At 40.9% G+C, this 65316-nt stretch overlaps 4 protein-coding genes across 4 annotated transcripts; 1 reads left to right on the top strand and 3 right to left on the bottom strand.

The window, feature by feature from the left end:
• Positions 1–22321: 22321 nt before the first annotated feature.
• Positions 22322–25411, top strand: marcksl1a (MARCKS-like 1a). The gene is made up of 2 exons (XM_056471160.1): positions 22322–22611; positions 24008–25411. The coding sequence occupies exons 1-2, from the start codon at positions 22540–22542 to the stop codon at positions 24578–24580; spliced, it is 645 nt and encodes a 214-aa protein (XP_056327135.1). The 5' UTR covers positions 22322–22539; the 3' UTR covers positions 24581–25411.
• A 940-nt stretch (positions 25412–26351) lies between these two features.
• LOC130240051 (E3 ubiquitin/ISG15 ligase TRIM25-like) lies at positions 26352–42806 on the bottom strand. The gene is made up of 7 exons (XM_056471465.1): positions 42730–42806; positions 36098–36701; positions 30186–30281; positions 28816–29049; positions 28575–28728; positions 28193–28228; positions 26352–27922 (listed from the first exon to the last, which is right to left on the bottom strand). Exons 2-7 carry the CDS (start codon positions 36653–36655, stop codon positions 27837–27839), a joined length of 1164 nt encoding a protein of 387 aa, XP_056327440.1. The 5' UTR covers positions 36656–36701; positions 42730–42806; the 3' UTR covers positions 26352–27836.
• A 1608-nt stretch (positions 42807–44414) lies between these two features.
• Positions 44415–48895, bottom strand: LOC130239939 (E3 ubiquitin/ISG15 ligase TRIM25-like). Its single transcript, XM_056471322.1, has 6 exons — positions 48316–48895; positions 47905–48000; positions 45293–45526; positions 45050–45200; positions 44814–44852; positions 44415–44569 (listed from the first exon to the last, which is right to left on the bottom strand). Exons 1-6 carry the CDS (start codon positions 48874–48876, stop codon positions 44451–44453), a joined length of 1200 nt encoding a protein of 399 aa, XP_056327297.1. The 5' UTR covers positions 48877–48895; the 3' UTR covers positions 44415–44450.
• A 3268-nt stretch (positions 48896–52163) lies between these two features.
• On the bottom strand, positions 52164–61235 carry LOC130239797 (E3 ubiquitin/ISG15 ligase TRIM25-like). The gene is made up of 7 exons (XM_056471122.1): positions 61150–61235; positions 58194–58846; positions 57663–57758; positions 53910–54143; positions 53683–53833; positions 53465–53503; positions 52164–53239 (listed from the first exon to the last, which is right to left on the bottom strand). The coding sequence occupies exons 2-7, from the start codon at positions 58749–58751 to the stop codon at positions 53202–53204; spliced, it is 1116 nt and encodes a 371-aa protein (XP_056327097.1). The 5' UTR covers positions 58752–58846; positions 61150–61235; the 3' UTR covers positions 52164–53201.
• Between the last annotated feature and the right edge of the window lie 4081 nt (positions 61236–65316).

Raw genomic sequence — 65316 nt, 5'->3', positions numbered from 1 at the left:
ATGTTCTCCTCGTGTTCGCGTGGGTTTCATCCTGGTGCGCCGGTTTCCCCCACAGTCCAAACACATGCGCTATAAGTGAATTGAATAAGCTAAATTGGCAGTAGTGCAAGAGTGTGAATGCAAGAGTGAATGGGTGTTTCCCAGTGTTGGGTTGCGGAAGGGCGTCCGCTGCGTAAAACATATGCTGGATAAGTTGGCGGTTCATTCCGCTGTGGTGACCCCTGATGAATAAAGAGACTAAGCCGAAAAGAAAATGAATGAATGAATGAGTTGTTGCAATGAAGCCCTGCAAACCAAATGCAAATGATGCAATAAAGCCTTTGTCAATACATGTATATGAAAAATACACAAAATACAACAGGACCACATCACAACTGGCCCACCTTCACAGGTACAGTGGCATAATTCCCCCCTCCTTTTTTCCTTCAGCACCAGTAAGGAATACATTCTATATAAGGGTTTGTGATTACAGCCGGTCATCAGATGGGCACCCCCCTTTCCTTGGTGTTTCACCAATTTAAGCCCATGACATCCCACAGTGAGGTTTCCAGCTTTTTTGTATAAAATATCTTTAATTTTTGTTTATCAGAAGAAAAAAACTGCATGTAAATACAGAACAAGTGGATGTTCAGTACATGATTTAAAATGTTTTGGTGAACTGTCCCTTTAAACACACTGAAAAAAAACAATTAATTGGATGTACAACATGCATAACAACAGAAAATTATTATAGGTCACACATATCAATAAATGAAGCAAATAAAATAGATAGAAATAAAACAGATAGAAACCAATCAATGGAAAGGAGTGACAACAATGATAGCAATGTATTGATAGATATAATGACAGTAAAAAATGAAAATAAATAAAGGAAGGACAACAGTGATAATAATGATAATAATAATAATAATATTTCACTGCATTTCATTGCCTTGTACTTGTACATGTGTAATGACAATAAAAGTTGAATCTAATCTAATCTAATAATAATAATAATAATAATAATAAAACAAGTACTATATCAACTACAACTACAGCAATTACTAATGCTAATACTACAGTTGCTATAGCTATTACTACTGCGACAACTACTACCAGTGGCACCTGCAGCCATACAGCTGTACGCACTGTGCATACCTATCATGAGAGGGCAGAAATTATTGTCGCTTTTATTTATTACATAATTTAAATTGATTATTAAACAGTATATACTACGATATATTGACAAATCAAGAAAGAATGACAACAAATAAAAGTGTGCGTTTGTGTTTGAAAGTGTGTATGTACTTGCACGGTGGGAGATGGGTAATCAATTATCTTAGGTTTGCTGGCGGTTTTTCCGCACACTTAAATTTACAATTCAGATAGCTATTGTTTAAAACAAGGTTCAAAATGAGTAAACTCTCTTAAAGACAGCTAAACTTAATTGAGACATTTGCCGAAAGGCCCAAAACTAATGACACAAATATTGACCCGCACGGGGTGGAGACCGGAGTCTCATCAGCACCTGAGCCAGGGAAACAGTCTCTTTCATCAGACAGATCAGATCAGATCAAGCAGCCTCCTTGCATGGAACGGCTACCAATCAAGGTTATTTTATCTAGACGATAACCGACCATGATAATTTTTTAAACAAACAGACAAACTATACGAAATTCATTTTAAAAAGATTTTTTTTTGTCAAGAAAAATATACAAATGATAGTTTTGTTTGAGCCCGTCCACTACTCTGTGCGGGTGGATGATTTTCGGTCAGTGGAAAGTAAGGATTTAATTAATGCTTCAATAAATGTATTGCTTTTCTGTTAATCTTCTGTCATATAATTTAAGTTTTTTTAATATGTCATTATTTTAAAGATTACGTCTTGAGTGTCTGATATTTCCTTGGTGCTGATGTGCTTTAATTACATTTAGATTTCAACAAATTATTAAAATTAAAAAGGAAACGAATTATGTCGTAACGAGTGCCCTTAAATAATGTAGCCTTTGACAGTCAGCATCAGTGTTTCTTGACATGACTGGACGAAGGGGGCGGGCGGTGCTGGATTTGTGAGTACCTTGGAATAAAATCCTGCAGGCGCCCCTGACAACTACCACAACTACAAAGACTACTACTACAACAACTACTACTACAACCACAACAATAACAACTACTATTACTACTACAACTTCAACTACAACAGCGACCTGAATAATGACAATGATAGAACTACTAACAATGATGATAATGAGGAGGTAACAGGAGGACAGGTCAGAACAGTGGCAATAATAATGATTAACAAAAGTAGAAGTAATAATATTAATGATAATAATGATAATCAGGAGGTGACTACTAATTTATTTTTAAGGTAAGTGGTTGCAAACAATTTATATGGGCTGAATTTAAACAAACAATTAAGTTGAACATTACTACATTTAATGTGTTTGCTTAAATTCAGCCCACATTAATTGTTTTCAACCACTTACCTTAAAAATAAAGTAAATCCAAAGAATCATTTTTTCAGTGCATCCAGCTATAAGAACACACACTGTAGCTGTAGACTTTAGCTTGAAGAAGTGCAGAAGTGAACACGCTGCAGATGTAAAGCCAAGCACTGAATGAGAAAAGCAGGCTGTCGGTGGGTTTGGAGGAGGGTAGAAAAGGGTTATTGAGGACGAGTGATGAAGGGGGGCGAGGGGAGGGGGGGTGAAAAATGGGTCACGCCGTTGAACACGCTCTCAGAAACACAGCTCTATGGCAACATGACAGCAGCAGATCAGCCAAAACACCAAACTGGAGCAGAATCACAATGAGCTGCAGCCAGACGGATACACACATCAGAAACACATCAGTGTGTGTTTGTATGATTCCAAATGAACACACTTGCTAAAACATAACCGTGCTGGAATTCAATGACTGATTTAAGCTTTTATCCTCGGAGAAAAACCAACAATAGAATTGCTTTCCCACATACTGCTGAAGTCAAAATTGTGAAATCTCCTGTAAATTTCTTTTGCTTTCAATTACTTCCCAAATTATGTTGAACAGAGCAAGGAATTTTTCACAGTATTTCCTATAATATTTTTTCTTCTGTAGAATAAAGGCAGTTTTTAATTTTATTTAAACCATTTAAGGTCAATATTATTAGCCCCCTTAAGCAATATTTGTTTTCGATTGTTTACAGAACAAACGCTACGGTTACTAAAGTAACCCTTCGTTCCCCGAGGGGGGGAACGGAAATGCTATGTGGAAACTTCCACTATGGGGATTTCGTCAGAATCCAATCATCTGAAAGAGTATAAAAACGGGCCAATGAAATGCCAATGAGTTGGCAGCGTCAGCGTGCACAGCTGGCGTCAATGACAATCAGTCATGCTATAAAGACGCAGCCAGTGCCATGCTCGACATCCTTTTCTAGCTGAAGAGACTTTCACGCTCAACAGCTAAGGGACAATCGTTGTGGCGAAGGAACATAGCATTTCCGTTCCCCCCCTCGGGGAACGAAGGGTTACTTTAGTAACCGTAGCGTTCCCCTTCGGATGGGGAACTCCAATGCTATGTGGAAACTTCCACTATGGGGAAATCTATGGAAAACGCCACAACGAAAGAACCTTACTGCGTCCCTGGCGAAGGGTGTGCCACGCAGTAGAGCGAGCGCATCTACAACGCCCCGAGACACAGTCTTCCAACGTGTCCCCTGGCCCTCACTTACCTGTTCAGAACAGTTATGTTTTTCGGGGAGTCGCAATAACCCAGTAAAATAGGTTTTGATACGACAGTACGTTGGGAAAGCGTTCAGTCCCGATAGGGAGGACACTGCGGAGCTCACCTGTTACCCAGAGGGGAGACCTGGTGACAACCTATGGACTAGCCCAGAGATGGGGAGTCCTTGCATAAGGATGGTTAGCGGGGAGGGAAGACACGAGCCTGCCCTAGAAGGGGGGACTATACCGTGGCTGAGTGAACGTATGGGATCGCCAGCGGGGATCACACATAGCAGGCACCTATACCCAGAACGCGGGCTGACCAGCGGGCATGCCGACAACGTAACGGGCCAACACCTGACTCCTCCGCTGAGTCAGGTGCTGGGGGCCTCGGAGGAACTCTGCAGGGTTCGCCAAAGAAATGGGGAACTAACCTGACAAAGCTGAAAAAGCGCACGTATCTCCGGGTTAGGGAGAGTGGCGCAGCAAGCGTGTTTCGACACCTCAACCGAATCGTTTCCTCAATCACCAAGGGTTGCCTAATACCCTTGAGGAAACTGGCTCCACTCGCAGATTGTAACCTTGCAAATGTATTGGGTGTCACCCAACCCGTAGCTCTACAAATGTCTGTCAGAGAGGCGCTGCGTGCTAACGCCCAGGAGGATGCGATGCTCCGTAGTGGAGTGCGCTCTCACCCCCGGGGGACACGGCTCACCCTGGCCCAAAGGCGAGGGAGATGGCATCCACTATCCAGTGGGCCAACCTCTGTTTAGATACGGCACTTCCCATCTGCCGACCACTGTAATGGACAAAGAGCTGGTCAGAGGATCTAAGGCTCTGAGTGTGGTCCACATATATTCGCAAAGCGCGAACAGGACACAACAACGAAAGGGCTGGGTCTGCCTCCTCCGCAGGCAGCGCTTGCAGGCTCACTACCTGATTCTTAAACGGCGTGGTAGGAACCTTGGGCACATAGCCGGGCCGGGGTCTCAGGACAACGTGAGAGTAGGCCGGCCCGAATTCTAGGCACGAGTCACTGACCGAAAATGCCTCCAGGTACCTAACCCTCTTAACCGATGCCAACACGACCAGCAGAGCTATCTTCAAGGACAGAAATCTCAAGGATACTGAGTCGAGTGGTTCGAAGGGATCCCCACGTAGGCTCGTAGCACTACCGCGAGATCTCAAGAGGGTATGAGAGGGGGGCGGGGGAAAACATCCGCCTCGCACCTCTGAGGAACTGGATGATGAGGTTATGCCTCCCCACGGTGCCGCCATCCACGCATCATGATGAGCGGAGATGGTGGCCATGTAAACCCTCAGTGTGGAGCGCGACAGCCTTCGCTCCACCTGTCCTGAAGGAAAGAAAGCACAACACTGATCTGGCAAGATCGGGGGTCTTCTCGGCGAGAAGCGCACCACTCAGTGAATAGACTCCACTCCAGGGCGTAGGCATGCCTCGTAGAGGGTGCACTAGCCTGAGTGATGGTATTAACCACCGCCACCGGTAGGTTACCTAAGTCTTCCTCGTCGCGTCTTATGGACCCCACGTGGAGGTTCCACAGAACTAAGCGAGGGTGCCAGATGGTGCCCTGTCCCTGAGAGAGTAGGTCCTCTCTCAAAGGGACTCGCCAGGGGGGGCGTCGCGAGGAGGGAGAGTTCTGATATCCAGGTCCGGTTGGGCCAGGGGCGCAACTAGCAAGACCTGCCCCTCGTCCTCCCTGACCTTGCACAGAAACTGCGCGAGTAGGCTCACTGGGGGGAGTGCATACTTACGCATGACTCGGGGTGGAGTCGCCATTCTCCCGGGGAAGGAGCTGCCGTGAGAGCCTGTTGGCCGCACGGTTGAGCCCATCCGGGGTGTGAATAGCAAGCAGCGACTTCAGCCGCGTATGACTCCAGAGGAGCAGACGGCGAGCGAGCTGAGACATGCAGCGGGAGCGTATACCCCCATCCGGATGGAATACGCTACCGCGGCCGTGCTGTCCATCCTGACCAGCACGTGTTGCTCCCTCAGCACCGGTAAAAAGCGGCGCAGAGCGAGAAAACACTGCCAACAGCTCTAGGCAGTTGATATGCCAATGCAGCTGGGTTCCCCTCCACAGGTCCGCAGCAGCATGCCCGCTACACACGGCCCCCCCACCCCATACTGGAGGCATCTGCCGAACGACAGCCTGCCTGGACGCCTGACCTAGGGGCAAACTGGCCCGTAGGAAGAAGGGGTCCTTTCCAGGGGGTGCGGGTGCGGTGACACAGCGCAGTGATAGTCACTCGGTGTGTGCCCGCGTGCCATGCGCGTCTGGGGACCCGATTGTGAAGCCAATGCTGTAGTGGTCTCATATGGAGCAATCCGAGCGGCGTGGCCGCGGCTACGGATGCCATATGCCCCAGGAGCCTCTGAAATAATTTCAGGGGGACCACTTTTTTCCTGTCGAACTCTCTCAGACAGTTCAGCATTACCTCGGCGCGCTCTCGTGAGAGGCGCGCCTCCATAGTGATCGAGTCCAGCTCCAACCCGAGAAAGGAGATGCTCTGCACGGAGGCGAGCTTGCTCTTTTCTCGGTTGACCTGAAACCCCAACGGGCGGAGGTGCCGGAGCACCTTGTCTCTGTGCATAATCAATTGCTCCCGAGAGTGGGCTAAAAATCAGCCAGTCATCGAAATAATTGAGCGTGCGGATGCCGGCGAGCCGAAGGGGCGCGAGGGCACCCTCCGCGAGCCTGGTGAAAACTCGCGGAGACAGAGAGAGCCCGAAGGGGAGGACCTTGTATTGCCACGCTCGACCTTCAAACGCAAACCGCAGAAACTGCCGGTGGCGTGGAAGTGTGGAGATATGAAAATACGCGTCCTTCAGATCTATTGCTGCAAACCAATCCTGAGGACGAACGCATCGCGTGATGCGCATCTGCGTAAGCATTTTGGAGCGCAGCCAGTGAAGGCAGCGGTTCAAAATGTGCAGATATAGGATTGGCCATAACCCACCGCTTTTTTTTTTTTTTTTTTTGGGCACGATGAAGTGCGGGCTGTTAAAACCCGCGCTCCATCTCGGCTGGAGGGCCGGCTCGATTGCATCCTTCGCCAGGAGGACAGCAATCTCCTCTCGCAAGACAGGGGCGGACGCAGGACTGACCCTGGTCGCCCGTTGAACCTGGGAGGCTGTTTCGCGAACTGAATCGCATAGCCGAGTCTGGTCGTATGGATGAGCCATTGCGATGGGCTGGCCCGCGCTAACCAGGCAGGCAGAGCCCCCGCAAATGGTCCCACCCGCACGATCGCTGACGTGCCAGCGGCGGGGCAGCGTGGAGTGAGTGGGCTCATCCGGGGAGCGCTGGGGTCCCACAGGAGAGCAGGAGAGGAGATGTTCTCGTCTCGCACTCAAACTCCAGGAGAGGGGCTGGGAGTGGAGAGAAAGGAGACCGTTCTCTCGTGCTCCATGAGCCATTGGCGAAATGCACCGATCCTGCGAGCTGGAAGGCCATAGCGTCCCAGACTGGCAGTGTGTCGGGCTGTCACATCCGGAGGAGGGGGAAAAGTGCTCTTTCACTGAGGATTTTGATTGGCGTTTTTTTTTTTTTTTTTTTTTTTTTTACACCTTTAAATAACGTGCCCCGCCCTCCAGCGGGGAAAGAGCCAAATTCCCTCCTCCCCAGATGGCCCGCCTCAGGACGCTTCGCGGTCCGTTTTACCGAACTTAGCGGCGCCCTGGGCGGGGGACGCTGGTTGCCGGCGCGATGCTCGGCGCAGCCGCGTGGCCGGAGGCGCAGGCGGGGGGCGGCGAAGCAAAGCTGCGGCGCGGGCGGCCTCGGCGAAAAAGCAGTGGATGTGGATGGCTCGGCGGGGGGGGAGCGGTCATACAATCCCGCCGATAGAGACCTCGCCCATCGCCTCCGACTGCTCTATCACCGGCGTGAATTCCTGGGCGAATTCACCGCCAGTGTCGCCGAACAGGCCAGCCTGGGAAATGGGTGAGTTAAGAAAGCGAACTTTGTCAACGTCACGCACATCACCAGGTTTAGCCTGAGGTGGCATTCCTGGATCACGGATGTGATCATCGTCCTTCCCAGGGCACACACAGCCGACTTTTTTTTTTTTTTTTTTTTTTTGTAAGAGCATAGTCGGTTGCGGTGCGGAGCGCATGCTCAGTCCTGGGTCAGAACCATCCTCGCGCAGCCGGGCCAGCGCCTGCGCTTGGTAGCGCTGGTAGGTGGCCATAGCGTGCATGGTGAGGGGGAAGGCGCACGCAGCACACTGCGTGAGCCTACTGTGCCCATCCAGGAAGAAGGGGATGGGGAGGCTTAGAAGGTCTCGCCTTCATCCTCCACATCACACCCCTCTAATCGGTCCGGCCGCGGAGCTGGGGGATAAACCATCTCCAGAGCCACGGCCGAAGCAGCCTGGGGAAGCACAGCCGCAAAGTCTGCTTCTGGATTCGACGCCACGCTCAAAGTCCCGGAGGGAGCGAACGGGTTCGAATCCTCGTCAGACCTTGACAGCCCAACCTCCAAGGATGGTGAGGATGGAAGCGCACGCAGATCGGGCAGAAAAAAGTGCCCTCAGGACCGCGTGAGTTTACTGTGCACTTCCGGGAAGAAGGGGACGGGAGGCTTTGAAGGTCTTGCCTCCTTATATCCTCCACATACACCCATCTAGTCGGTCCGGCCGCGGGGCTGGGGGATAAACCATCACCAGACCCACGGCCGAAGCAGCCCGAGAAAGCACGGCCATCACGTCTGCTTTTTAGATGCTAACGCCGCACTCTCCACCCCGGAGGGAGGGAGCGAGCGGGCTCGCATCCTCATCAGACAATGACAGCCCATCCTCCGATGCAGCGATGGACATCTGACCCCCGGTGTCATCAGGTGAGAGAGCGACCATCCAAGGACGGAGCGCTTCTCTTCACCTGAAGCTTGGATGGAGCGCGTGGAGGAGCGAGAGGTCCACGGCCCGGGGGCGGCGGATTTACTCTCACTGAAACCCTCAGATCTGCCCGAGTGCCAACCGCAGTGCGGGGGACAACTGGGGTGGGTGGCTCTTTTGCAAGAGCGAGCCGCGATCTTAACTGCGCAACAGACATGACATCAGTGATGGCATGCACTGCCCGCGAGCACCGCATTAACATGCTGGACCCCCAGACATGAAACGCTGTGCTTGGCCCATCATCCGGGGATAGGAAACCACCGCATCCAGAAACGCACGGTCGGAGTGACGTCTTGAAAAAGACGCGCTGCACGACCGTGTTGCTCTTTTAGGAAAGCTTTTTTCCTATATACAAACCGCTCTTGGAGGACCGGACCCAAAGGACGCCAGGCAAGGGAGAAATACCCAGCTCGACCATCTGCCACTGCGTATACGCGCTCTGGACCGGGAGAAGCTGCTTCTCGATCTCTCTCTGTAGACACAGGTTGGAGATACCCTCAAAGACTCTCTCAGAAGCTTCGTGAAAGGCTCTGAAAGCGAAAGGATGTCGAGCATGGCACTGGCTGCGTCTTTATAGCATGACTGATTGTCATTGACGCCAGCTGTGCATGCTGACGCTGCCAACTCATTGGCATTTCATTGGCCCGTTTTTATACTCTTTCAGATGATTGGATTCTGACGAAATCCCCATAGTGGAAGTTTCCACATAGCATTGGAGTTCCCCATCCGAAGGGGAACCATCGTTATACAATGATTTGCCTAAATACCATAACTTGCCTAATTAACCTAATTTAGCCTTTAAATGTTACTTTAAGCTGAATACTAGTATCCTGAACAAATCTAGTCAAAAATTATGTGCTGTCATCATGGATAAAAGAAATGTTATTAGAAAGCAGTTATTAGGCTGGCTTGTGAAAGCAAGCCTAAACAAAGCGCATCTCCTACTAGAGATTTCAAGCTATGACCACCAAACTCCAACCCCCCAAACTATTCTGACTCGGGTTGCTATATCTTTTCCGACTGACCCGACTTTCGGTTTTCCGAAAAACGTCCCAGAACTGTCAGGAAAATCCCATAGGCTTAACATTGGACCAAACTTTGTGACCTCATAACTCTGGATCAGACTGTCACACAGACTTCTAACTGGGCTCATTTAACTCAGACTACCTAACTGCCAATAACTGATGAGCTTTTAACTTTCTGGCCACACCCTAGCAACCACTTTTGGACCCTAGAAACTGTCTCATAGACTTCCATTCAAAAAACTATCATTGACTTAACATTGGACCAAACTTTGTGAGCTCTTAACTCTGCATCAGACTGTCACACAGACTTCTAACTGGGCTCATTTAACTCAGACTACCTAACTGCCAATAACTGATGAGCTTTTAACTTTCTGGCCACACCCTAGCAACCACTTTTGGACCCTAGAAACTGTCTCATAGACTTCCATTCAAAAAACTATCATTGACTTAACATTGGATCAAACTTTGTGAGCTCATAACTCTGCATCAGACTGTCATACAGACTTATGGCTGGACTCGTTTAACTCAGACTACCTAACTACCTATAACTGATGAGCTTTTAACTTACTAGCCACACCCTAACTTCCAGATACTGCACCCTAGCAACTGTCTCATGGACTTCCATTGCAAAAGACTGTCATTGACTTATCATTGGGTCAAACTTTGTGAGCGCTTACTATCTATCTATACTTTTTCAAACTGTTTTACTCCATCCGTCCATCTGATTTATCTATCTATCCATCCATCCATCCATCCATCCATCCATCCATCCATCCATCTATTCATACTTTCACAAACTGTTTTAAACTAAATAAACTATTTCCAACAGGCTTTAACAAGCCAGCTTCAAAATTTGTCTTGACAAACTTTACTAATCTAGTTAAAACTATTATGTTTAGAAATGTGTTTCGTATTTGTATTGCCCAGTGTTTGCAGATCAAATTTAGCTATGTAGCTAATTCTGGGGCAGTTCATTGATTGTCCCTTGTCCCTGTCAAATAGACAATGAAATATAAAATAAAAAACAATGTCCAAATAATACTAAATTAACACTGTTATAAATGATTCACAAAGACTCTAAAGTAATGAGTAGAGGCTGTGTAAGATTACAATAAGGTTTACACGCAGTATGATAATGAAATCAAAAATAAAAGCGGCACTGGGCCCGAACGGCACACAATTAAATTGAAAAAGCTGAGAGATGGAGACAGATAATGGTGTTGCTCTGGCTGTAAAGCAGTTGTGCTTTCAGCTTGAACACACACTTTCAGTTTAGCTGTAGGCGTAACTGTAAATGCACATCAGATGCGATCTACATGTGAAGCACAGACACCTGTGAAAAACAACATTCAAAATCTATAAGCAAATAGTTCAGATTCAGCACTCGAGGGGATTATTCAAGTATGGGTAAATGCTCACTGGAGAATATGATCATCAGGTTTTGTTCCTGCTGATTCAATAAAGTGTCACTAAAGTGTGTATGAAACTCAACATTTCTTTTCTATTGTGACATTTTTAAGAGAAATGGAAAGAATGAGAAAATTAGACCTTGCACTTTTATTATTATTAACCCTTATGTGCTGTTGGGGATGTTTTCATCCACTCTGGGGTGATTTTTGAGGCTTAATTTGGCCACAACTTTCTCTGCATTTTTGTTGACAAATCTTATTTTGACACATATTTTGGGAAAATGCTTTGGAAGTATGTATGTGTATATATATATATATATATATATATATATATATATATATATATATATATATATATATATATATATATATATATATATATATGCCTACCTACTTTGGGCAGATTGACTACCCTTTGGGTATGTTCAATAGGATTTAGATCTGGGCTCTGGCTGGGCCACTCAAGGACATTCACTGTGTTGCTGTGAAGCCACTCCATTAATATTTTGGCGGTCTGCTTTGGGTCATTGTCCTGCTGGAAGATGAACCGTCGCCCCAGTCTAAGGTCAAGAGCACTCTGAAGCAGGTTTTTATTCAGGATGTCTCTGTACATTGCTGCATTCATCTTTCCCTCTATCCTGACTAGTCTTCCAGTTCCTGCTGCTGAAAAACATCCCCGCAGCATGATGCTGCCACCACCATGCTTCATTGTAGGGATGGTATTAGCCTGGTGATGAGCGGTGCCTGGTTTTCTCAAAACGTAACGCCTGGCATTCACTCCAAAGAGTTCAATTTTAGTCTCATCAGACCAGAGAGTTTAGTCTCTTATGGTCTGAAAGTCCTTCAGGTGCCTTTTGGTAAATTCCAGGCGGGGAGTGGCTTCCGTTTGGCTACTCTGAAAATTAAACCGAAAAAAATATGTACAGTCCAACAACAATGGCCTTATCCCGGAAGTGAAAATAAATGATTTTTATTTACAAGGATGCTGATTAAAATGTCCAAAAATATGATGACCCAATTCCCAAAAATGTATGTACAAAAATATAGCAAGTAGAAACCAATAAAACCAAAAGGTCGAAACAATTACGACCCAAAAACAACCAAACTATAATATCTACAATATATAAGTATCCAACAAATGAGAACTGCTAATGGTTCTGCCACAACACGCTCGCTAGCCAGGTAAACTGACCCAGAGACCCCATCGATTGGCACAAACCATAGTAGGTAAGTACATTTTCAGTACTCTCTGTAACTCCGCCTTAATGGCATTCAATCAACATTAAACATAAACAAATGCTTATCAGACATGAATATAGATATAATATAAACACACTCTCACACACACACTTATACACTATGGCCAATTTAGTTTATCCGATTCACCTGTACCGCATGTCTTTGGACTGTGGGGGAAACCTGAGCACCTGGAGGAAATCCACGCCAACACAGGAAGATTATGCAAACTCCACATAGAAATGCCAACTGACCCAGCTGGGACTTGAACCAGCAGCCTTCTTGCTGTGAGGTGACAGTGCTGACCACTGAGCCACAGTGTCGCCCCACTTTGAGTAACTGACTTAAAAAAAAAAAAAAAAAGTCTTGAAGTAGAATATTGGTGACTACATTTAAGACTTTTACCAAACACTTAAAGGGTGTCTCAATTCTCTTTAGCTTGAAGGTGCAGGGCTAAGGGGAAGTGGTAGATAGCCCTTTGAACGAAGATTTTTCAGAACCACACTCGAAACCAAGGGGAAGGAAATTTCCCAGAATACACCATCCACAGTTGCACCCGGAAGTAAGGAGAGCCACAAATTAGTATTTTTTGTCATTATTACGATTTTTTTTACAACAAACAAACACGTTTTAATATATTCATAACTGCGTTCATGTTTTACCGTCATGCTTTAAAAAAAAAACTGCTAAAATAAAAACCGCTAATATATAATCCCTAATAATAACTCCTGTACAGCAGTCCCACAACATTCTGACACTCGATGACACTCGAATACCCTGTCAGAAAAGTCTAGTGGTTGGGAATGAGTTTTTTACAGTGTCTGATATAATGTTAATGTTGTTTTCGTTTGTTTACATACATGAATATGACCACTGTAAATGCGCAGTACAGTTACAATCTTATTGCCACATTAGATCATAATGATAACATAAAACATTACTTCAGTTATTTCCTGAAGATAAATACCAATAAATAAAACAACTGGAATAACTACAGCTGTCGTGATTGTCTGATCTCATATGAAGCAAGAGATCGCGATGACATTTGATGACGTGTGCAGGTGTTGTAGTACTGTCCAAATTCTTAGGTGTAAATTTTGAAGCCCTTCCGCTTAACCCTCGGTTTTAAGGGCCAAAGGGAAGGGGTACAAAAATAGAATTGGAATTGGGCCTTAATATTACAAGTGTAACCAGAGTTTAAAGGTGTTTTGAGCTTGACCAGATGTAGTGGAAAATGCAAATGGAAATACTCAAACCCATAATAAATCCACAGAAACTGGCCATTTTCAGTTTCCATTTTGACATCTGTTGAGTTTACAGGCAGAAAATACTAACAGGTTCTAAAGTAAAGCTATTTTTTTTTTACATTAGATTTCTCAAAATTGTGCCAAAGAGCCTTTTTTGTGTATTGCTTGAAGAACATAAGTGAAGTGTGTATGTGAGAGAGAGAGAGAGAGAGAGAGAGAGAGAGAGAGAGAGAGAGAGAGAGAGAGAGAGAGAGAGAGAGAGAGAGAGAGACCCACTGATTATAAAAATACAGAAAAGAGCTGTCAAATTCTGGAAGCACTTAAAACTCGACGACCCAGACTCATACCACTATAAAGCCCTGCAGGACAAAGAGCTGAGCAGAAGAGCAGAGCCACTCTCTCAGCTGGCCCAGAGCTTCAGCGTCTCTGAGACGTCTCCTGAGGAGCTGAATAGACTCCTGCCACTGACTCAGATCACACACCAGATCAAGAACAGCTACACACACCATTGGGAAACTCAAACACAACTGCAAAGCAAAATGCAGTGTTATCTGGCCCTGAAGAGACAATACTCTGGCAGACTATCTTTACACAGTGACAGATAACGGTCTGCGGAACACCCTTAGAAGTTACAGACTCAGCGGACATCAGCTGGCCATAGAGACGGGCCGGCACAGACAAACATGGCTGCCGGTGGAGGAGCGGCTGTGCCCACACTGCCCTCAGCAGCTGATTGAGACGGAGCTGCACTTCCTCACTGAGTGCACAAAATACTCAGAGATCCGGGAGAAGTTCTACCCGAAAATCCAACACATACACAACAACTTTGAGTCCCTGCCGAACAGTGAGAAACTGCCCATCCTACTGGGGGAGTGTGTGTGCTGCTGTGTTAGCAGCTCAGTTTGTGCACTCCTGTCACCGTCTGAGAAACCCACAATGACCCGCTCCACTGTCTCCAACACACAACAACTGGAACTGTTTATTTGTGGACTTACTTTTGATATCACTGTAATTACCTTTATCCTGTTTAATATGTTACCATTAATCTATTTTTTATTTTTACTAATCTATTTTTGTTTTTATTAAGGCGACGCAGTGGCGCAGTAGGTAGTGCTGTCACCTCACAGCAAGAAGGTCGCTGGTTCGAGCCTCGGCTCGGTCAGTTGGCATTTCTGTGTGGAGTTTGCATGTTCTCCCTGGGTCGCGTGGGTTTCCTCCGGGTGCTCCAGTTTCCCCCACAAGTCCAAAGACATGTGGTATAGTTTAATTGGGAAGGCTAAATTGTCTGTAGTGTATGAGTGTGTATGGGTGTTTCCCAGAGATGGGTTGCAGCTGGAAGGCCATCCGCTGTGTAAAACATGTTCTGGACAAGTTGGCGGTTCATCTCGCTGTGGCAACCCCCGATTAATGAAGGGACTAAGCTGAAAAGAAAATGAATGTTTTTATTAATCTATTTTTATTTTATTTTTTTATTTCTGTGTTTTCTCTGTATTATAACTTATGTTCACTACTGCCCTCTTTGCACTGTCTTGTTTGTACGCAGCGATGCTATACTGCTTTGGCAATACAAATGTACAGTTATTTGACATGCCAATAAAGCACCTAAAATGTGAAAAATGTGTGTGAGAGAGAGAGAGAGAGAGAGAGAGAGAGAGAGAGAGAGAGAGAGAGAGAGAGAGAGAGAGAGAGAGAGAGCGAGAGAGAGAGAGAAATGATTAGACTGTAGCTGACACACTGACCCACTAACACTGCAGCTCACACACACTACAGCTGTCTCAACGTCTCTCACACACTCTCTGTTTCTCTGAGGTGTCTGCCCCTCCCCCATCCATTTTAATTCAAACTCTATTCTGAAGAACAGTGAACACACACACACACACAGCTTCTCAAGCTCTGCCAAGATGAATCACTATTGCCGCTATCTTTCTAGAGTAAACACACACCTGAACACACACACACACACACCCCTTCTCTTCTTATAAATTAAATCTTTACTCATTTTTTTAAATGAAGTCAACTATAATTACTAATATAACACACACACACGTATGTATGTATGTATGTATGTATGTATGTGTGTGTGTATGTATGTATATATGTATATATATATATATATATATATATATGCTAAACAAAGCCCTGGTGAGCATAATAACTGGTGGGCATTCCCACCACCTCCAAACTTTTCCACTTCCTCATTAACTGAATGTAAAAAAAATTCTCAACACCAACTGAACATCACTGAGCTTTTTACAACTTTAAAAACGGTCACATTCTCATTCAGTGGAAGTTCATGTGATTTTCCATATAACTCTATAAGATTCATTTCCTCCTCGCTCTTCTAAGGAACACAGAGCTCCTTCAGGAGGATTATCTCTCCTTCTTGTCCATCCGTCCGCCAGCAGGCCATGGGGGCGAGTTACCCATCAGCCTCGGGCGTGAGGATAGTGTGCTGAATGACAGCAGGGATCTTTGGGTGGCAAAACACATTCCTGACATGCCGACGGCGGGGGGTCGAGCTCCGCATGTCATCCTTACACCAGAGGGTGGAGCATTGAAAACATGTGGCATTCCAGCTTTTCTGGAGGAATGTTCCGGGTTCAGAGCGAGTTAAAGTCCATCCGGCACTATATATCGATTGCAGGAAAGAATTTAGTCTGCCTCAGGAAAAAAAAAAGCATGAAATGCAGAGCTACAGGCAATGCATGTTAAAGTATATCAGAAAATTAATTCAATTCAATTCCCCTTTATTTGTATAGCGCTTATACAAGGTAGATTGTGTCAAAGCAGCTACACATAAAAGGTCACAGTAAATAGGAACAGTGTAGTTCAGTTTGTAGTGTTTAAGTTCAGTTGAGCTCAGTTCAGTGTGGTTTAAAAATCACTACTGAGAGTCCAAATACTGAAGATCAAATCCAACGATGCGCAGCTCTACAGATCCCGAACCATGCAAGCCAGTGGCGACAGCGGAGAGGGAAAAAAACTTCACTAATTGGCGAAAGTGAAGAAAAAAAAAAACCTTGAGAGAAACCAGGCTCAGTTGGGCACGACCATTTTAATTTCTCCGCTGGCCAATTACAAATATTTGCATTCGGCTTCAATTACATTTTTATAAAATATTTAAAAATTATTATTTAAAAAAATTTAACTTAATATTTGAAGTCAGTATTAGATGACAAAAAAAACCAAACAATTAGGCAATAATATATGAAGAGTTCAGATGCAAACCCTCTAAGAAGTTTCATTTTATATGTAACGATAAGATTATTAGCTGCTAAATAAAATAGCTTTTTTCATAAATGTCACTTTAGCCAATTCTTTTGTTTTTAAAAGGGTAGATTTTCTTTTGCATCAAAACCAGCTAAATCCACTTGTGCTTTTTATGCAAAACCCTCTAAATCGACCTATTGGGACAAGAGAGTGTAATTAGTTACAAATCACTAAAGATGCAATTAGAGATTATTTTACCAAACATAAAACACATACACAAACCACCTGAAATTAAAAATACATCTGTCAAGTAAGTGGTGGTTCATTCCACTGTGGTAACCCCTGATAAAGCAGGGACTAAGCAGAAGGAAAATGAATGAATGAAATCTGTCAAGTGTGTTAATCAATCACATTAAAATTGACATTAATTAAATCTTAACCATCTGTTGTCATTTCTGATATTTGGGATTTGGATTTAATGTTAGTACAGCAATATAAACAAGCTTGTTAGATTCAAATAATGTAGTGTAAAAACATTGTGAAACATCAATATCTGTGCGTTGTCCAATACTAAAATAATTCAATAATTATTGAAGTAATATAATTATTGTACAGTTTTATACATTATATTTATATTTTAAAACATAGCTTGCATTAGCAAATAAAACACAAGGTAATCCGACTGTGCAAAAAAAGAGGATGTCTCTCAGAAGCTGTCAGTTATTCATCCTCACTACTCAAGATCTCAGTCTCTCTTTCATCTCTTGTTTATCCTCATAGCATCCACGAGGGATAAAAGAACGACATCTTAACTTTGTCTTTCGTGAAATGGAGTTGCTGTTTAATGTGCTGTTGCTATAGTAAATCTGGCTCATTCATAGTAGAGCTGCTGTGCAAACAAACGTTGTGAATGCATGTTACACTTCCGACTGTACAGTGTGTTTCTTTTTCTTATAAAGCACAGTTTTGAGGTAAGGGACATTTTCATTTACCATTCACTGACAGTCGGACAGGCTCATCAGCCTGATCTCACGATTGCCTGATTTTCAGTTTAGTGGCTAATTCGTACGAATTTGTACGAGTTCAGTCGTATGAAATTGTACGATTTGAAAAAGGAGGCGTGGCACCTAACCCCACCCCTAAACACAACCATCATTGGGGGATGAGCAAATCGTACTAAATTGTACGAATTAGATCGTACTAAATTGTACGAATTAGATCGTACGAATTTATACGAATTAGCCACTAAATCAAAAAGTTACAAATTGCCATGAGATTGTGTTGGGCTCATGCAGTTCATCAAACTCCGTCTTTTGAAATCGAAAGCGGAATAAAACGCTCTCCTTATAAACACCGGCGTATCAGCGTGCTGCTACAATGACAACATATGATTCGATTTACGCCTCTGATTGGTTCTTTGAATCTAGCGGCTTTTGCTGTCCTTAGAATGTGTAAGTGAAGTTTCAGCTCAAAAGAATACATGTGAAGCAGAGCTGCAGGCAATACATATTAAAATATATGCAGGAATATATTTAATATAAAATCTGTGCATTTGTTGTCATGACAAAAAGTGATGACAACAAATGTTAATTTAACTTATTTTAATTAGTTAATCGTGTTTCAATTTGATTAATTGTTGGTTTCTATTGATGTTTAATTGATTAAAATAGGACAATTATTGGCTGAGATAAAACTATTTGAAAATCTAGAATCTAAGGTTAAAAAATCTTTTAAATTAAGTTTTTAGCGATGAATATTATTAAAATGTAATAAAATGTACTAATTTCCAAGCAGATTTTAAATTATTATTACTGTGAGATCAACATATTTATTAAAGGGTTAGTTCACGCCCCAAAAAATTTAAGTTCTGTCATAATTTACTCATCCTTCACTTGTTCCAAACCTATTTGACTTTTCTTTTTCTGTTGAGCACAAAAGAGTATATTTTGAAGAGAGTTGGAAATGTGCAACCATTGAAAAATAAACACTATGAAAGTCAATGGTTACCGCTTTCCAGCTTTTTAAAAAATATCTTGTGTTTGGGAGCACATGAGGGTGAGTAAATTTAGTTTTATTTGTTAAAACTTTAATAGAATCCTTTCATTTTGTTTCCTAGTTTGATCTGTAATTTAGATTAGTATTTGCATATCGAATATGATACAGGAGGTTTTAGACATTTATAAGCCAACTATATCATATCATTTAGTTTCTTATGATTACTAAAATGTTCTTCACACTAAGAAAAAAAAGGGTTATTATTACCCTTCATAAAACTGAATAAAATAATCATTGAGAAATCCCTGGATTGGGTTATTACAATACGTTTATATGATATAGCATATTATATATTACTTTTACTATATTGTAATCAATGTCAAAGAAGTTACAATATATGGTTCTTTTCTCAATAAAGGGTTAAAAACCACTCACAGAAGCTTCTTTAGGGAACCAAAATTGGTTTCTCAACGTCATCACAGCTAAAACTCACCTTTAAAGCCTTTGCTTTTAAAAGCGTACTCACTGTCTTGTTCCTGTTTGCATATACCTCCCGACAAACCATGCTCAGTTCAAATGCAAATGCTTGTTTTTATTTGCGTGTTTCAAATGCAAAAACATTCAAGGGCTCCCAGACTTTCTTGCTTTACATCTAAAAATCTATCTGACCATTAAAAAAAACAAAACTATAATGTATGTTTGTCTGTTGCTACACAACTATGAGGAATAAATAAAGCCACCATGCACGTATCGACAGCAGTGTTGCATGAAAATTCACTGGAAAGTGTCCCAATTGTCATAACAACACAACACAAACACGAGCCCTGACCTGTTGGAGGTGGGAGTCAATACATCCAAAAATAATCCAAAATAAAAATGGCTTTTCCCTGTTTCACTTGTATTGCAATTAACTGCAGGTTGAGTCCACAATGAAGAGATGAGGAAAAAGAGTGACTGAAAGATTGCTAACTGAAAGACTGAGCACTATGGTTTTACATGTGAACATTTCAAAACAATCTTACTTTAGACTTTGGAAGAGTGATTTCTAACAACAATAAACCATAATATAACCCAATAAACCATTAATATTCACTCAAGCTTGAGTTGTTTTCCCTCCAAACTGATGCAACTTCCTGTTTACTTTTGTCATCACAGAACAGCTTTTTAGCAAGAGGCATTTACAATGGAAATGACATGCTAAAAGCTAGCTAGTCATTTCTCTGTGTTGGTTTAAATGCTTAATCATGTTTAACAAATGAAATTGTTGATATTATGAGATCAATATGACTTTACTTTTAGATTAAGGGTTTTTGTAAACAAACTAACAACGAATAATACAATATAACCCAATGAATCCATTCATAACACTCACTGAAGCCTGATCTTGAATTGTTTTCCCTGCAAACTGATGCAACTTCCTGTTAGCTCATTGTCATCACAGAGTTTTTAGATAAGGGCATTTGCAATGGAAATGACATGCTAAAAGCTAGCTAGCCATTTCTCTGTTGGCTTAATTGTGTTTAACAAACGATATTGTTGATATTATGAGATTAACTTGACTTTTCCTTTTAAATTAAGGGTTTTTGTAAACAAACTAACAACGTAATAATACTCACTGAAGCCTGAGCTTGATTTGTTTTCCCTCCAAACTGATGCAACTTCCTGTTTGCCGATGCCATCACAGAACTGCTTTATAAGTAGAGGCATTTACAATAAACTGGCAAGAGACAAAAAAAACTAAATGTAAATGAATGCTAACAGCTAGCTAGCCAGTTCTCTGGTAGATTAAATGCGTAATTATGTTTAACACATGATATTGTTGATAATATGAAATCACTTTTACTTTACTTTTAGATTGAGGGTTTTTGTAAACCAATTAACTAACAAAATATTAACTAGCCCAATAAAGGCATTGCTAATACTCACTGAAGATGGAGCTGGTGTTTTCCCTCCACAGTGGTGTCACTTCCTGTTTGATGACATCACAGGATTGCCTTTTCTTAGTTTCTTAAAAGACTAAAAGCAGAGAAAATAAAATTAATGACAGGAATTTATTGACAAAAGGACAACATGTTCACAAAAATGTTTGAAACACTGGGAATGCAATCATAAAACTCAGAGAACATATATAAATGAGTTTTATATGATATATATATATATATATATATATATATATTTAAATGTACAATTAATTAAATTACTTCAAATTCAACACTGAAAACTCAGGAATTGCTAGTATAAAACCCAAAAAAATGTCAAATGAACTGATTTGACATGAAAATCAATGCTAACAGCTAACTAGCTAGTTCTCTGTGGTAGATTAAATGCTTAATTATGTTTAACAAATGATATTGTTGATCATATGAAATCAGTCTGACTTTACATTTAGATTGAGGGTTTTTGTAAACCAATTCATTCATTCGTTTTTCTTCAGCTTAGTCGCTTAATTAATCAGGGAGTGCCACAGCAGAATGAACCTTCAACTTATCCAGCATATGTTTTACACAGCGGGTGCCCTTCCAGCTTTCCCAGTACTGGGAAACCCTCATACACTCTCTCATTCACACACACGCTCATACACTACCACCCTGTAAACCAATTAACTAACAACATATTAACTAGCCAAATAAATCTATTGCTAATACTCACTGAAGATGGAGCTACTGTTTTCCCTCCACAGTGATGTCACTTCCTGTTTGATGACCTCACAGGATTGCCTTTTCTTAATTTTTCAAAAGGCTAAAAGCACAGAAAATAAAATAATGGACAAATTGTACACAATAATGCTTGAAACTGGGAAAGCAATAATAAATCTCAGAGAATATTTATTTATAATATATATAAAGAAGATTTATTAATGATCCCTATATATATATATATATATATATATATATATATATATATATATATATATATATATATATATATAATTTATTTATTTTTTTATGTACAAGTAATAACATTACTTCAAATTCAACACTGAAAACTCAAGAATTGCTAGTATATTTCCCAAGGAAGCATTAAGTGTACTAATTTGACATGACATTCCAATGTAAACACAAATTTAAATAGCATTTTTATTATTAAACACAATCGTAAACCTCGCAACAAATAAATAAATGTAATATTTTACACTGTTTGCTGTTCATTAAAATGATAGTTCACCCAAAAATTCTCAAATTTTCTTTATTCTGCTGAACCTAAACAAAGATATTCTGAAGAAAGCTGGAAACCCATTGAATTCCATAGAAAAAACAAATACAATGGAAGTCAATGGTTACCGGTTTCCAGCTTTCTTCAGAATATCTTCTATTGTGTTCAACAGAAGAAAGATACTAATAAGGATTTGGAAGAGGGTGTCTAAATAGTGAGTAAATTGGGTGAACTATCTCTTTAATAATGAATATTTCCCTTTTCCAAAGTGAGTTTCCTGTGTATAAAAAAACACTAAAATCCCAGATAAAGCCTCTAGTAGTGTGTGTGTAGTGCTATAGTGGCTGAATGGGGCAGATGAAGCTCCAGCCCTCTTGTGCAGATTGGGCGGCGTAGCTGTTTGGGTGGAGTCACACAGACAAATACTCACACTTGTAGCTGTGAAACTCTTAGTTTGCTCTCCCCGCAGAGCCGTGTGGATTTACTACCAGAAACCAGCCTTTCTATCTGTCTGCTGCCGAGCACAGCAGATTAAAGACACACCAGGAATCTATAAACCCTCGCGCACCGTATTTACTGTGAGGGTCTGAATTGAAGGACCCCCAGGGTTATTTTTTCTGCCTTTATTTTAATTTTTGAACTCTGTGAAGAAGACACAAAGAGGATGGGTGCTCAGTTGACTAAAGGTGAAGCCACAGTGGAAGGAAAAGCCGTGGCTGATAAAGCCAATGGTCAGGTGAGGATTTATGACCACCAGCTTTCACAGAGATTTCAATGTTTCTTATGATCAAATTTGTCTGTGAATACACAATTTTTATGTTAGGATAATTAAATATTGGAATTTTTGATAAAGTATTTTATTTTTTTGATAAACTAAATCGTTATAGCAACAATTTCATCCCATTTCTGATGTTTTTTATTATTATTCTAATTCTGTAGATTTTATTTAATGCGAAAATCGTCTCATTTTAATTTTGTTTTGAATAAAAATGTTTTTAAAGTTGATTTAATTCGATGCCAGACAGACTCTGTGGTTGTGAGTTGGCGCTGAAACTGGCAGCAACCCGAATTGAGAACAAAAGGTTGCAGAGCTGCATGCAAATGATGCACAGCGCTTCTGCTGATCTGCAAACAATGCGATGCATGCGTGCGCGCGCGCGTGTGTGTGTGTGTGTGTGAATGCATGGACCATTCCTCTGGTACTTCATTAATAATCATTCCACCCATCCCCCTTAATGCATATGCACCCTTCCCCCGTTAAACACAATAAGGGAACGCTGTTGTCTATATGATTGAACTGAATGCATTATTTTGCATATGTTCATTCTTGTGATTTAAACACCTCAATGCTTGTGGAGAGTACGTTACCGTGTTGCGTGACTGTATAGTGCTCGGCTGGAGCATCACCTGAATGGTTTGTGATCCAAATTTCTGTAAATACAAGAGGGGGAAAACAGCAAGCGTTGCTTTAAACGGCATTTTAGGGTTGCGGTCTCCCCTTTCTTTGTTCTCCCTCGTAGTGGATGGTTTTCTAAGCTGTGGGTTTTATTTAGTGGAGCAAAGCTGCCTCTAGTGGATAAAGCGTGTAATTACATGATGTACTTCTGCTTTTGGGTTTTACCGGGTGTTGCTTCTGTCTGTAATGTAATTACATACAGCAGCCCGAACCTCATTTTCTGCCTTTAAATATACTGTTGTCTATATTTAATGTTACCAAAATATATTGTTTCCTATGTGTTATTTATTTGGACCCATTTTAACAGCATTTTAGCCTGCATTAATGTGTACGTTGATTGTATTTTATTTCTGTTTTGAAGTGTAGCCAATACTGCAGTGCTATTCAGAATCAGATTATTAACTAGAGATTTCATTTATGTCTTAATTTAAACAAATAACTAAAGCTATAAATGGTTTGGAATGACTTTGCATTGCATGAAAATGATGTTAGGTAGAGAAATGCTGAGAACATATGCTTAACACGTTGTGCTATAAACCATACTATAAATCTAAGCCTTTACTATAGCTATAAAAACAAGCATTTACAAGCACATTTCTCCTCTGTGTGTGTGTTTTTGTGTGTATGTGTTTGCCAAGATGCAATTGGCTTATGCTCCCTCTGCTTCTCTCTTCAGGAAAATGGCCATGTGAAAACTAACGGAGATGTATCAACCAAGCCAGATGGAGAAGCAGTGGCAGCGGACGGAAATGGAACCGCGGAAGTCGCCAAGGATGAAGCCCCAAAAACGGAGGAGGCAGACGGCATTGAAGCCGCGCCCGCTACTGAGGCTGAAGCCAGCAAATCTGACGGCGAGGCTGCAAAGGAAACCAAAAAGAAGAAGAAATTCTCACTGAAGAACTCGTTCAAATTCAAAGGCATTTCCCTCAAGAAGAATAAAAAGGGAAGTGAGGAAGCAGTGGAGGCTGTGGCCACGCCCACCACAGCTGAAGATAAACCTGAGGAGAACGGCCAGGCCGCTACAGAAACCAAAGAGGAGGAGCCAGCCGCGGCGGAAACCAATGAGACACCAGCTCCTGAGGCAGAGGCGGAGCCAAAAGCAGAAGAGGCGGAGCCCAAAGCTGAAGAGCCCGCCCAGCAAACAGAAACCGCACCCACAGAGGAGACTACAAAATCTGAGGAAAGCCCCGCCCCTGCTGAAGAGACCACGCCTACTGCAGCTTCGGACCCGGAGCCGGCAGCAGAGTGACCTCATATCGCTCTGGCCACCTAGACTTTTATCTTTATCCTTTTTTTTTTCTTTTTGAGATTGAAATATATAAATATATATATATAAATATATATAAATATATGAGACTTGAGCCACAATCTTAAAGTTACAGCAATACTACAAAGTACATTTACCACCCTTGCTGATAACACTGATTCGCGGTTTCGTCCGGTCTGGTGTCAGTGTGGTGCCAAACGTGGAAAGCTTTTTTTTCTTGTTGGGAATCGGGCCGGAAGTGCTCTGTGTTTGGATTGGAACGACTGAAGGAATTTCCGGCTTAGAGGAAAAAAAAAAGAGCAGCGGATGGAAGAGCGTGGCTCCCTGTTCAGTCTTTTCAGTCATTTTTCTCTTTCAAACTTCATCTGATCCTTGATTTTTTCAGGGCTGATGAGTGAAATGACAAATTGTCCTCTTAGGAGATGGTTTAAGGACAATGTAAAACTACAAACAAACAAAAAAAGAAAGAAAATACAAAAAAAAATATCTTTTTTTAAAGTGTTTAAATAGCTCTACATTCCAATTTTAGCCCTGAAAGCCGTAGGGGTTTGAGAAGATCTGGGCGAGTGAATATAGGTTTTAGTCTTTTAGTCTGTTTTTAATGATGTTTTACAGTTTTAATCAGATCCAGCTACACATTTCAAAGTTTACGACAAAGGGGAATTAAACCACTGCTTTTATCAAATATATATTTTTGTTCTGTTAAGTCTCTGTACATACAATTTTTTTTCTGACTCTTTATTTTGCTAACATTTCCAGGTGTTAATAAGATGTTGTACGATTAGGCCAAATAAATGTTTGACCCCCCTTGTGTTCATTTGTTTCTCTCTAATCATTTCCACAAGTAAACGTCAAGTTTATCTTCGCAAAACACATCAATATTAATTATTGTCTGACTAATAATGCATGTTTAGTTGACATTCAAGACCTTACAGACAAAAATTGACGAGTTTTAATTTACACGAAGATGATTGTGAAATGTTTTTCCAAGTTTTGCTGAACAATTAATGCCATCAGTTCATTGAAGGAATGGTTCACCCACAACGATAAATACATAAATCGTTTACTTTCCATATATCAGATGCATTTCTTTCTTCAGTAAAAAACAAAACAAAATTTAAAATCAGTTTTTATGTTTATTTACACATAATATAGACAGTATTCATCAAAATGGAGGCCATATTTGGCTCTCTTAAACTATAATGATGATTGTATATTTTTCACAGTCCTTTAATTGAGTTTTCCTGTGGTGTTTTTTCTGCATTGGTTTCACTCCATGACAAGACTTTCAGGATTTTAGCTGCTGAGGTAAGTCAAACAAACTCAAATAAGACTTCTAAAAGTTATACTTGTATATAAAAATGTTTATTTCTTATGTACAGTTAAATGTGAACATACATATTGCACATAAATCATCTACATACAGTCAAAGCCAAAGATTATTAGCCCTCCTGTGAAATTTTAATTATTTTAAAAATATTTTATTGACATAATGACAGTACATAATATTCTCGTCGTTATTTTGCAAGACACTAGTATTCAGCTTAAAGGCTTAACTATAGGATAATTAAATAGACAATAATTTGTCCTGTAGACAATCGGAAGAAAATGTCTTAAGAGGGCTAATAGAATTGACCTTAATATAGTTTTTAAAAAATAAAAAACTTCTTTTAGAAAAATAAATAAGACTTTCTTTAGAAATATATTTTAGGAAATACTGTGAAAAATTCTATGGTTTCTTAAACATGACCTGGGAAATATTTGGGAAAGAATACAAAATTAACAGAAGATTTATTATACATTTTTAATGTTTGCTTTATTTTCCACTTATTTAAATGTGCTTCTGTCCCCTTGTGTTGATATGTATGTATCCTGAGCTCATGTAAACACAAAATAATTGTTTGTGTTTGTGCAGACTTGCTGAATAAAGCGCACTCTGATTCACAAATTTCATATGCTCAAAGGCTGAAAGACAGGACCAAATTTGACAAAATGAAGAGTTAAAATGATAACTGATAATTAATATTAGTGTATGTCCTATTTATGATCCTGTTGGATAATAATACCTAAAATGCTCTTTTGTGCTGATTGTAAAGACATGAATTTCTGTAGTGAGAGATAAAAACAGCTCAATGTATTGACCAACAAACAACATGGATCATTTCTTAATATCCGCACATATTTATACCCTAATTTAAACAGTATTTGATCAGCTGTAAGGAGAACATTTTGCTATTGAATGTAATTTTTCAAAGATAAAGGTATTTACTGTAACACAGTTTTTAGTTAGACTGTATAATGAATTGTTCCCAGAACACAACCCAGCATTCTTATATTCTTGGAATATACTTGTTTAATAAACCAATGGAAACATTTAGCAAGGAAATTTTCACAGTATAGTTTTTTTTCTTTTGGAGAAAGTCTCATTTGTTTTATCTCGGCTAGAATAAAAGGAGTTTTTAATTTTTAAAAAAATATTTTAAGGTCAAAATTATTAACCCCTTTAAACTATATTTATTTAGATAGACTACAGAACAAACCATCATTAAACAATGACTTCCCTAATTACCCTAACCTGCCTAGTTAACCTAATTAACCTAGTTAAGCCTTTAAATGTCACTTTAGAAGTGTCTTGAAAAATATCTAGTCAAATATTATTTACTGTCATCATGGCAAAGATAAAATAAGTCAGTTATTTGAAACGAGTTTATAAAACTATTATGTTTAGAAATGTGTTGAAAAAATCTTCTCTCCTTTAAACAGAAATTGGGGAAAAAATAAACAGGGGGCTAATAATTCTGACTTCAACTGTACATAATGATTTTTATACTGTACAGACTGTATATTCTGTCCTCTTTCCCCAATCTTACCCCTACACTTCAACTTCAAATGGTTGCAAAGCTATGACAATGTTTTGGTTATAGCACCACCTAGTGCGGGAATTTGACTTTGACGTCCTTCAGATACAGCATACAGCAGGGGTCAACAAACTTGTTCCTGGAGGGCCGGTGTCCTGCAGATTTTAGCTCCAACCCTAATCAAACACACCTGAACAAGCTAATCAAGGTCTTACTAAATATACTTGAAACATCCAGGCAGATGTCTTGAGTTGGAGCTAAATCCTGCAGGGACACCGGCCCTCCAGGACCGAGATTGGTGACCCCTGGCATACAGTATTGGAAATTTAGACTTTTCCATGTGATGCTAGGAAAATCCATTAAATTTCCAGAATTTATTTCTAATCATCTTGAGAAGCATCAGAATCTTGAGAAAATTCAGAATCTTCGGAATCTTTGGAAGAGTCTTCGGATTCACTGGACTGCACTTTATTTAAAAAGAGAAATAAATAAAAATCAGAGGGTTTAGCATGTTCCAAACCATAAAGGGAGACACTCATCTTTAAAAATAATTGAAAATTATTTTAAAATAATATGTATTAAATTTAAGCATCAAATGAGCCACTTCAACTTTAAAAATAATTACTGACTTTCTTTTCTTTCTTTCTTTTTTTTTTTTTTTTGCAAAATAAATGGAACAAAGAATGAAGAAATAAAAGTTGAATGGTGCTAAATTAAATTAGGTTAAAATACTCACAGATAGTGGTGGGTTGGATAATGTGGACATCTGCAACTATGAAAAAAGATAACAAGTATTAAGGAACCGCACAAAATCACTTGAGGACTCTTATGAGCTGACACAACATACAGCAGCATACTTTTTTGTTCTAGCTCAGGGGTGTCGAACTCCTGAGGGCAGCAGCACTGCACAGTTTAGCTCCAACCCTGCTTCAACACACCTATCTGTAGGTACCAAATAAGCCGAAAGCGCTCAATTAGTTTGATCATGTGTGTTTACTCAAGGTTTGATCTAAACTGTGCAGAGTTGCGGCCCTCCAGGAACTAAGTTTGACAAATGTACAGTACATAGCTGGTACATGCTGTATTTCTCTAAACAGTTTGTGACAGTGTTATTTTACCTTTCTTTGATATTTTGCCCACGTGCTGCTCACAGATTTCATCCAGTTTTTTTTTCAGCTTTGAGACAGATTGATCTACTTTCTTAAATGTTACGAGATCATAAACATTCTTCGGTAAAGTATATGGTATTTTGGTAGAGTGAGAGGAGTAATTCTGCAAATTGAGAGGAAGAGACTTTATAGACTCAATAGTGAATATTTCATTAAAAAAGTGCCTGCCTCTGTTATACTTTTTTTATACCTGGAAGAAATTAATATAATCTTCTGTTTGCAAAATCTGCCCCAGTTTATCACTCCGCTTCTGAAGATTGCTCATCTCCTGTTCCCGTTTTTGTATGTAATCATTAATCTGTTGAGTCTCCCTTTTCTCCTGAGCTCTGATCACAGCTCTCACTTCAGTTTGTTTTTTCGTGAGCGATCTGATGAGTTCAGTGAAGATCCTGTCACTGTGCTCCACTGCTGCCTGTGCAGAGCTCTGTCAGGACACAGTAACACAGGACAATATAAAGCACTTTGATTATAAAACACTGTGGAACAGTGATATTGCTCAAATGTGTGTTTTTTACGTTTGTTATATGGGTTTCGAATTTGTTATATGGGTTTTCTCTATTTCGAACTAATAGAGGTTAACGCTATTATTTGATTAATGATGTTCTAGGAGCAGTAGTAATTATTGCTTTCTATCTCGCTATTATATGCTTTTATTAACCTTTATATGCACCCAATGAGCCAAATAATGAGATAGAATCAAATCTTTTACCACAGCTATGCTGATGACACTCAGATCTACATAGCCTTATTACCTAATGACTACAGCCCCATTGACACCCTCTGCCAATGCATTGATGGTGAACATTTGGATGTGCCAAAACTTGGCACTCAGCTAAACAAAAAGCAAACTGAAGTCATTGCATTTGGGAACAGCGATGAGGTTCTCAATGTGAATGCACACCTTGCTCTAGGGGTCAGACAACAAAAAAATAATGTCAAGAATCTTAGTGTTATTCTGCAGTCATAGTTTCAGTATTCATGTCAAATCAGTAATTAAATCAGCATACTATCATCTCGAAACATTGCAAGAATTAGATGGTTTGATTCCATTAAGGACTTAGAGAAACTTATTCATGCTTTTATCACCAGCAGAATGGATTACTGTAATGGACTCCCCACTGGCCTTCCCAAAAAGACAGTCAGACAATTGTTGCTCATTCAGAACGCTGTGGCCAGGATTCTGACTGGAATCAGCAAATTAGAGCACATCATACCTGTCCTCAGGCTTCCATTTACATTCTGAGACTGTAAAGTATTATTTATATACTTATATCATATTATAAAGTATTATTACTGGTCTATAAATCACTAAATGGCCAAGGATCTCAATACATTACAGATATGCTCACTGAATACAAACCTAACAGATCACTAAGATCATTAGGATCAAGTAAATTAGAGATTCCAAGAGTTCAGTCAAATCAGGGTCCTTGCCCATTATAGGCGTTAAGCAGCACATTTTGAGTATATTAATAATTACATGTTTTTTTCCCTTTCCTTTTGATTTCTTTCTTTCATTTTGGAGTCCCCATTTAAAACATATTCAAAGCTCACACATACCTTATGCAAATCTGCAGCCTTCCTAAATGCTTGAAGATTCTTGTTAATATCATTGATTTGCTGAACTAATTCCTTCTGTTTTATTTTCAGTTCCTCCTGTGGTTGATTGAACAATTATAAGAATCATTATCTTGAGTGACCAATAATAATAATAATAATAACAACAACAACGACAACAACAACAAGAAAATAATACGAAGAAAAAGATTAAATACTAAATTTATTTAAAAATTTGTAACAATACTAAATAAAACCAGTTTTATATTCTATTTAGATCTTTTCCCCTTTCTTTAACATAAAATGCCTTTATTTACTTTAAAGGGTTTGTTCTAAAGTCAAATAGAATGTATTAGCTTTTGGTTCCTTTTCTGGACTTTGAATGTCTCAGGACCATTGCTGTTATGAAGCGGACAGGAGACAGAGGTAAGGAAACGTTAGGGTGTTTATTGAATGACAACAAGGAGCACATGAAGGATAGCCAGGAGGATCAGGAATGATGTTGGGGTCTTTTCCTCCGTGGCTGGGTAACAGGAATACACGAGGATGGACAGCACACACCAGATACAGCTGACAGAGGATGACACAGACTTGGAAGGACTGGAAGACAGGACGATTCGGGAGGACCAGGAAGACTAGGAGGAATACAAAGAGAACAGGTAAGTAAATCGTTTGTTTAGCTGAGGATGACTACGCTGAGTGGTCGCTCAGTTGTCCGCTTTCGTCGAGACGAGCCCGGACAATGAGCGACTGGAGTGCTGTGCTTTTATCTGGTGCTCGTGAATGTGATGCAGCTGTGTGCTCATTAGAAGTCAGGTGATGGTGATCTTCGTGAGTGGGGGTCGTGAGAGCCTGACCAATCCATGACAGTACCCCCCTCCCCAGGGCCCGCTCCTGAGGGCCGACACCTCCGACGCCGTGGTGGTCTCCCTCTGCCTCTAGGCGCTGGGAACTCAGGGTGGCTCTCATGAAACTCCACCATGAGACTAGGATCGAGAATATCAGCTCTGGGAACCCATGTCCTTTCTTCGGGGCCGTACCCTTCCCAGTCCACCAGGTACTCCAACTGGCCACCACGACGTCGGGAACGCAAGATCTCCTTCACTGCGTAGACGGCTCCTTCTTCTAGGAGCAGTGGAGGAGGGGGTTCCTCTTCGTGGTCAGGCTCTGTGGAGGGAAGAACAGGATCGTGATAGGGTTTCAGGAGTGATACGTGGAATGTAGGGTGAATACGGTAGTGAGAGGGTAATTGTAGTTTGTAGGTGACGGGGTTAACCTGTTCCACGATGGTGAAGGGACCAACAAATCGGGGACTTAACTTGCGAGAGGGCAGTCGCATGCGTATGTCCCGGGTGGATAGCCACACCTTTTGTCCGGGTGTGTATCTGGGTTCTTCAGACCTTCTTCTATCGGCGGTTACCTTGCTTCGACGGACTGCCCTCTGCAGATGTTGATGAGCCTCGTCCCAGACTCTCTCGCTCTCCCGGAACCAGTGATCCACTGCGGGGACATCAGATGGTTCGCCATCCCAGGGAAAGAGCGGTGGTTGGAAGCCCAGGACGCACTGGAATGGCGTGAGTCCGGTGGAGGGTTGCCGCAGTGAATTTTGGGCATATTCTGCCCAGCCCAAATACTGGCTCCAGGAGCTCTGGTGACCACTGCAGAAGGTCCTCAGGAACCGTCCCACCTCCTGAATCTTCCTCTCTGTCTGCCCGTTGGTTTGGGGATGATATCCAGAAGAGAGGCTGACGGCCACACCTAGGAGCTTGAAGAAGGCTTTCCATAGACGTGAGATGAACTGTGGACCTCTGTCCGACACAATATCTTCTGGAATACCAAATGACCTGAAGACTTGATTAAAGATATTGTCGGCTGTTTCAAAGGCTGTGGGAAGACCTTTCAGAGGGATTAGTTTGACAAACTTTGAGAATCTATCTACTATGACTAGAATACAGGTATTACCTTCTGACGAAGGGAGATCAGTGATAAAGTCCACTCCTAGGTGTGACCAGGGACGGTTCGGAATCGGCAAGGGATGGAGCTTTCCAGCGGGTAGATGACGTGGGCTCTTGGATTGGGCACAGTCCTTACAGCCCTGAACATATTGCCTCACATCCCTTGCCATGTTTGGCCACCAGAATCGTTGGGATACTAGCGAGAGAGTATTGTTGATCCCTGGATGTCCAGTGCCTAGCGAGGTATGTAAGGAGTGGATCAGATCTACCCGGTGTTCAGGTGGTATGAACTGCCGATGAGGAGGGCATCCCGGCGGAGCAGGGGCTTCCGGAGTGGCAACGACTGGAGGAGCGTTCCAGGTGATCGGACAAATGGAGATGTGTTCGGGAAGAATCTTCGTTGGGAGTTCTTCATGATCGTGATGCTCGTGTAAACGAGAGAGAGCGTCTGCTCTTAGATTCTTGGGTCCTGGACGATAGGAAATGGAGAAATCAAAACGTGAGAAGAAAAGTGACCATCTGGCTTGACGTGGACATAGTCTCTTGGCCTCTTTGATATATTGGAGGTTTTTGTGATCTGTGATCACCTGGAACGGATGTTTGGCTCCCTCCAACCAGTGACGCCACTCCTCCAAGGCTAGCTTGATTGCTAGCAGCTCCCTGTCTCCTATGCTGTAATTCTGCTCCGCCGGGCTCAACTTCCGAGAGAAATAGGCACAGGGATGCAGTCGGGGCGGTGTATCATGATGTTGAGATAATACTGCCCCGACGCCGGTGGTGGATGCGTCCACTTCCACCACGAAAGGAAGATTTGGGTCAGGATGAGTCAGGAGTGGGGCCCTTGTGAACTCCTTCTTAAGAAGGCGGAAGGCTGCGGCTGCTTCTTTGGTCCACTCCAGTCCTTTGGGTTTACCCTTGAGGAGATTAGTGAGAGGTGATGTAATCCTGCTGTAGTCCTTGATAAACCGTCTATAAAAGTTAGCAAACCCAAGAAACCTCTGGAGCTCCTTAATGGAAGTGGGTTCTGACCAGGATAGAACAGCCTCAATTTTCTTCCCATCCATACGTATACCGGTTTGATCAATGATGTATCCCAAAAAATGAATCGACTTCTGGTGGAATGAGCATTTCTCCGCTTTGAGGTAGAGGTGATGTTCTCTCAATGTGTGTAGGACCTCCGCAACGTGTTGGCGATGTTCGGCCTCACTCCGGGAGTAAATGAGGATGTCATCTATGTACACTATTACAAAGTGGTGAAGAAACTCCCGGAGGACTTCATGAATGAAGTTTTGGAATACGGAGGGGGCGTTGACCAGACCGTAAGGCATGACCTCATATTCATAGTGGCCAGTAGGGGTCACGAATGCTGTCTTCCATTGGTCCCCCTCACGTATTCTTATCAGATTATACGCGCTGCGGAGGTCCAATTTAGTGAAGACTTTAGCTTCTCGGAGCTGTTCCAAAGCGGCTGGTACCAGAGGAAGGGGATATCGGTATTTTACTGTACCGTTATTTAGGACCCTGTAGTCGATGCATGGACGCAGCCCTCCGTCCTTCTTGGCCACAAAGAAGAAGCTTGAGGCGGCTGGTGATTTTGAGTGACGTATGTACCCCTGACTCAGAGCCTCCCTTATGTAATCTTCCATTGCCTGATTCTCTGGAAGCGAGAGCGGGTAGATCCTACCTCTTGGCAACTGGGCATCTGGAACTAGGTCGATCGCGCAGTCCCATGGCCGATGCGGCGGTAGCTGGGAAGCTCTCTTGGGGCAGAAGACATCATGAAAGGAGCTGTACTCCTTAGGAATGTGGATAGACTGCTTCTCAGGAGGGCTCTCGACCGATGTTGCAAACAAAGAAATGGGGTTCCGACCTTGAAGAGGGAGATTTGGAAAACAGGTAGGTGTACATCCAGATCCCCATTTCTTTATCTCTCCTGTGCCCCAAGAGATGATGGGATCGTGCTTCACCAGCCACGGGCGCCCTAGAATGATGTCCATATTTGCACCCTCCAGAACCAGAAATTGAATCCTCTCTTGATGTAACAGCCCCACTTGAAGAAGGATGTCTTCGCATTGTCGATGGATACGGGTCGAAGATCGAGTGCACTGGGTTATCGGTTGTATTTGGTATATATGCGAGGACGCCTCAGTACGGAGGTGGAGTTGACGACAGAGGGATTGGGAGATGAAGTTCCCTGCTGACCCGGAGTCGATGAGGGCTGTGACAAGGAGAGAAATAGAGGCAGTAGTTATTTGTACGGTGGTAGTAAGTGGTTTACATTGTTCAATATTCGTACTGAATACACTCACTGAAGTCCGAATGGGACGAAGGGGACACTCCATACGGGTGTGTCCACTGACACCGCAGTATAGACACAGACCCCGGGTCAGCCTCCTCTGTCGTTCCGCTGATGTCAGTCTTCCAGACTCTATTATCATGGGTTCTGGTTCTGGAGAGGCTGTTGACTCAGGCGATTGGAGGAGTGCAGACGAGGGGGTGATGGTGTCCTGTTGATAGGAACGGAGACGATCGGAACATCGGAGAGAATGTTGGATGAATCTCTCCAGACCCATTGTATCATCTAATGTGGCCAGCTGGATTCGGAGAGTGGGTTCCAAGCCGAGCCGGTACGTGGTCAACAACGATCTCTCATTCCATCCACTTGCAGCTGCTAGAGTGCGAAACCGGAGAGCATATTCCTGTGTAGATAGAGTACCTTGCTTTAGATGATACAGCTGCTCTCCAGCGGCTACTTCCCCATCAGAACGTCCAAACACCTCTTTGAAATACTCCGTGAAGGTAGTGATGGAATTCATGACCGGCCCGGCTTGGTTCCAGATCGTCTCAGCCCATTTAAGTGCAGGTCCAGAGAGTAGTGATACGATGTAGGCGATCTTTGACTTATCTGTGGGATATAGAGAAGGTTGCATTTCGAATATGAGGGAACATTGTAACAGAAAACCATTGCACTCCCCCGCTCCGCCTGAGTAGGGCGCTGGTCGGATCCATGGGACTGGAAGGAAGGGCCGAAGAAGAAACTGTGGAGGCGGAAGTGCTCGGTGCTGGTGGTGCGTTGGAAAGTGGAGCTGGTGGCTGTAGAATCCGCTTCAACTGGTCCACCAGCTCTTGAAAGTGATCGAGGGTGCTCATGTTGTCGTCGTTATGGGTCCGGGCTTCTGTTATGAAGCGGACAGGAGACAGAGGTAAGGAAACGTTAGGGTGTTTATTGAATGACAACAAGGAGCACATGAAGGATAGCCAGGAGGATCAGGAATGATGTTGGGGTCTTTTCCTCCGTGGCTGGGTAACAGGAATACACGAGGATGGACAGCACACACCAGATACAGCTGACAGAGGATGACACAGACTTGGAAGGACTGGAAGACAGGACGATTCGGGAGGACCAGGAAGACTAGGAGGAATACAAAGAGAACAGGTAAGTAAATCGTTTGTTTAGCTGAGGATGACTACGCTGAGTGGTCGCTCAGTTGTCCGCTTTCGTCGAGACGAGCCCGGACAATGAGCGACTGGAGTGCTGTGCTTTTATCTGGTGCTCGTGAATGTGATGCAGCTGTGTGCTCATTAGAAGTCAGGTGATGGTGATCTTCGTGAGTGGGGGTCGTGAGAGCCTGACCAATCCATGACAATTGCTGTCTATAAAGGATGAGAGAGCTCTCAGATTTCATCTAAAATATCTTCACTTGAGTTCTGAGGATAAACAATGGTCTCAGTGGATTGAAAAGGCATGAGGCCAAGTGGTTATTAACATAATTTTTGGGTGAACTAACCCTTTAGGAAACAATCAGCATATTCTTACTCAGGATTATATTTTTATATTTTCAAATATCATTTAGTAAATTAGTGAATACATTTAAAACAATATATATTATTACAGTGTTTGTTAATACAGCTTACATTAGCAATTTTACACAACATTACCACTATTAAATACATATTTACCTTTTTTTCTGGTATTTCATTTGCGGCTGAGACAGTCTTATGTCCTCTGTGCTGACCCATACAGAGCACACATATACATTTCTTGTCATAATAGCAGTAAATCTCCAGAGCTTTATGATGTTGAGGGCAGATCTGCTGTTGTAGATTTGCTGAAGCGTTCACCAGCTTGTGCTTTTTCAAAGCTTCAGAGTAACAATGAGGCTGAAGGTGAGTTTGACAGAAGGACGCCAAACACACCAGACAAGACTTGACGGCTTTGAGTTTTCGTCCTTTACAAACGTCACACTCCACATCTCCAGGTCCAGCTGGAACGTCCTGCTTCATTTCTTCTACAATGCCAGCAAGAACAATGTTCCTGCCAAGATTTGGCCTTGGCCTGAATTTGTTTCTGCATGTTGGGCAGCTGAAAACTGGTTTAAGAGATTCCTGATCCCAGAACCCCTTAATACAGTTCATACAGAAACTGTGCCCACAAGATGTAGTCACTGGATCCTTAAACAGTTCCAGACAGATCGAACAGTCAAAAGGATTTTGAACATCAGAGAAAGAGCCTGCCATTTTAGTTCTTTCTCTCTCAGTAAACTGTTTAATAAGAGGATGTGTTCTGAAAATGAAAATAACAGGTAGTGGCTTATGCAAGGTAGATAGGTCTGGTTTCAGTTTAACACTGCCCTTTAACACTGCTCAGTGATTTCAGAAAATAGCTGGAAGTGCCTTTTGTGTGAGCAAAATGCCCAGTTTGGCTATTATAGTTTTGCATTTTTAAATTAGCTGTTTTTTTATGCTATTTTTACATTTGTTGTAAATTTCTGGATGTACATTTTTCCATATTTAAAGTTTCATATCATACATTGCAAAAAAAAATTAATAACTAAATAATAACAACAACAGCAACAACATGTCACATACAGAAGTAATTAAACATGAATGCATTTCTTTCCCAAATTTTGTGATTTAAAACTTCTACAACTGTGGATAAACAAGCTATTAACGTTACATTTATTTTTACACACAGTCTGGCTACTACAAGTTTTAGATATTATACTGCACCCTTCACACACAACACATTATATACGTATACACTGAATATGAATATAGATGTCATGGATTGGTCAGGCTCTCACGACCCCCACTCACGAAGATCACCATCACCTGACTTCTAATGAGCACACAGCTGCATCACATTCACGAGCACCAGATAAAAGCACAGCACTCCAGTCGCTCATTGTCCGGGCTCGTCTCGACGAAAGCGGACAACTGAGCGACCACTCAGCGTAGTCATCCTCAGCTAAACAAACGATTTACTTACCTGTTCTCTTTGTATTCCTCCTAGTCTTCCTGGTCCTCCCGAATCGTCCTGTCTTCCAGTCCTTCCAAGTCTGTGTCATCCTCTGTCAGCTGTATCTGGTGTGTGCTGTCCATCCTCGTGTATTCCTGTTACCCAGCCACGGAGGAGAAGACCCCAACATCATTCCTGATCCTCCTGGCTATCCTTCATGTGCTCCTTGTTGTCATTCAATAAACACCCTAACGTTTCCTTACCTCTGTCTCCTGTCCGCTTCATAACAGAAGCCCGGACCCTAACGACGACAACATGAGCACCCCCGATCACTTTCAAGAGCTGGTGGACCAGTTGAAGCGGATTCTACAGCCACCAGCTCCACTTTCCAACGCACCACCAGCACCGAGCACTTCCGCCTCCACAGTTTCTTCTTCGGCCCTTCCTTCCAGTCCCATGGCCCGACCAGCGCCCTACTCAGGCGGAGCGGGGGAGTGCAATGGTTTTCTGTTACAATGTTCCCTCATATTCGAAATGCAACCTTCTCTATATCCCACAGACAAGTCAAAGATCGCCTACATCGTATCACTACTCTCTGGACCTGCACTTAAATGGGCTGAGACGATCTGGAACCAAGCCGGGCCGGTCATGAATTCCATCACTACCTTCACGGAGTATTTCAAAGAGGTGTTTGGACGTTCTGATGGGGAAGTAGCCGCTGGAGAGCAGCTGTATCATCTAAAGCAAGGTACTCTATCTACACAGGAATATGCTCTCCGGTTTCGCACTCTAGCAGCTGCAAGTGGATGGAATGAGAGATCGTTGTTGACCACGTACCGGCTCGGCTTGGAACCCACTCTCCGAATCCAGCTGGCCACATTAGATGATACTATGGGTCTGGAGAGATTCATCCAACATTCTCTCCGATGTTCCGATCGTCTCCGTTCCTATCAACAGGACACCATCACCCCCTCGTCTGCACTCCTCCAATCGCCTGAGTCAACAGCCTCTCCAGAACCAGAACCCATGATAATAGAGTCTGGAAGACTGACATCAGCGGAACGACAGAGGAGGCTGACCCGGGGTCTGTGTCTATACTGCGGTGTCAGTGGACACACCCGTATGGAGTGTCCCCTTCGTCCCATTCGGACTTCAGTGAGTGTATTCAGTACGAATATTGAACAATGTAAACCACTTACTACCACCGTACAAATAACTACTGCCTCTATATCTCTCCTTGTCACAGCCCTCATCGACTCCGGGTCAGCAGGGAACTTCATCTCCCAATCCCTCTGTCGTCAACTCCACCTCCGTACTGAGGCGTCCTCGCATATATACCAGATACAACCGATAACCCAGTGCACTCGATCTTCGACCCGTATCCATCGACAATGCGAAGACATCCTTCTTCAAGTGGGGTTGTTACATCAAGAGAGGATTCAATTTCTGGTTCTGGAGGGTGCAAATATGGACATCATTCTAGGGCGCCCGTGGCTGGTGAAGCACGATCCCATCATCTCTTGGGGCACAGGAGAGATAAAGAAATGGGGATCTGGATGTACACCTACCTGTTTTCCAAATCTCCCTCTTCAAGGTCGGAACCCCATTTCTTTGTTTGCAACATCGGTCGAGAGCCCTCCTGAGAAACAGTCTATCCACATTCCTAAGGAGTACAGCTCCTTTCATGATGTCTTCTGCCCCAAGAGAGCTTCCCAGCTACCGCCGCATCGGCCATGGGACTGCGCGATCGACCTAGTTCCAGATGCCCAGTTGCCAAGAGGTAGGATCTACCCGCTCTCGCTTCCAGAGAATCAGGCAATGGAAGATTACATAAGGGAGGCTCTGAGTCAGGGGTACATACGTCACTCAAAATCACCAGCCGCCTCAAGCTTCTTCTTTGTGGCCAAGAAGGACGGAGGGCTGCGTCCATGCATCGACTACAGGGTCCTAAATAACGGTACAGTAAAATACCGATATCCCCTTCCTCTGGTACCAGCCGCTTTGGAACAGCTCCGAGAAGCTAAAGTCTTCACTAAATTGGACCTCCGCAGCGCGTATAATCTGATAAGAATACGTGAGGGGGACCAATGGAAGACAGCATTCGTGACCCCTACTGGCCACTATGAATATGAGGTCATGCCTTACGGTCTGGTCAACGCCCCCTCCGTATTCCAAAACTTCATTCATGAAGTCCTCCGGGAGTTTCTTCACCACTTTGTAATAGTGTACATAGATGACATCCTCATTTACTCCCGGAGTGAGGCCGAACATCGCCAACACGTTGCGGAGGTCCTACACACATTGAGAGAACATCACCTCTACCTCAAAGCGGAGAAATGCTCATTCCACCAGAAGTCGATTCATTTCTTGGGATACATCATTGACCAAACCGGTATACGTATGGATGGGAAGAAAATTGAGGCTGTTCTATCCTGGTCAGAACCCACTTCCATTAAGGAGCTCCAGAGGTTTCTTGGGTTTGCTAACTTTTATAGACGGTTTATCAAGGACTACAGCAGGATTACATCACCTCTCACCAATCTCCTCAAGGGTAAACCCAAAGGACTGGAGTGGACCAAAGAAGCAGCCGCAGCCTTCCGCCTTCTTAAGAAGGAGTTCACAAGGGCACCACTCCTGACTCATCCTGACCCAAATCTTCCTTTCGTGGTGGAAGTGGACGCATCCACCACCGGCGTCGGGGCAGTATTATCTCAACATCATGATACACCGCCCCGACTGCATCCCTGTGCCTATTTCTCTCGGAAGTTGAGCCCGGCGGAGCAGAATTACAGCATAGGAGACAGGGAGCTTCTAGCAATCAAGCTAGCCTTGGAGGAGTGGCGTCACTGGTTGGAGGGAGCCAAACATCCGTTCCAGGTGATCACAGATCACAAAAACCTCCAATATATCAAAGAGGCCAAGAGACTATGTCCACGTCAAGCCAGATGGTCACTTTTCTTCTCACGTTTTGATTTCTCCATTTCCTATCGTCCAGGACCCAAGAATCTAAGAGCAGACGCTCTCTCTCGTTTACACGAGCATCACGATCATGAAGAACTCCCAACGAAGATTCTTCCCGAACACATCTCCATTTGTCCGATCACCTGGAACGCTCCTCCAGTCGTTGCCACTCCGGAAGCCCCTGCTCCGCCGGGATGCCCTCCTCATCGGCAGTTCATACCACCTGAACACCGGGTAGATCTGATCCACTCCTTACATACCTCGCTAGGCACTGGACATCCAGGGATCAACAATACTCTCTCGCTAGTATCCCAACGATTCTGGTGGCCAAACATGGCAAGGGATGTGAGGCAATATGTTCAGGGCTGTAAGGACTGTGCCCAATCCAAGAGCCCACGTCATCTACCCGCTGGAAAGCTCCATCCCTTGCCGATTCCGAACCGTCCCTGGTCACACCTAGGAGTGGACTTTATCACTGACCTCCCTTCGTCAGAAGGTAATACCTGTATTCTAGTCATAGTAGATAGATTCTCAAAGTTTGTCAAACTAATCCCTCTGAAAGGTCTTCCCACAGCCTTTGAAACAGCCGACAATATCTTTAATCAAGTCTTCAGGTCATTTGGTATTCCAGAAGATATTGTGTCGGACAGAGGTCCACAGTTCATCTCACGTCTATGGAAAGCCTTCTTCAAGCTCCTAGGTGTGGCCGTCAGCCTCTCTTCTGGATATCATCCCCAAACCAACGGGCAGACAGAGAGGAAGATTCAGGAGGTGGGACGGTTCCTGAGGACCTTCTGCAGTGGTCACCAGAGCTCCTGGAGCCAGTATTTGGGCTGGGCAGAATATGCCCAAAATTCACTGCGGCAACCCTCCACCGGACTCACGCCATTCCAGTGCGTCCTGGGCTTCCAACCACCGCTCTTTCCCTGGGATGGCGAACCATCTGATGTCCCCGCAGTGGATCACTGGTTCCGGGAGAGCGAGAGAGTCTGGGACGAGGCTCATCAACATCTGCAGAGGGCAGTCCGTCGAAGCAAGGTAACCGCCGATAGAAGAAGGTCTGAAGAACCCAGATACACACCCGGACAAAAGGTGTGGCTATCCACCCGGGACATACGCATGCGACTGCCCTCTCGCAAGTTAAGTCCCCGATTTGTTGGTCCCTTCACCATCGTGGAACAGGTTAACCCCGTCACCTACAAACTACAATTACCCTCTCACTACCGTATTCACCCTACATTCCACGTATCACTCCTGAAACCCTATCACGATCCTGTTCTTCCCTCCACAGAGCCTGACCACGAAGAGGAACCCCCTCCTCCACTGCTCCTAGAAGAAGGAGCCGTCTACGCAGTGAAGGAGATCTTGCGTTCCCGACGTCGTGGTGGCCAGTTGGAGTACCTGGTGGACTGGGAAGGGTACGGCCCCGAAGAAAGGACATGGGTTCCCAGAGCTGATATTCTCGATCCTAGTCTCATGGTGGAGTTTCATGAGAGCCACCCTGAGTTCCCAGCGCCTAGAGGCAGAGGGAGACCACCACGGCGTCGGAGGTGTCGGCCCTCAGGAGCGGGCCCTGGGGAGGGGGGGTACTGTCATGGATTGGTCAGGCTCTCACGACCCCCACTCACGAAGATCACCATCACCTGACTTCTAATGAGCACACAGCTGCATCACATTCACGAGCACCAGATAAAAGCACAGCACTCCAGTCGCTCATTGTCCGGGCTCGTCTCGACGAAAGCGGACAACTGAGCGACCACTCAGCGTAGTCATCCTCAGCTAAACAAACGATTTACTTACCTGTTCTCTTTGTATTCCTCCTAGTCTTCCTGGTCCTCCCGAATCGTCCTGTCTTCCAGTCCTTCCAAGTCTGTGTCATCCTCTGTCAGCTGTATCTGGTGTGTGCTGTCCATCCTCGTGTATTCCTGTTACCCAGCCACGGAGGAGAAGACCCCAACATCATTCCTGATCCTCCTGGCTATCCTTCATGTGCTCCTTGTTGTCATTCAATAAACACCCTAACGTTTCCTTACCTCTGTCTCCTGTCCGCTTCATAACAATAGAGTTCATATTGAGAGTTCATATGGAGAGTTCCCATGGACTGTTTACTCTAGAACAGTTACTCTTGCTCACCATTTGTTAAACTATTTAAGTAGTAAATGATGAATTACAATTGACTCCTGAATCCTTGAAATTATTAAATGACAGCATGGAGTTGATTCTGCACATGTCATCAAAATCTCAAGCAACCAATATTGGCAACCCCACACTAAATACCTGAGTGCCCACAAGACAAAGACAATAACGTGTTTTTTTTTATTTATACGGTTTCATGCGTAAAACTGACTTATACAAGTTACATTTCACCTGTAGTAAAGTTAGACAGACTTACAATGTGGCTGGTATTTCACAACTGAGGATTTTATCACATCAGGAACAATCACTTCACTGCCAACCCCGAGACTGTATATAACAAAACAAGGAAGAAGAAACAGAGAAACGTGTCTTTTACAAAAAGGAAACGTTCAACCGGAAACTAATGTGGGCTGAAGAGAGAGGCAAAACCAAATTCTTCCTGTGCATTAAATATAAATATGCAGTTCTTTACACTGAAGTTATGAACTTATGTTGTGCTTCATAAGCTCCTAACATTATGAAGATAAGTGTCACGATCACCAGCGATCTAAAAGACCATAGATCGCTGGAAAACACTCACAAGTGTTAACGGACTACAAATCCACCATTTCAAGGACTACAACGCCATACATGCACTCCCCTCACACACACATGTTCCAGATCCTGACTGATTACACTTGCACAGCTAAAGCTGCTCAAGGACTGATTCATGGACTATAAAGCTGCGGTCACACTGGGCTTTTCTCCCCGTAGACTTCCATTCATACGCACGCGAATGCGTCAGACTGAAAGCGCAGGGTCATGCGTCAAGTTTCGCAGGTTGCTGCGGTGCTCAAGCTTGGTGAACTCTGACCTGCGAAATCGCATCACTTGACTGCATGAGACCAATCGAGGATCAAAACATGACCTCTCTGAACAGAAATTTAAAACATGGAGCAAATCGCTTGCTTGTTTAATTTCTAAACATCTTGTTTAATCCCACCTCTTTTCGCAACGCCATAAGAGAATTTCGCACACATAAACTCTAGTGTGACCACAGCTTAAGAACTTCTCAAACACAAACACTGTTGCTGAGTCTTGTTATCTGTTATAGTGACATTACAATGCGTTTCCTTTGTCTTGCTTTACTGTGTTTTTAATCATTGCCTAGTTTATTTGTTTAATCCTGTTTGCTGCCTGTCTCTGACCATATGCCTGCCTATTGACAATGATTCTGAATTGCCTCATACATCTGTTTGCCATTGTGTTGACCATTGCTGGCATGACCTCACTAATAAACCTGCAGGTGGATCCACACCCCTGTTGTCAGTGTCACATCCCTGGTTACAATAAGAAACACAACAAGCTATTAACATTATTTTTTCATTGTTAAAGTAAACTATCATCAGGTTCTCGTTTTAAGTAACCATATGATCCTGACCTGCTCCTCCTGTTAGATCAGTTTATGTACAGTAATATCATCAGATGATTGCTACTAAATGCATTTTTTTACAGCAAAGAGGTTTACTGTAATGCAAAATTGTCCCAGTTATATAGGTAACCCACGTTACCTGAAGTATGGAATGAAAATGCCGCGTCAGAACCACGCTTTAAGGGGGATCGCTAGATGACCAATCATTCTGAAGAGTAAATTTATTAAATAAATAACTTATTTAATAAATACATTTTAAAAAGTTGTATGAGAAAATACACCAGTGAAAACGAATAAAAAAATATTATTAATGTGTAAACATAAATATATATTCAGACCCTCATGGTTTACACATTTAAAATGGTTAAACATTTCTAAATAAACTTAATTGTCTAATTGATGAAATAATATTTTATCAAAATTCTTATCCACGTTATTAGTATGTGTTGTAAATTCAACAATTAACACACACGCACATACACACATAACCATTTCCCCCAAACAAGGAAAAGATCTTCCACTTTAAATGGTTGCATTTTTACAATATTTTAATCATAGCACCATCTTCATTCTGACAAACAACCAGGGGATAAAGAAGCTACATAAGATGCAGGAGCTTCAGAGGATTCAGGGGCTTCAGAGGATTCAGAGGCTTCGGATGATTCAGATGAATCAGATAACAATCCTTAATTAAAAAAAGAAAAGAAACCATAGTCATTTATAGGGTCTGGCACCCAAACGCATGAGGTTTTGTGCTAAACGTATAGGCTTAACGATGGACACCAAAGTAAAAATTTTAATAGCATTTTTTAAATAAACTCTAAATATTAAAAGATGAAAAGAGTAAATATATTGGATGAGTTTCTTTATTACAAAGTAAAGAATACATGAATGGTTATACATTAAATTAGGTTTACAAAAATACTCACTGATTTTCCACAAGGGCTTGATAATGTGGACATCAGCAACTACAGTATATAGAAAGACAAGAATAATTTTATGGCACCAAGGTTTTTGTGAAATCACTTGGGTGCTCCTCAAATTTCAAACAAGCTGACACAACATATAACACTTTACCTTTTGGTGTACCAGCATCATATTATGGCACACTTTGGTACATGCTCTATTTGAGAAAGTTTAAACTGTTTGTGGCAGCGTTATTTACCTTTGTTTGATATTTTGCCCATGTGCTCCTCACAGACTTCATCCAGTTTTCTTTTCAGCTTTGAGACAGATTCATCTACTTTCTCAAATGTTATAAGATCATTAACATCACTGGGTAAGACACACAGTCTGGGAGAAAGGGAAGAGAAATTCTGCAAATTTGGGGAAAAGAGAACAAATTCAATAGCAATGCCAGCATTTCCTAAAACACAAATCCATCCTCTATAACACTTTTTATTTATACCTGGAAGAAATAAATGTGATCCTCTGTGTGTAAAATCTGCTCCAGTTTAACACTCTGGTTCTGAAGATTGCTCATCTCCTGTTCCTGTTTCTGTATGTAATCCGTAACTTGTTGAGTCTCCTTTTTCTCCTGAGCTCTGATCTTTTCTCTTACTTCAGTTCGTTTTTTTGTAAGGGATCGGATGAGTTCAGTGAAGATCCAGTCACTGTGCTCCACTGATGCCTGTGCAGAGCTCTGTCAGGACACAGAAACAGGAGACATGGAGCATTGTAATTTGAATAAAATCCGAAAGAAAATGCTTTATGTAAACACCTCCATCGCAATAAAAATCTTCAAACCGAATGAATTGATAACTGGTTTGAGAAAGGTGGAATAAACTTTTTTTTAATAAACCAAATTAATTATTGCCCTTAATTATTACTTCCAATTGATCTTGTTTGTCTTATTCCCTTTTAAGTTCTCTGTTGGTTGATTTGGTGGCGTCAGGCCTTTAAATCAGACGGAAGCGGACCTATCGTGATCCCTCATTCCTCCACACCACCTCAGTTTTTGACGGCTTTGTTGTTGTGTTCTCCTTTATGCTTTCCTTTTGATATTTGTTTGGAGTGGTGAGCTCCAACCCGCTTTAGGTTTGTTTGGTTTTTATTTACTATGTTGTTGGGCTCCTCATCTCTTGTCATTTTGGATTGTTTTGCTGGTTATGTTAGGTTTATAAATGATTTATCTGGAGCACTTTGGCTGTTGTTTATTTATGTTACGTTGTCTTTGGCTCACGAGTCGTATTTAAATTAGGGACCGTAACACTTGCTACGCCTGTCAAGCTTTCGTGCCTGGCACGTCTATTACAATGTATATGCGCCAGTGTGCGACATTGATATAATTAGTCATTTTTGGCGAACAGTGATATCAAACAGTGTCAAACAGTGATAGAAAGCCAGACAAAAAAGGACTGCAGAATGCATTACAGGGGTATATTCATGACATAATACGCAACCGATTAGAAAATAATTTAATCAAAATTGAAGCTAGGTTAGCCTAGCCGCCTCATACGCTGACTATTCAACAGCTTAGTTCATGCACAGCAGGAGAGATGACATTTACAAATCATCTAATAATAACAAATTAAACCGTGATTTCTCTTTTTTTAGCCAAAAGCCTGATAGATTAATTGTTGTGCAATGAAATATAGTGTTACTAACCGACAAGGAAACACATATGGACAGTGCTTTATATAATTAATTCATAGAAAGAGCAGCCAGAAAGGGGAAATTGATGTATTTGTGCTGAATATTAGCATCATTGACCCATTGTAATAACTGGATGACAGAGACAATGTTAGGATCCAAGTGTAGGTTTATTCGGTAGTCAGGCAAGCAAGGGTCAACACAGGTGCAAATAGATGAATAAAGGCAAATCCAGAATCGTAGTCACTATAACAGGTGAGAGGTCAGAAGGCAGGCAGTGAACAGGGACAAACGGACAAACTTGGCAAGGGTCAAAACACAGAGAAACAAGACTAAGGAAAACGCGTTGAATTGTCACTATACAGGTAAACAAGACTCGGCCAGGAAGTGAGTGTGTGTGCTGCTAAAATAGTGTGTGTGATTAGTCCAGAAGCAGCATCAGCTGTGGGAGTCCAATCAGTGGAGACTTGGAGCAGGTGTGTGTGTGTGTGGCATGACTGAATTTGTAGTTCATAAGATGTAGTCCATGTGAAAGTGAGTTACCAGCAACCTCTGGTGGTTAGAGATCGCTGGTAATCATGACACCCATAACAATCTACAGTACATATAACTGTCAGTATGTTTGTGTACTCTTTATACTGTTTCTATTCTATTTGCAGTTAAGTGGAATAAATAAATAAATTGAAATACAAATCAAAGTATAAATAGCAGAAGTGAACAAATAGATTTTCCCTACCAGCAAAGATTAATCAGACACCAAATGTAAAACAGACACTAACCCACTATCACCAATGACTAAATCTCCAAAAGACCAACAAAAACATTGGTGAATTGTAGCTCTGACATGAACATGAGGGTTATGCATGACTGAAAAACAGCTGCGGGTGAAGTATATTGATTGCAAGTGCTCAGATTGTGATCGCATCTCGGTTTTGTTCTGTTGATATGTAATTTCAAATATTCGTTGCTTGAAACAGATGGAAATATGATTGCTATTAGGAGGACTCTGGCGAAGGCTAAAACGGAACAGTGCTCATAATGTTGAACAAAAAAAAGAAAAAAAAATAGCTGGGAAACATAACCTGCTTTGTATTCTTGTAGGAAAAACAGTTTAGATATGTAAAACAAAACCAACGTAACTCCGCTCCTTTAGCGCCCTTCACAGAGCTTGATCCACGCTGGCATTTTTCCTCTTGGGTTTTAGGTTTTGAAAAGGGAAAAAATTCCACCACCCTGTCCAAACTTTAAGGATACCGGGTGTCAGATTTGCACAATCCATTTGCACAAAGCTTTGGCTTGTTTCCCTCACTCGAAAGCTTGACAGAGCACCTGCGCGTAGCTACAGTTGCTAAGCCACGATTGGTGGGTGGTGTTTTTGGGTGTGGCTTAGCGAAGGGTCAATTGTCTTAAAATATGAGTCCCACTTACCTTGTGAAAATCCAAAGGCTTCCTAAATGCTTGAAGATTCTTGTGTATGTCTGTGATTTTCCTAGTGAATTCCATTTTGTTAATTTTCAATTTCTCCTGTGTTTGAACAAACAATAAGAATTATTTGTCTGAGTAACTTATGAAATAACAAACATTTATAATAATACTACAACTAATAAAACGAAAACTACTGAATAAAACCAGTTTTATGGAAAGTAGTTCTTTCATATGCTTCCTGCTCATATGAAAAAATCCAAATACATCCAAATATTACTTATTGACTTAAAATAACTGAGATAAAATATTCACACATTTTTTATTTTATGTGTTACAGGCTACATTTGCAGTATAGCACAGTGTTTTTTTTTTTTTTTTTTTTGCTATTATTAAATACATATAACCTCATCTTACCTTTTCTTTTGCCATTTCAGTTATGGCTAAGACAGTCTTATGTCCACTGTGCTGATCTCCCAAACAAAGCACACAAATACATTTCTTGTCATCATAGCAGTAAATCTCCAGAGCTTTATGATGTTGAGGGCAGATCTGCTGCTGTAGATTTGCTGAAGCGTTCACCAGCTTGTGCTTTTTCAAAGCTTCAGAGTCACAATGAGGCTGAAGGTGAGTTTGACAGAAGGACGCCAAACACACCAGACAAGACTTGACGGCTTTGAGTTTCCTTCCTTTACAAACATCGCACTGCACATCTCCACGTCCAGCTGGAACGTCCTGCTTCCTTTCTTCCAAAATGCCAGCGAGAACAGTGCTTCTGCCAAGACTTGGCCTTTGCCTGAATGTCCTCCTACATGTTGGGCAGCTGAAAACTGGTTTAAGAGATTCCTGATCCCAGAACCCCTTAATACAGTTCATACAGAAACTGTGCCCACAAGATGTAGTCACTGGATCCTTAAACAGCTCCAGACAGATGGAACAGTCAAAAGGATTCTGAACATCAGATAAATATTCTGCCATTTTAGTCCTTTCTCTCCCCGTGAACTGTTCAATAACAGGGTGTGTTCTGAGAATGGAAATAACAGGGAGTGGCTTATGCAAAGTAAACAAATGTAAGATTTCCACCAAAAAAGTCAAATCAATCAATAAATAAATTAATATATACTGGTTAAATAAATAACTAATTATAACTTTTATCTGACTGGTGTAGTAACAATTACAGATTTGTATGAATAAAGGATGAATAGGTTGACAAACCTGACTAACTAGTTACAGTTTGCAATGAAAAACAGACCAAAGAAGCAAAAGTGAAAGAAAAAAACAACATTACTAAAATTCATTCAACAGTTCACACTTAGCTGATAATCCATCAAAAGCTTGTTTGGCATGCTGTCCCGGGAGAGAGCCCTGAGCTCAAGGGATCCTCGAGACCAGAGCTCCCTCTTGTTCGCAGAGCGAGAGGGGAGCTTGAGCTCAGGTGGACCTCAAAAACTCCCCGGCTGCAGTAGCTAAGGGAACACTTAAGAAGAAGGGAGCTAGACAAGTGCCTGATTTGCTAAATCTGTTATGCATTATGTATATTTTTTGGAAGGTGGGAGGAAGCCGGAGAACCTGGGGGAAACCAGCGTGGACACTGGGAGAATATACAAACTCCTCACAGAAACACCTACCGACCTGGCAGGGAACAGGGCCGGCGGTGTTCTTGCTGTGGGGCTAACAGTGCTAACCACTGGGCCACCGTGCCAACCGATCTATGGTAAAGGAGGAGAGTGGGGAGGAAGGGGGGTTTCTTATAGACGAAGATAAATGTGGACTAAAGACTGTGGTTATGTATAGTAACTTAGGAATCATATGATTGGGAGATCATGATTAGCTAATGCGAGACCGGCTGTGATAAATCATAACCATGTGATCCTCTCGAAATTAGTTTATAAATAACATTTACATTTACATTTAGTCATTTAGTCATAAATGAAAGTTAAGTTATTAAAATAAAAATAAACTTCACTTAATCCAAATAAACATGGCTACAGGTTCAATTTCATTTTTATTTGTACCTATGGTCAAACTAGTTTTTCTGTGTTATAAGTTCTCGCATCCTTTACATTGTAAAGACACTCAGAAATAAAAAATTGTCTCTGGGGTGGTACCTTTGTGTATGGGGGTGGTGAATGTGTTCCCTTATACACTGAAAAAATGTTGCATGCAAAACTGTTGCAAACAATTTATTTGTGTTGAATTTAAACAAACAAATTAAATTGAGCAATGTTCAACTTAATTTGTTTGTTTAAACTCAGCCCAAATAAATTGTTTACAACCACTTAACATAAAAAAATTGAGTAAATCCAAGGAATCATCTTTGAATAATTTTTTTCAGTGTAGTAGCTTAAAGATACAAAAGTGTACCCTAAAGGTGCAGTGTCAGAAAACAAATAGAAGTAAAGCACTGATAGAAAGAACTGCATAACTACAGTAACAAAGTATTTTACTTGTTCCCATTGTTTTGTAACCTTTGCTTTGTGATGGTTGTTCATGAGCCCAAGAGCTGTGTAACTGTAGTTGTTCTTTAGAAAAATTCTCTATATCCTGCAGGATTTTTAGTATGTTTTGCAGATTTGAACCCATTCCAGCATTGACTGTATGATTGTGAGATCCATGTTTTCACATTGAGGACAAAAAAGGGACCCAAACACATCTATTAAAATTATTCAATCCAATGATTCACAATGCATCAAGAGCCGAAGTGAAAACATGTTGAAGGTCAAGTTCAAGGTAAATTGTACTTATTTTCTCTTCTAGGAAACATGTATGTATCTTGTCATCTTTGGAGAGCTGTATTAAATAGGGAAAAATATTTAAAAAATTAAGAAGAACAGTTTGGAAGAACACCTCTGCTACCATATTCATGTAATTCACTAAATGCTAATATTGTAGGCAACCTTTTTTGATGTAACAGGTAGACTCCACATTATAAATGAATAAATAAAATAATCCGAATACACATGGTAGGATACAATGACGTATATACAATTAAAATGCTCCTGAAATTAGAAAAAATGTAGGGCGGTGCATGATTTTGTCCTTTGGAAACCAACTGCATCACTGGAAGATGGGCATTGCCAACAAAATAAATGAAGATTGACAAATGGGCAGAGGGCAGAAATGAGACACTCACTGATAGTCCCGCATCTAAAGACGTTCCATATGACCAGAGGTGAAGAAATGTCATGGGGAAGGGGGATGGGAAGATTATGATATTTAATTAAAGATTATGAGGGCAAATTATTGTTATTATGTTTATAAAATAACGAAGTGGACAGGAGCATTGTTTAAAACAAGCACTACTATATACATATGAAAATAAGAAGAGTAAATTTTGAGATTTCACGCCAAAAAAAAATCTTTTTTTCACTGCACATCATATTTTCCCGCACTTAATTATGCTTTTGATTTGCATTATGGGACCTTGATCTGTCCTCCAATATCTTTTGATGTTGAAAAGTTTGTAAAAGTGACTTTTATTGACATTTTTATTAGTTTATTAGTTTATATTGTCCGAGTTGGTGTTGTAATTTACAGTATAAAAACCTGGTAATAAGCTGCTATTACAGTTGTACAGACACCATTCACTCTCAGAAATATAGGTACAAAACCTGTCACTGGGGTGGTACCTTTTCAAAAAGGTACACTTTTGTACCTTAAAGGTACATATTAATATCTAAAAATTACAAATAAGTACCTCATAGTACCTTAACGATACAAAAGTGAACACTAAAGGTACCAAGTTGTACTTTTAAGTTACCAATGTGTACATTTAAGGTATTTAATGGGTTGGTGTTGTAATTTATGGTACAAAAACCTGGTAATAGGCTGCTAGTACAGTTTCTGTTATTTTACAGACTTATATCTCTATATATTATGTCTTAATATTTTGTCTCAAACTACTAAAATGTCAATAAAAGTCATTTGTTGAACTGCAGATTTGAATTTTCAACATCAAATGTCGACAGAGGAGAGATCAATATCCTATAATGCAATTCACAAGCGTAAATAAACCCATGAATCACAAAATCCAGAATCTGTTAAGTAATATATATATATATATATATATATATATATATATATATATATATATATATATATATATATATATATATATATATATATATATATATATAAAATACTTCCAGAATGTTGTAATAGCAGAATAAATCCCGACATTATTGGCAACCTGATACTTTATCCCTCTTACACAGCTACTTGCCACAAAACATAAAAATTAGACACAAATATTGTTCTGAGCTGTAATAGTTTATTAATTATTTAATTAAACGCAAAGTTGACAGGAACAAAAAAAAAAGCTGATGGAGTTGCAGGAACCTGTGCATTATTCAGTCACAAAGATGGCGCCAAACACAAAGCTGACAGAAACGAAACTGGCTCAAAAAAGCATAGACATATCATTCATTCACAAGATGGCACCAAACAGTCCACAACAGTCTAAAAAAGTGTGCCATGACAGACAAGCAGATACAAATGTACATGGATGTAAGCATACGGATTTGAATGTTTTCATTGACTGTCAAAGTGAATTTTCAAATGAGCCTGTGTTAATTGGGTTGTTGCCTTGCAATAACATACATGTACCTTGAAATGTCTTTAATTTGAGAAAAATTAGAAGCCTGTTTAATTAGTCTGTTGCCTTGTCTTTTTGTCCCTAATCTTGGCAGGTTTTCTGTCCCAACCTGCTTGACCTGAAGTCTGGCCTGTTCTGACCAGCCTGTTCTCCTGACGTGCACCCACACAATACTCCCTACAATATAATCATGAAGTCTTATCATCAATCCCTCACCAGCTTGTTCTCCTGCAGTCACCCTGTCCTATTGAGTCTTGCTTCCACCGATTTGTGCTCCCAACTTTCATCAGAAATTCAAAGTTGATCCAACATAGTTTAAGCCATAGGTCTCAAACTCAATTCCTGGAGAGCCGCAGCTCTGCATGGTTTTGCTCCAACCCTATCAAACACAGCTGATCCAAATAATGAAGGTGTTTGTGGCTCTTTTGAACACTCCAGGAATTGAGTTTGAGACCTATGGTTTAAGCACTGAAATTCATGGCTTCCACACTCAAATACAACACATTTCCATTTTTTTTTTCAGGTGATGTCATAAGACCAGCATGCCTTATAAAGTCATTATGGTTGGAGTTATGACAATATGTTGGTTATAGCACCACCTAGTGCTGGGAAATGACACTTCCATGCTCAAAAGATACACAGTCTAGCATAAAGAATCCTGGTTTATGTATTTGATGTTGGGAAAATCTCTGAAATGCCCAGACAGGCTTCATTCCAAATCATCATCAGAGGAATCATAGAGGGAACCTTTAAAAAAAAAAAAAAAAACAGATATGCAGTAAAGGTAAGCATAATGTGAGACACTTCAAGGTTCGACTTTAATTAAATATTTATTAAACTGTAAGTGTAAAAAGAAATTGGATGAGTAAACGTATTGGAAAAGTCACTTTCAAAAAAACTGAAGAAAAAGGAACAAATAAATAAGGACTAAAATGATGAATTGATAAATTAAATATGCTTGGAAATACTTACAATTTAAAATTAAGGGTCGGATGATGTGGACATCAGTAACTATGAAGAAAGACATAAGGAATTATTTTACGACACCACAGTTATTTCAAGTTTCTTACTAGCTGACACAACATTCAGCACTTTAGATGCAATAGATCAATAGAACATCATGGCACACAGTACACTTTGATAAGTGCTGTATTTGTAAAAGACTGAATGCTTTGTGGCTGTTATTTCACCTTTCTTTGATATTTTTTTCATGTGCTCTTCACAGAGTTCATCCAGTTTGTTTTTCAGCTCGGAGACAGATTCTTCTACTTTTTCAAATGTTATGAGATCATTCACATCCTTGTGTTCGATATGTGGAGGCGAAAAATGGGAAGAGTCATTCTGCAATATGGTTGAGGGGTTAATGTTAGCATTTCATAAAACAGAAGCAAGCAAACCTCTATAATACTTATCATACCTGGAAGAAATTAATGTGATCCTCTGTATTTAAAATATGTCCCAGTTTATCAATCTCCCTTTTAAGACTGATGATCTGCTGCTTCCAGTACTGCATGCAATTATTAATCTGATCAGTCTCATTCTTCTCATGAGCTCTGATCTTCGCTTTCACTTTATTGCGTTTTGTCTGAAGGGATCGGATGAGTCCACTGAAGATCCTGTCCGTGCTTTCCACTGCTGCCTGTGCAGAGCTCTGTCAGAACGTAGAAACACAGGATATTTTTTTTCTTAACCATTTTTATTCTTATCCTACAAACTGGAACAGCAGGAAATTTAATATAGTTAACATTTTATGTTAGTGTGTAATATTTTTATGTTATAAATGGTTGTTTTTGAATCATAAATTGTTCTGTAGGGGTAAAGCCGGCAGCTAGCTTTCTGCAACTCTCACATGGTCGCCCACTGAAGCTAAGCAGGGCTGCGCCTGGTCAGTACCTGGATAAGAGACCATATGGGAAAACTAGGTTGCTGCCGGAAGTGGTGTTAGTAAGACCAGCAGGGGGTGCCCAACCTGTAGTCTGTGTGGGTCCTAATGCCCCAATATAGTGAAGGGGACTCTATGCTGCTCAGTGAGCTCCGTCTTTCGGATGAGACGTTAAACTGAGGTCCCGACTCTCTGTGGTCTTTAAAAATCCCAGGATGTCCTTTGAAAAAAGAGTAGGGGTTTAATCCCGGCATCTTGGTCAAATTTGCCCTCTGGCCTCTGTCCATCATGGCCTCCTAACCATCCGCATATGATAATTGGCTTCATCACTCTGTCTCCTCTCCACCAATCAGCTGGTGCGTGGTGTGTAGTCTGGCGCAAAATGGCTGCCGTTGGCCAGGTGGATGCTGCACACTGGTGGTGGATGAGGAGATTCCCCCCAAAAATGTGTAAAAAGCTTTGAGTGTCCTGAAAAGCGCTATATAAATGTAAGCAATTATTATTATTATTATTATTATTATTATTATTATTAAAGGAAAGAGGAACACTAGTGAAGGGAGTTACGTGAGTATTTGAATGGGGGTAAAACAGATACAAACTTAAAAATAGCATGTGTGGAAATATACATTTATATAATCTAATTTTAAATGAACAATAATCTACATATAACTGAAAAGTTATATTCTTCGTTTTTTTTATTATATAATTTCATTAACAGCCCAGCCGTTAGAGACATTAAACCTTTGTCTTTCTGGCTACATGCTAAGCCAAAGTGATGCAAATGCTACGGGCAGGCTTTTAACGACTCTGCCTTTGTCTTTGGGTGATACTTTCAGGCCAAAGAAACCAACTTTTGTTGATTAACTTGTGTGGTCAGTTGCTGGGCTGGATTCTAACACCTATATGCTGGTTATCATGCTGACTCCAATACTAAATTTGCATGCTTTGTTTAACCATCTCCCCTCCTCCTAAGAAGACGTTATAAACAGGATATTTGCCTTAATTCAGACTTGGACACATTGACTTCTTGAAGACGCTGTATGACTGCAGATTAACCAACACGTCTCAATGAAGGAATTCTGCTTGTTTCAAGTCTTCTGGACTAGGTTCTCTTCTATTCACTCATTTATTTGTTTATTTTTTACATTACATGCAATAAGGTAGCACTAATCAGTCAGTACGTTTACATGAAAATCAATACTCCAAAATTAATATGATTAAGACAAACCTCTAATTACCAAGTAAAGTAAGTAAAACCCAAATCTAATTAAGATGTGGGGTATTGCCATTTTAGTTGCATTATTGAAGTAGAGTACAGACATGTAAACACTGCAATCAAACTTTACCTCTGTGTAGAACTTTTGCATTTTGCAACAGAACACATGCATGGCAGTGGTCAGCTGTTTGACTCTAGCTTTATCTGAAATCAACCCCTGTTCCCTTAGGGCCGGGACACACAAAACCGACAATCAGCCATTGTGCTTTGTTGGTCCAGCTAGTTTATTTGGTTTGTTCCACACGTCGGTCCTCATTGGGTAAACGTAAGTGCTAGTTGGCCCTGATTCAGGGTGATGCAGCAAGTAAACAATTCAATCCAAGAGGGAACACAAAGCCACCAACTGTAATTTTGCTACATTTGTCAAATATTTGCAAACAATTTGAATTAGATGCTTATGGGCGAAACATACCCGGCCTCTCTGAAGACCTTGGGAGGGGTTCTGAAAAATGCTCCAATTGGGAACTCGATCGTTATACTGGGGGACAGTAATTCCTGGAGAGGCATGACTGGGAGCAATGACCTTTGCGGTCTGAATACAAGTTGTGTTCTGTTGATATCATTCAGTGCTGGCCACCATTTAGCTATAACAAACGGCGTATTTGAGCACAAAGGTGTCCATCAGCGCACATGGCACAAGGACATACTAGGACGGAGGTGGATGATCTTTGTGGTTGATCTCCGACCATATGTTAGAAGGGGCAGAGCTGTCAACTGATTACCACTTGGTGGTGAGTTGAATTCGCTGGCAGAAGGGAAAGTCAGACAGATCCAGCAGGCCCAAAAGTTTTGCGATGGTCAAGTGGAAACATCTGACAGTACCATGTGTCAGAGAAGTTTCTCCTCACTCCTAAAGAGATTTGACTAGATCCTGAGGGAGGCTGGGAAATTGACACAAAATGGTCTCTGATGCCCAACATGGCAGCAAACAAAAAACCCAGAAGTAATGGATGCCATCAAGCAGAAGGAGGAGTTCTACCAGACCTGGTTGGCTTCTGGGACTCCCGAGGCAGCTGATGGATACCAAAAGGCCAAGCGTGTTGTACTCCAGGTAGTCGCAGAAGCAAGAACTCATGCCTGGGATGAGTTTGGACAATAACTATCGGTCAGCCTTTAAAGATATTATAAAAAACCATCCCGCAATTCTGGAAGGGGAATAGTTCTTCACCAATACTATTTAAAGTGGAAGTGGTGGTAGATGAGATCTGCCCTGAGAACCTCAAGTCTCTGAATGCATTGAGACCATCTTGGCTGACCTCTTTAGCACTATATGGAGATGCTCTGTTAGAGGCTGTCCAGTCTTTGCATAACTGAAGCCAGAGCTTGGTTTGTATTGCCATAAATAATTCAAACTTGTTCTCGGTGCATGTTGGACTCTGGCAGGACTGCCCTTTGTCAACTGTTCTGTTCATTATTTTTATGAATAGACTTTTTAGGTAGAGCCTGTTGCAAGAGGAGGTCTAGTTTGAGGACAACAGAATTTTATCTCTGCTGTTTAAAGATAATGTTGTCCTGTTTGCTTTATCAGACCTTATCAATAAGAGAGCACCAGAACAGTTTGTTGTCATGTTTAACATGGCTGAAATAAGAATCAGCACCTTTAAGTCCGAGGCCATGGTGCTCAACTGTGACACCATCTCTAGGTTGAGGGAGAATCCTTGCCTCAGGTGGAGAAGTTCAAACAATTGTTTTTTGTTCAAAAGTGAGGGAAGGATCAGTTTCAGGTACCTCATGGATGCCTATAAGGGTAGGTGTTCCATTAATGTTCAACTAGGAGGAGGCCCCAGGGAAGACCCAGCAGATGCTGGAGGGACTATGTCTCACAGATTGCCTTGGAAAGCCTGGGGATCTCCTGGAAGTCTGGGTTTCCCTGCTAAGTTTGCTTCCCCCGCAAACTAGCCCCAGATAAGTGGTTGAAAATGGATGGATGAAAGTACTTTCATGCCATTTTTGTTTTTTTTAGCTTTGTAATCTTCATTTAAAACATATTTAAAGCTGTCAATCACTCTTACCTTATGAGAATCTGCAGCATTAATAAATGCCAGAAGCTTTTTGTTTATCTCATTGATTTGCTGAATGAATTCCCTCTTTTTAATTTTCAATTCCTCCTGTGGTTGAATAAACAATGAATGAGAATAGTTATTTTAAGTGACTTATGAAACAACAACAACAACAACAACAACAACAATAATAATAATAATAATAATAATTAAATACTAAACAAAACAATTTTCATACTATGGCTTTTTATTTTATTTTCATTTTTTCTTCAGCATAAAATGCCTACATATTGTTTTTATAAACTAACACATTCTTATGTTCTTATTTTTATATTTTTACTCAAAGCATATTAAGTTCTACAAGACCACATGAAAGAAAAATGAGGCTTTGTACTTTACAGTATCCTTTAATTAAATATCACTGCCTTTGGTGAATAAAATACATAATTGTATTTTTTATAGAGTTTGTCAATAGAGCGTACATACAGTTGGACTATTACAAAGCGCTTTGTATGCAGTTATTAAATACATATCTCATTTTACCTTTTTTCCAGCCATTTCAGCTGCAGCTGAGACAGTCTTATGTCCTCTGTGCTGACCCATACAGAGCACACATATACATTTCTTGTCATAATAGCAGTAAATCTCCAGAGCTTTATGATGTTGAGGGCAGATCTGCTGCTGTAGATTTGCTGAAGCGTTCACCAGCTTGTGCTTTTTGAAAGCTTGAGATTGATAATGAGGCTGAAGGTGAGTTTGACAGAATGACGCCAAACACACCAGACAAGACTTGATGGCTTTGAGTTTTCTTCCTATACAGACGTCACACTGCACATCTCCAGGTGCAGCTGGGACATCCTGCTTCCTTTCGTCTATAATGCCAGCGAGAACAGTGTTTTTGCTGAGATTTGGCCTTGGCCTGAATTCATTCCTGCATGTTGGGCAGCTGTAAACACCTCTTAAACATTGCTGATCCCAGAACGACTTAATACAGTTCATACAAAAACTGTGCCCACAAGATGTAGTCACTGGATTCTTAAACAGTTCCAGACAGATTGAACAGTCAAAAGCATTTTGAACATCAGATAAAGAGCCTGCCATTTTTGGTGTCTTTTTCTCCCAGTGAACTGTTCAATAACAAAGGTGTGTTATTCTGAGAATGGAAATTCAAGGTAATGGCTTCTGCATGATGAAGTCTGCAACAAAGTAGATTGAATGAATATTTACAGTCTAAAAGAGTTAAGAAGCTATATTTGTTATAGCACTACTTAGCACTTGACACTGACATTTAGGTTGTAATGTCCATGCATTTCTGCAAAAATTATTATTCCTGATTATTATTAATTTGCAAGTTTTCTGACAGATTTCTGTGGTTAAATTGTGTTCCTGACACACTTGTTTTATGGACAAAAGGTCGAACATGCAGTTACGATGCATGGGTTATAAAAGCAATAAAATGAATGGCAAAAATGTATATACCTTATAAATGTTAAGAAAGAATAATAAAAAGTGTTAGAAAGCAACCTGAATCACTTTTAAAAGGAAAATTAAGAAATCAAAGATTTACAAAATCCATGAAAAAATTTACAAAATCCAAAAGTGAAAAACAAGTGTTTTTATTTATTTGACTACAATTTATTTAGCAAAAAAAAAAAAGCATTGAAATACATGTTTGCTATTAACATTGGAACTGCACAGAACTCAAGGCATCCGCTGCACATATCCGTAAAACATATGCTGGATAAGTTGGCGGTTCATTCCGCAGTGCTGACCCCTGGTTAATAAAGGGACTAAGCTGAAAAGAAAATGAATGAATATATGAATATATATATATATATATATATATATATATATATATATATATATATATATATATATATATATATATATATATATATATATATACTTGCACAGTGTTGGGGGTAACACATTACAAGTAAAGCAAGTTACGAATAATATTACTTTTCTAAGTAATGAGTAAAGTAATGCATTATTTTAAAATAAAAGTAATAATATATTTGAGTTACTTTGTAAAAAATGTAATTTGAGTTACTTTTTACTTTAGTTAATTCGCTAATAAAAAATAAATTGCTGAATTAAAATGATCGTAGTCACGTTTAATCTCGCACACAATGAGAATGCAAGAACAGACAGAAATGAAAATGGCAGAGCCTTACATTTCTGCGATAGAAATATTTTCTTTATTTTGAACACATGGAAGAAAAGGTAAAGAGGATTATCTGAATGGACAGTGATTTTACTTTTTAATTAGACAAAAAGTACAAAAGTAGTAAACTCTTTGCTTTAAACTTTCATTAATCTGTACATACGGCATGTACAGCTTTGGGGTCAGGAAGTTCTCCAGGAAGATTTTCCTACATTCATTTTTTATGTATTTCTTAAAGGTAAATGAAGGTTATACAGTGTGTTGTTAATTGTAGAGCTACTCTATTTAAAAAAAAAAAAAGATGAAAGAAAAAAAAAACCCAGCAAGTTATGAAACAGATCAAGCCTCAGCCAGGCCATAAAAAGTAACTCAAAAGTAACATAACACATTACTTATCATAAAAAGTGACTAAGTAACGCAACTAGTTACTTTTTTGTGGAGTAACTCAATGTACAATATTGTAATGCACTAGTATCTAAAGTAACTTTCCCCAACACTATATATACATTGCCTTGTACTTGTTGCCTTGTACTTGTACATGTGTAATTGTACTTGTACATGTGTAATGATAATAAAGTTGAATCTAATCTAATATATATATATATATATATATATATATATATATATATATATATATATATATATATATATATATAAATAATATATACATTTTCTTTTGTAACCCTGTAACCCCTATGTAACTCACAGCTATTTGAAAATCTCAAATCCGAGGGTTCAAACAAAAAATAATAATTAATAAATAAATAAAATCTAATTATTGAAAAAAAAAATACAAAAAATAAATAAATAATTACCTTTAAAGTTGTCTAATGGAGTGCTTTAATCTTTGCCCAGCACTACATATTACTGGTCAAAATTGAGTTCTGATATATTTACAGAAGTAAGGTGTCAAAAAAAAGTCATGGAACAAGATCTTCACTTAATATTCTAACGATATTTGGCATAAAGGATTCTTATATGTAGCCTACTATAACTTTAAAACTCGCACCCTTCCGACACGCAAAAGATAATTTTTTAACTAATATAAATGGACATACTGTATGTTTCATGGAGAGTGCATATGGACACTTTCCTCTCTAACAGTTAGTCTTGTGCAACATTTGTTAAAGTATTTAAGTAGCATTATTATTAAACTAAAATCTAATTACCGGATCCTTTACAACATTAAACAGCAACATAAAATTGATTCTGCCAATGTCATCAAAATCTCAAGCAACCAAAGTTGGCAACATGTTTTTTAATTTAAAATTTCACAAGCAACACTGATTTATTAAGTTTAAGTTTACCTGTTGTAAAGTTAGACAGACTTACAATGTGGCTGCTATTCCACTGCCAACTGTGAGACTGAATATAAAAAAGCAACAAGAGAAACAGAAACGCGTATCGTGACTGCAGACATGCAATATACGCAATTTGGGTCCACAAAAAAAGAAAGAAAATGTTCAACAGGAAACAAATGTGGGCTGAGGAGAGGTGCAAAACCAAATTCTTCCTGCCACTAACTGTGCATTTAATATAATTGTGTGCAAGGCTTAACATTGATGTTATCAACTAATCAGAATCTGTGCAATATGGAATAAAGTATTTCTCAGTGCCTGGAAAAAATGTGTCTATTTTCATCCAGCAGTGATCATTATGAGATGCCTTTTTACATTTTTTTTGTTGATCTAGTACCTGTGATTGGTCTTCTTTTTTTTTTCAATTCACCTTTATTTGTATAGCGCTTATACAATGTAGATTGTGTCAAAGCAGCTTCACATAAAAGGTCACAGTAAATAGGAACAGTGTAGTTCAGTTTGTAGTGTTTAAGTTCAGTTCAGTTTAGCTCAGTTCAGTGTGGTTTAATAATCACTACTGAGAGTCCAAATATTGAAGTGCAAATCCAACGATGTGCAGCTCTACAGATCCCGAACCATGCAAGCCAGTGGCGACAGCGGAGAGGGAAAAAAAACTTCACTAATGGCGGAAGTGAAGAAAAAAACCTTGAGAGAAACCAGGCTCAGTTGGGCACGATCATTTTAATTTCTCCGCTGGCCAAACGTCTTGTGCAGAGCTGCAGTCTCAGTGGCGGAGGCTGGAAGCTGGCCTCAGCGAAGACTCATCTGTCCCTGGAGCGTCACAGGAATCAGTCTCATGTTATCCACTCCTCCATGACCACCACAGTAGTTGCTCAGGATTCGGCCAGGTCCAGGATATGGAAACCTTGGTATCATCTCGTCGTTGGTCTTGGATCGAATTAGTGACTCTGCATAGTCTGAGGGCCTCGGGAAGAGTATCCCCAGGTGGAAATGGAGAATAAAGAAAATAATTAGCGTAGCTGCTGTTCATAGTGTATAAAAACAAGATGCATAACCTGTGTGGAAGCCCCCTAAGTGGTGCACTAAGTGTATGCTTTACTGAACAGATTGGTCTTTAATCTAGTTTTGAATTGGGAGAGTGTGTATGAGCCTCGGACGTTATCAGGAAGGCTATTCCAGAGTTTAGGAGCTATAAATGAGAAGGCTTGACCTCCTTTACTCGACTTTGCTATTCTAGGTACTACCAGAAGCCCTAAGTTTTGAGACCTTAAAGAGTGAGTTGGATTGTAGCGAGACAGGAGGTTGGTTAAATAAACAGGAGCTAGATTATTTAAAGCTTTATATGTAAGAAGCAATATTTTAAATTCAATACGAAACTTAACAGGCAGCCAGTGTAAGGAGGATAAAATTGGTGTGATGTGATCAAATTTTCTAGACCTGGTAAGAACTCTGGCAGCTGCATTTTGTACTAATTTTAATTTTGTACAATTGTTAATAGAGGATGCTGGGCAGCCAGCAAACAGAGCATTGCAGTAGTCCAACCTAGAAGTCATAAAAGCATGGACTAGCTTTTCTGCATCTGAGATGGATAGCATACTTCGTAACTTAGCGATATTTCTCAGATGAAAGAAAGCAGTTTTTGTGACATGGGATATATGATTTTTAAAAGTTAAATTGCTGTCTAATATGACACCCAGATCTTTTATAGTAGAGCTAACGCTAACTTTGTATCCCTCTAATTGTAGGTCGAGTTGTGAGATCTGCTGTGTACAGGATTTAGGCCCAATAAGTAATAATTCTGTTTTGTCTGAGTTTAAGAGAAGATAATTGTTGGTCATCCAGTCTTTAACATCTTTAATACACTCAGTTAGCTTGGACAGATTAGACGTCTCGTCAGGTTTAGTAGAAATATATAATTGAGTATCATCTGCATAGCAGTGAAAGCTGATCCCATGTCTTCTAATAATGTCTCCCAGAGGTAGCATGTATATTGTAAACAGCAAAGGGCCTAAAACTAATCCTTGAGGCACCCCGTATTTTACTGGGCTGATTTGTGAAGGCTGTCCACTAATATTCACAAACTGGTAACGGTCAGATAAGTATGACTTAAACTATTGTAGGGCATGTCCCTGGACACCTGTAGACTTTAAGCGATTATTGAGGATACCATGGTCAATGGTTTCAAATGCCGCACTAAGATCGAGTAGAACTAATAGTGAGATGCACCCTTGGTCAGCAGCTAAGAGTAAATCATTGGTTATTTTCACTAATGCAGTTTCTGTACTGTGATGAGCTCTGAAACCTGACTGAAACACTCCAAAAACATTGTTGGTCTGCAGAAAGGAGCATAATTGAGCAGAAACAACTTTTTCTAGTATTTTAGATATAAATGGAAGGTTTGAAATAGGCCTATAATTAGCTAAGTTGCTGGGTTCCAGTTGTGGTTTCTTAATAATAGGTTTAATAACAGCTAACTTGTAAGGATTTGGAACATGGCCTAAAGATAAAGAAGAGTTGATAATGTTAAGAAGAGGTTCTCCTATAACAGGTAGCAATTCTTTCAGTAACTTTTTTGGAATTGGGTCCAATATACACGTAGCTGATTTAGAGCTATTTATAATTTTGTCTAGCTCTTCCTGTTCTATGATTTTAAAGCACTGTAGGTTATTTAGATTCAGAGACGTGTTTACTGGATCTGAAGTATAAGGCGGTGCAGAAAGTTGAATATCTCCTATTTTCTGTCTAAAGCCTTCTATTTTATCACTGAAAAAATTCATCAATTCATCACTACTAATTTGCGGTGTTTTGTTCCAAAGATGACCGATTATTTGTTAATTTAGCGATGGTGTTAAATAAGAATCTAGGATTGTTATGATTATTTTCTATCAGTTTGCTGAGGTGCTCAGCCCTGGCAGATTTTAAAGCCCTCCTATAGCTGGACATACTGTCTTTGTATGCAATTCTAAAGACTTCTAAATTAGTTTTTTTCCATTTACGTTCCAGGGCACGGGTTGCTGTTTTGAGAGCGCGGGTATGACTCTGAGCTCTTCCTGTTTTCACTGTGGTCCTTTAAAAGCGGATCCGCACATAAGCTGTGTTTTCAAATGTGGGTTTGCAAAGCACTGGGGATTTCACACGTGCTCCTGCCTTTTAACATTTAAAGATCTGTGTACTTCTGCACTCAAAGTCTGTTCACTGAATTTCTTGAAGATACTGTAAGAAGCTAAATTATCATATGCATTTGTTTATATGACAAAACATGTCTTTTTGACTTAAGAAGGTCCATACTGACTCCACAGGCAGATACTGATAAGATCAGGGCCTGGTGTGTGGACTTTGGGGGTTTTACGATGTGGTCACATGTTGATTGGTCAGTTTGAATGTCTCAGCATTTGGGCTTTAGTCACATGGTCAAGAAAGATACAAAATAGGTGGTAAAACGCTGCTCTGTCTCTTTACCTGGCCTGTCTTTTCCTGGTCTGCTTTACTGCTCTGGTCCTCTCCTCCTCTGGAGTCTATCTTCTCTGACTCTACTGCAATCAGGCTAACTTCTGGGCCTGCTCTCTTTGTCTCTCTCTCCCTCCCCCTGTGTCTCTTCTTCTACCTCTGGTAACTTTAATTTTACATTTAAGCTGGGTACAATTTATATCATATGCTTTATCATTTCATATTTGATCATTTTATACAGTTATTTTGTAATTAATTCAGTTGTAACCACAGAGGATTATGGTCATTAAATCATCTCATTTTCAAGTATTTGTGAATCACTTTTGATTTAACATCAACATTTAATTGTTCCATGTTGCAGTACAATACAATCACATAATATCAACGCTCTCACACATTTTAAGCTGCCCTTATTTCCGTTTTTTGGTATGAGATTGCAGAAGGATGGTTTGACTAGAATATACAGTTTTTTTACCATCATGCTGATAACTTTTTAGTCGCTCGGCAGAACTACAGTTCGAACCGCTGTGGTTAAAACCCATTCTTACAATAGTAATGCATTTTCTACATTAAAAAAAAACCGTCTTGTCGTCGAACCCAGTTGTAAGAGCAACAAATAATATCTTGACTTCTAGTTGATCATTTGGAAAAGTGGCAGAAGGTGGATTTTTCTGATGAATCATCTGTTGAACAGCATCCCAATCGTCACAAATACTGCAGAAAACCCACATGG

The sequence above is a fragment of the Danio aesculapii genome, chromosome 13, assembly GCF_903798145.1.
Source record: "Danio aesculapii chromosome 13, fDanAes4.1, whole genome shotgun sequence".
Lineage (NCBI taxonomy): Eukaryota > Metazoa > Chordata > Actinopteri > Cypriniformes > Danionidae > Danio > Danio aesculapii.
This window is presented reverse-complemented; position numbering and strand designations above follow the sequence as displayed.

What these genes read in the sequence shown, in the direction of transcription:
- marcksl1a (XM_056471160.1), top strand. Translation starts at nt 22,540, where the DNA reads ATGGGTGCTCAGTTGACTAAAGGTGAAGCCACAGTGGAAGGAAAAGCC. An exon ending in CTGATAAAGCCAATGGTCAG is followed by an intron (nt 22,612 to 24,007) that starts GTGAGGATTTAT and finishes TTCTCTCTTCAG; the next exon opens with GAAAATGGCCATGTGAAAAC.
- LOC130240051 (XM_056471465.1), bottom strand. Translation starts at nt 36,655, where the DNA reads ATGGCAGGCTCTTTCTCTGATGTTCAAAATCCTTTTGACTGTTCGATC. An exon ending in AGGCTGCAGATTTGCATAAG is followed by an intron (nt 29,050 to 30,185) that starts GTATGTGTGAGC and finishes GTGTCCTGACAG; the next exon opens with AGCTCTGCACAGGCAGCAGT. An exon ending in ATTATATTAATTTCTTCCAG is followed by an intron (nt 28,729 to 28,815) that starts GTATAAAAAAAG and finishes CTCAATTTGCAG; the next exon opens with AATTACTCCTCTCACTCTAC.
- LOC130239939 (XM_056471322.1), bottom strand. Translation starts at nt 48,876, where the DNA reads ATGGCAGAATATTTATCTGATGTTCAGAATCCTTTTGACTGTTCCATC. An exon ending in AGCCTTTGGATTTTCACAAG is followed by an intron (nt 45,527 to 47,904) that starts GTAAGTGGGACT and finishes GTGTCCTGACAG; the next exon opens with AGCTCTGCACAGGCATCAGT. An exon ending in ATCACATTTATTTCTTCCAG is followed by an intron (nt 45,201 to 45,292) that starts GTATAAATAAAA and finishes CCAAATTTGCAG; the next exon opens with AATTTCTCTTCCCTTTCTCC.
- LOC130239797 (XM_056471122.1), bottom strand. Translation starts at nt 58,751, where the DNA reads ATGGCAGGCTCTTTATCTGATGTTCAAAATGCTTTTGACTGTTCAATC. An exon ending in GAAAAAAATATCAAAGAAAG is followed by an intron (nt 53,504 to 53,682) that starts GTGAAATAACAG and finishes CTTTCTTCATAG; the next exon opens with TTACTGATGTCCACATCATC. An exon ending in CCGACCCTTAATTTTAAATT is followed by an intron (nt 53,240 to 53,464) that starts GTAAGTATTTCC and finishes TTTTTTTTAAAG; the next exon opens with GTTCCCTCTATGATTCCTCT.